A 72,089-nucleotide genomic window follows, 5' to 3' on the forward strand; every position below is an offset into this window, starting at 1 on the left:
CCACCACCTCTCTAACTAAGTAAATCACTTAACCATTGTTGCTTAATCCATCAATCCTCGTGGGATCGACCCTCATTCACTTGAGGTACTACTTGGTACGATCCGGTGCACTTGTCGGTTAGTTTGTGGGTTATAAATTTTGTACCATGTATTATATATATAGTAGTGTGATTGGATGATATTAATAGTATAGTGCCTAGTTCGATTTTGTCCTAATTGTTCATAACGGTTTTTGGCTATTGGAGATTGGGAAAAGAACTAGGAAAATTTTGAACTTTGCATCCAACACAGCATACATACATACATACATAGGAAATAATTTTTATGGAAAACAACAAAGAGTTCCAAGATTTTTTTTAGGACGTTCTATTGAATTGATTCGGAAAATTCTTTTTAAACTTGTTTGAATGGTTTTTTTGTGGAACATAGAAGAGAGATAGAACAAACAACCTTATGAGTTGTTGAGCTTATAATATGTGGTTGCATATTTTAACCACTATTTTATTCTTGTGTGCTATGCTCCTTCTATGATTGTGATCTTGGTTTTGCTTGATTCTTTATTTTCAATAGTTGATATTTAAATGCATTGAGCATGATTGAGGCCATCTTTGAATTTAAGCTCACTAACCCATATGGCCGTACCCCTTGCATCTACCATTGTTAACCCTTTGAGCCTTATTTACCCATTGTTTTTAACATTCCCACATCACAACCTTAAGCGAAAAAACTATGAATTACCTTGATTTGCATCCTTGATTAGCTTAGGTTGAGAAGTGTGTTGCATTTAAGTGTGAGGAAATTTTGGAGGAACTTTGGTAGAAAGAATAAAAGTGTTTTGGGTATGCATTGAAAAATTTTGAAAATGGGTGCATTCATCTATGAATTCTTAAGCCATATGCAATTGCTTTCTTGAGAAAAAGAAAAGGGGGACAATGGTTTCCCCAAAGAAAAGGAAAATATAAATAATGAATGCATATGAGAATTGAATGAAAATCAATGCATGAATGTGTGGGAAAGAAAATGATGGAAGGTTAGGTTGCATTGTTGTTATTAGATTGATATAGGTTGAGTGGATACTTAAGCTAATCAAAGATTCAACCTTTTAGTCCACTTGGCCATATTTATCCCACCTTAAGTCTAACCCCATTACAAGCCTAAGAAGTCCTCATGATACTTGCATACATGCATCAATTACTTGTTTATTGTTAGATGAAGAGCAAAATCTAGAAAGCATGATTAGAGTAGGATTGAGTGATTAAACCCTAAACACTGAGTGATTAGAGTGCATACACATCCGGTGAGGGGTTCGATTGCTCAATTCTATGTTTCCACACCTCTTTTTATGTATTCTTGTAAGTTACTTAAATTTGAAAACTTGAATCAATTCATTGGATTGTGATCACATTTGCAATATTTCTTTACTTTTAGCCCTATATGTCCATATGCTTACTTGGTTATTTGTTGGTTTGTTTTCACCAAATCAATAGGAAACTATAGTATAGATAGAAATAGATAGTATTTAGTATACTTGCACGCATATAGATAATTGCATTTAATAAGTTGTTTACCGTTTGATCATTCTCCTTGTTTGTGTTTAGCATGAAGACATGCTATTGTTTAAGTGTGGGAGAATTGATGAATCCATATTTGACGGTAAATTTTGGCTTGAATTGGACGGATTTCATCATATAAACTCGCACTTATTCACTAAAATAGCATACTTTTGTGATTTCTCTCTAATTTGAACCTAAATGTGAAAACATATATTTTTGTGCTTAAATTGATCATTTTAATTCCACTTTTATACCATTCAATGCCGTGATATGCTTGTTGAGTGATTTCAGGTCAAATAGGCAAGAAAGGCTTGGTAGAAGTGGGAGGAAGCATGCAAAATGGGAGATTTCATGAAGAAAACAAAGGAGAAGCACACACTCTAGTGTGCATATGCACAACTTCCTGTGCGTACGCACAAGTGAAGAATCAGCAAGTGTGTGTACATACAAGTCTCAGCACGTGACTTCATTAATGAAGCACGTGGCTCGCGATTTTGGAGCCTCTTGGCCTAATTTTTGGAGTTTCTGAAGCTACATGGAGTGCTATATCAAAGGGACATCATCACATATAAAAGGGGGACACTTTGGAGCTCACCATTACATGAGATCACAACATAATTAAGAGTAGGAGTAGTTTTAGTATAGTTTATGGAATTCTCTCTTAGGGTTTCATTTAGGTTTCATTGTAGAATTTTAAAATTTCAGTTATGATCTTGGATTTTGCTTATCACTTTGTAAGTACTCTTTACTCTTCTCTTTAATCACACTACTTTTGTTATATTTTGCTCATAGTTCAAATTACTTTTGTTAATATTTCCAATTTTGATTTCTTGAGTCTTTTGTTTATGAATTTGGTCTTTTATAATTTATATATGCTTGAGTGAGTTTCTATTGTTGATATTATGAATAGTTTGGTTATAGTTTTCATTTTCCTTTAATTTGCCATGTTTTATTATTTTTCCCATCAAGTGTTTGTGAAAATGTCATTTGAAAATTTTGAGTATATATTCACACCTTGCCTTGGAAAATGAGTTCCTAGGATACTAAAGTCATAATATCCGACATTTAGTGGTAATTCTTGGGTTGTTAGTTGACTCTTATTTCCGTTAACGCTAGCTTTTTACTAAGTTAATTAGTAAGTTAGCTAGGACTTATGGATTAAGGTCAATTAGCTTGCTTGACTTACTCCTCGATGTTAGGGGTTGACGAAGTGAGATTAACTCATCATAATTGCCATAGTTGTGGTTATGACGATGATAAGATTCCTTAATTCTCATTCCCAAGTCAAGGCTCTTTTATGCATTTATCGCATTTTCACTAGTTTTGATCTTGCTTTCTTTTTATTTGCATTCATTTCCTTTTTGATCAATTACTAGTTTGTTTATTCTTTAGTTCTTTTAATTTCTATTATATGATTGAGAAAATCCCCGCATTTCACAACCAAGAGTGTGTACACCAAATTTGCATAGTCCGAGGAAAGACGATCCGGGATTTAAAACTTCCGATTTATATTTGTTTTGGATTGTGACAAATCCTATATTTTAAACTTTGATCGTGGGAGTTAATTGCCGGTTTGGACTATACTTACAACAGAAGTTATTTTTGCGAAAAATCCGAACCGGCACAATTCTCGCGCATCATTCCACGACCCGCGCCAAAGAATCTAGAGCCTCGCCCGTGGCTGAATGAAGAACGACATTTATCCACCGCGATGAGAAGGAGTTGTTCATCGAGAACCCCAGACCCAACTTGAATCTGATGTTCATGCTGGATAACCATGGCAAAAACCTTGATTACATGTGGTAAAGGATCCATGGGAAGGAGTTGGGCTTGAACCACAAAGAACCTTTTGTCCAAGCCCTTCAGAAATCAGATTATGAAGTCCTGGGTCCAATGGTTCTTGGCTGGGAAAGAATATGCAATAAGTGACCTTGAATCCTTAAGTTCTTCCTAGAGAGTTTTTAGGGAAGTATAAAAATCTATGACTATGAGAGTTTCCTGTTTCAAGCCATAGATCTCTTCAAGCAATTCGACAATGTACAAGAGGTCTGATTGAGAGAATTGTTCATGAAGGTTAATCGAAACGGAAGTAGCAGTATTGAGGTAGATCACACTCTGAGTGATAGAGGGTGAAAGAGAATGAAAAATCCAGGAAAGCACCAGGTTGTTACAGCATTCCTAAACAAAAAAGAGTGGATCATCAGATGAGGAAGAAGGTATAATTCTGGTAAGAAATCTATATTTATTTTTTGAGATGACTGCCATAGTGAAAGCTCTGCTCCAAGAATGATAATCATTTCCTGTTAAAATAGGGATAACAAGAACAGAGGTAGAATTTTCACTAGGGTGAATTGGTGCACGAAATTGTGATCTCTGGTAATGGCTTCTTAGGCCAGATACTCTGATCTAGTTTTACAGTCTGTCACAACTTCGATACAACTAACCAGCAAGTGCACTGGGTCGTCCAAGTAATACCTCACGTGAGTAAGGGTCGAATCCCACGGAGATTGTTGGTTTGAAGCAATCTATGGTTATCTTGTAAATCTTAGTCAGGAAGTCAATTATGTTTATCAGTTGAATTGCGAATAAACAATAGAGCATGGATTAAAGGTTACTTGTTATGCAGTAATGGAGAATATGTTGGAGTTTTTGGAGATGCTTTGTCTTCTGAATCTCTGCTTTCCTCTGTCTTCTTGTTCACGCACGCACGTCCTCCTATGGCAAGCTATGTGTTGGTGGATCACCGTTGTCAATGGCTACCTTCCATCCTTCCAGTGAAAACTACGCTCACGCGCTCTGTCACAGCACGGCTAATCACCGGTTGGTTCTCGATCCGGTTGGAATAGGATTTATTATCCTTTTGCATCTGTCACTAACGCCCAGCCTTCAGGAGTTTGAAGCTCGTCACAGTCATTCAATCCTTGAATCCTACTCGGAATACCACAGACAAGGTTTAGACTTTCCGGATTCTCATGAATGCCGCCATCAGTTCTAGCTTATACCATGGAGATTCTGATTAAGAGATCTCAGAGATACTCATTCAATCGGATATAGAACGGAGGTGGTTGTCAGGCACACGTTCATGGTTTGAGGAAGGTGATGAATGTCACTGATCATCACCTTCATCACAGTTAAGCGCGAATGAACATCTTAGATAGGAACAAGCGTGTTTGAATAGAAAACAGAAATACTTGCATTAATTCATCGAGACACAGCAGAGCTCCTCACCCCCAACAATGGGGTTTAGAGACTCATGCCGTCAGAGAATACAAAGTTTAGATCTGAAAATGTCATGAGATACAAAATAAGTCTCTAAAAGTTGTTTAAATACTAAACTAGTAGCCTAGGTTTTACAAAAATTGGATAAACTATGATGGATGATGCAGAGATCCACTTCTGGGGCCCACTTGGTGTGTGCTGGGGCCCACTTGGTGTGTGCTGGGGTTGAGACTTAAGCAATTCACGTGCAGAGGCCATTTGTGGAGTTGAACGCCAGTTTTTATGCCAGTTTGGGCGTTCAACTCCAGCTTTTGATCCTTTTCTGGCGCTGGACGCCAGAATTGGGCAGAGGACTGGCGTTGAACGCCAGTTTACGTCGTCTATCCTTGTGCAAAGTATGGACTATTATATATTTCTGGAAAGCCCTGGATGTCTACTTTCCAACGCAATTGGAAGCATGCCATTTCGAGTTCTGTAGCTCCCGAAAATCCACTTTGAGTGCAGGGAGGTCAGAATCTAACAGCATCAGCAGTCCTTTTTCAGCCTGAATCAGATTTTTGCTCAACTCCTTCAATTTCAGCCAGAAAAATACCTGAAATTACAGAAAAATACACAACTCATAGTAAAGTCCAGAAATATGAATTTTTCCTAAAAACTAATAAAAATAGACTAAAAACTAACTAAAACATACTCTAAACTATATGAAATTATCCCCAAAAAGCGTATAAAATATCTGCTCATCACAACACCAAACTTAAACTGTTGCTTGTCCTCAAGCAACTAGACAAATAAAATAGAAGACTAATAGGTTGAGAAGCAATAATATCTCAGAGTTTTTTTATTGAAGTTCAGATCCTAATTGGATGAGCGGGACTAGTGGCTTTTTGCTTCTGAACAGTTTTGGCATCTCACTTTATCCATTGAAGCTCAGAGTGATTGGCATCTATAGGAACTCAGAATTCAGATAGTGTTATTGATTCTCTTAGTTTAGTGTGATGATTCTTGAACACAGCTTCTTTATGAGTCTTGGCCGTGGCCCTAAGCACTTTGTTTTCCAGTATTACTACCGGATACATAAATGCCACAGACACATAACTGGGTGAACCTTTTCAGATTGTGACTCAGCTTTGCTAAAGTCCCCAATTAGAGGTGTCCAGAGTTCTTAAGCACACTCTTCTTTTTTTGCTTTGGACCTTTACTTTAACCGCTCAGTCTCAAGTTTTCACTTGACACCTGCACGCCACAAGCACATGGTTAGGGACAGCTTGGTTTAGCCGCTTAGACCAGGATTTTATTCCTTTAGGCCCTCCTATCCACTGATGCTCAAAGCCTTGGGATCCTTTTTATTTGCCCTTGCCTTTTGGTTTTAAGAGCTTTTGGCTTTTTCTGCTTGCTTTTTTTTTTTTTTTTGCTGCTTTTTCTTGCTTCAAGAATCATTTTTATGATTTTTCAGATTATCAATAACATGTCTCATGTTCATCATTCTTTCAAGAGCCAACATATTTAACAGTCTTAAACAACAAATTCAAAAGACATATGCACTGTTCAAGCATTCATTCAGAAGACAGAGAGCATTGCCACCACATTTAACCAATTAGAATTTCTTTTATTAAACTCGAAATTTTATTGCTTCCTATTCAAAAGATCTACTATTTTATTCATGTTCAATGATGATGAGAAAAATAAACTATAGCTTAATTGGAGATAAAATCAAATAGATACTAATTACTATTATATGACTTCTAAGGTAAACTTTTTATAAGGACACTGTCACAGAGTTAAGGCAGAAATTGGAAATTAACAACCTTTATTCTGGGGGTATGGGGGTTCCTCTGATTCTTGGGATGCTTGGTATTACAGAACGGTGACTTTTAACTGTGATGCAATGAATCATTACTGCTCTTTTAACTGTGACTTCAGAACGGTTGCTAGTGGGCAACAGAGAACGCCCAATGAAGTCCAGCCATCCTCTGGCAACTGGTTTGAGATCCTCTCTCTTGAGTTGATTTGGGACGCCCTTTGTGTTGGTGGTCCACCTGGCTCCAGGGATACATATGTCCTCTAGAATCTTATCCAGGCCAATGTCTGCTCTCATCATCCTCCTGTTGAAGGAGTCTGGATCATCCTTTAGCTGAGGTAGCTTTAATATCTCTCTGATCTTGTCAGGGGTGGTATGAACAATCTTTCCCCTGACCATGGTCCGAAACTTGTAGCAGGCAGTTCCAGATAGTCTTTGCTTGTCAGTCTGCCACATATTAGCGTAGAACTCCTGGACCATGTTCCTTCCTACTTTCGTTTCAGGATTAGCTAGGACTTCCCAGTTCCTGATTCGAATTTGCTCCTGGATCTCCGGATATTCATCTTCTTTCAGATCGAATCTAACTTCCGGGATCACTGACCTCAGACCCATTACTTTAAGATAATGGTCTGAATGTTCTTTAGATAAGAACTTCCCTTGATTCCAAAGTGGTTTTGGAACGCTTTCTTTCTTGCCTCTTGGAGTGGATTGTTTTCCTTTGGGAGCCATGATCTTAGTGATTTCGGATAAACACACCAAACTTAGAGGTTTGCTTGTCCTCAAGCAAAAGAAAAGAAAGGAGAGGGATAGAAGGAGATCGAGGTGCACTTGGTGATGGAGGAGGGGGGAGGCCGAACCCAATTTTAAAGGGGTGGGGGGTGGGTTTTCGAAAGATTGGAAAAGGTAAGATAAAAAGATTGAGTTGAAAAAGATAAGATAGAAGATATAGTGTAATTTTGAAAAGATAGGATAGATTTTTGAAAAAGATAAACTTGAATTTTGAAAAAGATAATATGAAGATTTGAAAAAGATATGGATTAGTTGAAAAGATTTTTGAGTGAAAAAGATAGGTTTGTTTTCAGAAAAGATTTTGAAAAGAGTTGGATTGAATTTGGAAAGATGGATTTTTAGAAATTAAGGATTTTAGAAATTAGGGTTCTTGATATGTTCATGTAAAAATCATGCATTGAAGCATAAAATTTGAAATTAGAATGGAAATACGTGTGGGATAAATGGATTTGGCTCCTCCCTGTCTTCCTGGCGTTTGAACGCCCAAACGCTGCTTGTTTTGGGCGTTCAACGCCCAAATGCTGATCTCCTGGGCGTTCAGCGCCCAGTTGCTGCCATTACTGGCGTTCAACGCCCATTGGGTGCCTGTTTCTGGCGTTGAACGCCCAGATTGCTGCCCTTACTGGCGTTTTCTTGCCATTGAGCTCCCTATCTCTGTTTTGTGTGCGGATTCCTTCTGTAACCCTGTAAACTTATACAAATGATGCTGTACCTTAGTGTCAGTGAACTTTATATAAACAAATAAAAATAAATATAGGGCAAAAATGCTTAGAGGATTGATGCCCCATGGCTGGGTTGCCTCCCAGCAAGCGCTTCTTTATTGTCTTTAGCTGGACCTTGCTGAGCTTTTTAATCTAGCTTCAGCCTTGAGCATTCTTGCTCAATGTTGCCTTCAAGATAATGCTTGATTCTCTGTCCATTGAAAATGAACTTCTTATCAGAATCAATATCTTGAAGCTCCACGTAACCATATGGTGACACACTTGTAATCACGTATGGTCCCTTCCACCGGGATTTCAGTTTCCCGGGGAATAGCCTGAGTCTAGAGTTAAACAACAGGACCTTCTGTCCTGGTTCAAAGATTCTAGATGACAGCTTTCTGTCATGCCATTTTTTTATTTTTCTTTATAAAGCATGGCATTTTCGAAAGCTGTGAATCTGAATTCCTCTAGCTCATTTAGCTGGAGCAATCGTTTTTCTCCTGCTAATTTGGCATCAAAGTTTAGGAACCTGGTTGCCCAATAGGCTTTATGTTCCAGTTCCACGGGCAGGTGACATGCCTTACCATAAACAAGTTGGTATGGAGAGGTCCCTATAGGGGTCTTGAATGCTGTTCTGTAAGCCCACAGAGCATCATCCAAGCTCCGTGCCCAATCCTTTCTACGAGTATTTACTGTCCGTTCCAGGATTCTCTTTAATTCTCTATTAGAGACTTCAGCTTGCCCATTGGTTTGTGGATGATATGGGGTGGCTATCTTGTGGCGAATTCCATACCGAACCATGGCAGAGTAAAGCTGTTTATTGCAGAAGTGAGTGCCCCCATCACTGATTAGTACTCTAGGGACACCAAACCTGCTAAAGATATGTTTCTGGAGGAATTTCCGCACTGTTTTAGTATCATTGTTGGGTGTGGCAATAGCCTCAACCCATTTTGATACATAGTCAACTGCCACCAGAATATAAGTGTTTGAGTATGATGGTGGGAAAGGTCCCATGAAGTCAATTCCCCATACATCAAACAACTCTATTTCCAAGATTCCTTGTTGAGGCATGGCGTAACCATGAGGCAGATTACCAGCTCTTTGGCAACTGTCACAATTACGTACAAACTCTCGGGAATCTTTATAGAGTGTGGGCCAATAGAAGCCACATTGGAGGACCTTGGTGGCTGTTCGCTCACCTCCGAAATGGCCTCCATATTGAGATCCATGGCAATGCCATAGGATTCTCTGTGCTTCCTCTCTGGGGACACACCTACGGATAATTCCGTCTGCACATCTCTTAAAGAGATAGGGTTCATCCCACAAGTAGTACTTTGCATCAGTAACTAATTTCTTCTTTTGTATTCTATTGTACTCCTTGGGTATGAACCTTGCAGCTTTATAGTTTGCAATATCGGCAAACCATGGTGCTTCCTGCATGGCAAATAGATGCTCATCAGGGAACGTCTCAGAGATCTCAATAAAGGGGGGGCGTCCCTTCCACTGGCTCTATCCGGGACAGATGATCAGCTACTTGGTTCTCTGTCCCTTTTCTGTCTCTTATTTCTATATCAAACTCTTGCAGAAGCAATACCCATCTGATGAGCCTGGGTTTTGAATCCTGCTTTGTGAGTAGATACTTAAGAGCAGCATGGTCAGTATACACAATCACCTTTGATCCTACTAAGTAGGATCTGAACTTGTCAATGGCGTAAACCACTGCAAGTAATTCCTTTTCTGTGGTTGTGTAATTTTTCTGGGCATCATTTAAAACGTGACTGGCATAATAAATGACATGCAGAAGCTTGTCATGCCTCTGTCCCAATACTGCACCAATGGCATGATCACTAGCATCACACATTAGCTCAAATGGTAATGTCCAGTCTGGTGCAGAAATGACTGGTGTTGTGACCAGCTTAGCTTTCAGCGTTTCAAACGCCTGCAGGCACTCTGTGTCAAACACAAATGGCGTGTCAGCAGCTAGCAGATTGCTTAGAGGTTTTGCGATTTTTGAAAAATCCTTTATAAACCTTCTATAGAATCCTGCATGCCCCAGAAAGCTTCTGATTGCCTTAACATTGGCAGGTGGTGGTAATTTTTCAATTACCTTTATTTTTGCTTGATCCACCTCTATTCCCTTGTGTGAGATTTTATGCCCAAGAACAATTCCTTCAGTCACCATGAAGTGACACTTTTCCCAGTTTAAAACTAGGTTGGTTTCTTGGCATCTTCTCAAAACAAGTTTCAGGTGATCAAGACAGGAGCTGAATGAGTCTCCATATACTGAGAAGTCATCCATGAAGACTTCCAGAAATTTTTCCACCATGTCAGAGAAAATAGAGAGCATGCATCTCTGGAAGGTTGCAGGCGCATTACATAGCCCAAATGGCATCCTTCTATAAGCAAACACTCCGGATGGACATGTGAATGTTGTTTTCTCTTGATCCTGGGGATCTACTGCAATCTGGTTATAGCCTGAGTAGCCATCCAAAAAGCAGTAATAATCATGACCTGCTAGTCTTTCTAGCATCTGGTCTATGAATGGTAAAGGAAAATGATCCTTTCTGGTGGCTGTATTGAGCCTTCTGTAGTCAATACACATGCGCCACCCTGTAACTGTTCTTGTAGGAATCAGTTCATTTTTTTCATTATGAATCACTGTCATGCCTCCCTTTTTTGGGACGACTTGAACAGGGCTCACCCAGGGGCTATCAGAAATAGGATAAATAATCCCAGCCTCCAGTAATTTGGTGACCTCTTTCTGCACCACTTCCTTCATGGCTGGATTTAGCCGCCTCTGTGGTTGAACCACTGGTTTGGCATTATCCTCCAATAGGATTTTGTGCATGCATCTAGCTGGGCTTATGCCCTTAAGGTCACTTATGGACCACCCAAGAGCTGTCTTGTGTGTCCTTAGCACATGAATAAGTGCTTCCTCTTCCTGTGAATTTAAAGCAGAGCTTATGATCACTGGAAAAGTGTCACCTTCTCCCAGAAATGCATATTTCAAGGATGGTGGTAGTGGCTTGTGCTCGGGTTTAGGAGGTTTTTCCTCTTTCAGAAGAGAGTTCAGAGGCTCTTTCATGTCCCCTGAATCCTCCAAATCAGGCTGAACATCTTTAAAGATGTCTTCCAACTCTGATTCGAGACTCTCAGCCATGTTGATCTCTTCTACCAAAGAGTCAATAAGATCAACTTTCATGCAGTCTGTTGATGTGTCTGGATGCTGCATGGCTTTGACAGCGTTCAACTTGAACTCATCATCATTGACTCTCAGGGTTATTTCCCCCTGTTGGACGTCAATGAGGGATCGTCCAGTTGCTAGGAAGGGTCTTCCTAGAATGAGAGTAGCACTCTTGTGCTCCTCCATTTCCAGCACAACAAAGTCAGTGGGAAAGGCGAATGGCCCAACTCTGACAATCATGTCCTCAATCACGCCTGATGGGTATTTAGTGGAACCATCAGCAAGTTGGAGACATATCCGGGTTGGTTTAACTTCTTCAGTTAAGCCAAGCTTCCTGATAGTGGATGCAGGTATCAGGTTGATGCTTGCCCCAAGATCGCATAAAGCTGTCTTGGTGCAATCACCTTCTAATATGCATGGTATCAGAAAACTCCCAGGGTCTTTAAGCTTTTCAGGAAAGCTTTTCAGAATGACTGCACTGCATTCTTCAGTGAGGAGAACTCTTTCTGTTTCTCTCCACTCCTTTTTATGACTCAAGATCTCTTTCATGAACTTGGCATAAGAAGGTATTTGCTCAAGTGCCTCTGCAAATAGAATCTTTATTTCAAGAGTCCTTAGATAATCTGCAAAGCGAGCAAATTGCTTATCCTGCTCCTCTTTCCGGAGTTTTTGAGGATAAGGTATCTTGGCTTTATATTCCTCAACCTTAGTGGTTAAAGAAGCCTTTTTAGAGGGGTTGCTATCAGCACTTGTGTGTGTCTGATCCCTCACTGGCAATTGAGTGCCAGAGTCAGAAGCTGGAGGGACGTTAGACGCCAGCTCACTGTCTGTTCCTGGCGCCTGAACGCCAGAAATGTGCCCATGTTGGGCGTTCAATGCTGGATTCTGCCCCATTTGGGCGTTCAACGCCAGATTCTTGCCCATTTCTGGCGTTGAACGCCAACCCTGCCTTGTTTCTGGCGCTAAACGCCAGTTTTGGGCATGGTCTGGGCGTTCAGCGCCAGCCTTCCACCCATTTTCTGGCGTTTTAGTGCCAGAATTATTTTTCCCTGGGCTCTTACTGTCCTCAGGTGAATCTTTGGTGGGTCGCTCATTTCTTGAATTTTTTATGCCTTGAGGTGGGGTATTTAATGTTTTCCCACTTCTTAATTGAACTGCTTGGCATTCTTCTGCTATTTGCCTTGATAGCTGCTGCTTTGTTTGCTTAAACTGTTCGTCCATATGTATATTAGCTATCCTTGTCTCCTGTAGCCTGTCTTTGAATTCAGCTAGCTGCTTTGTTAGAAAATCCAATTGCTGATTGAATTCAGCAGCTTGTTTTACAGTACTGAATTCAGCAGTTACTGTTTTAACCTCTTCATTCATGGAAGGGTTGCTGCTTAGATACAGATGCTGATTCCTGGCAACTGTATCAATGAGCTCTTGAGCCCCTTCAATTGTCTTTCTCATATGGATAGATCCACCAGCTGAGTAATCTAGAGACATCTGAGCTCCTTCTGCAAGCCCATAGTAGAAGATGTCTAACTGAACCCACTCTGAAAACATTTCAGAGGGGCATTTTCGTAGCATCTCTCTGTATCTCTCCCAGGCATCATAAAGAGATTCATTATCTCCTTGCTTGAAGCCTTGGATGTCCAGCCTTAGCTGTGTCATCCTTTTTGGAGGGAAATATTGATTCAGGAATTTTTCTGTCAGCTGTTTCCACGTCCTTATGCTGGCCTTAGGTTGGTTATTCAACCACCTCTTAGCTTGATCTTTTACAGTAAATAGAAACAGTAATAGTCTGTAGACATCCTGATCTATTTCCTTATCATGTACTGTGTCAGCAATTTGTAGAAATTGTGCCAGAAACTCTGTAGGTTCTTCCTGTGGAAGACCGGAATACTGGCAACTTTGCTGCACCAAGATAATGAGCTGAGGATTCAACTCAAAGCTACTAACTCCAATGGAGGGTATGCATATGCTACTCCCATATGAAGCAGTAGAGGGGTTAGAATATGACCCCAGAGTCCTCCTGGACTGTTCATCTCCACTTATGTCCATGATGGATATATGGGTATAACTTGGACTGATTTACCTTTTTAATTATTTTATTTTATGGAAAGAGGACAACTTAACCAAAAATAAAAATAACAAAAATTATGATTTTCGAAAAAGTGAGGAGAGAAAAAGTGGTTAGAAGGTTTTGAAAAAGATATGATTTTGAAAAAGATATTTTTGAATTTAAAGAGGAGAGAGAAAAACAATAAGATAGCACAAGATTTAAAATTTTTTTTTTTTTGATCTAATGCTCCCTATTTTCGAAAATTTTGGAGGGAAAACACCAAGGAACACCAAACTTAAAAATTTTAAAATCAAGTCAAAAAAAATTTTTTTTTAAAGAATATGATAGCCAATTACCATGAACATAAACACCACGTTCTAACTAATTGAGCTATAAATTTAAAGTGTTTTAACAAGGGATAAATAATAAAAGACTCTAAAAAAAAAGAAATTTTTCCTAATCTAAGCAACAAAATAATCCGTCAGTTGTTCGAACACGAACAATCCCCGGCAACGGTGCCAAAAACTTGGTGCACGAAATTGTGATCTCTGGTAATGGCTTCTTAGGCCAGATACTCTGATCTAGTTTTACAGTCTGTCACAACTTCGATACAACTAACCAGCAAGTGCACTGGGTCGTCCAAGTAATACCTCACGTGAGTAAGGGTCGAATCCCACGGAGATTGTTGGTTTGAAGCAATCTATGGTTATCTTGTAAATCTTAGTCAGGAAGTCAATTATGTTTATCAGTTGAATTGCGAATAAACAATAGAGCATGGATTAAAGGTTACTTGTTATGCAGTAATGGAGAATATGTTGGAGTTTTTGGAGATGCTTTGTCTTCTAAATCTCTGCTTTCCTCTGTCTTCTTGTTCACGCACGCACGTCCTCCTATGGCAAGCTATGTGTTGGTGGATCACCATTGTCAATGGCTACCTTCCATCCTTCCAGTGAAAACTACGCTCACGCGCTCTGTCACAGCACGGCTAATCACCGGTTGGTTCTCGATCCGGTTGGAATAGGATTTATTATCCTTTTGCATCTGTCACTAACGCCCAGCCTTCAGGAGTTTGAAGCTCGTCACAGTCATTCAATCCTTGAATCCTACTCGGAATACCACAGACAAGGTTTAGACTTTCCGGATTCTCATGAATGCCGCCATCAGTTCTAGCTTATACCACGGAGATTCTGATTAAGAGATCTCAGAGATACTCATTCAATCGGATATAGAACGGAGGTGGTTGTCAGGCACACGTTCATGGTTTGAGGAAGGTGATGAATGTCACTGATCATCACCTTCATCACAGTTAAGTGCGAATGAACATCTTAGATAGGAACAAGCGTGTTTGAATAGAAAACAGAAATACTTGCATTAATTCATCGAGACACAGCAGAGCTCCTCACCCCCCAACAATGGGGTTTAGAGACTCATGCCGTCAGAGAATACAAAGTTTAGATCTGAAAATGTCATGAGATACAAAATAAGTCTCTAAAAGTTGTTTAAATACTAAACTAGTAGCCTAGGTTTTACAAAAATTGGATAAACTATGATGGATGATGCAGAGATCCACTTCTGGGGCCCACTTGGTGTGTGCTGGGGCCCACTTGGTGTGTGCTGGGGCTGAGACTTAAGCAATTCACGTGCAGAGGCCATTTGTGGAGTTGAACGCCAGTTTTTATGCCAGTTTGGGCGTTCAACTCCAGCTTTCGATCCTTTTCTGGCGCTGGACGCCAGAATTGGGCAGAGGACTGGCGTTGAACGCCAGTTTACGTCGTCTATCCTTGTGCAAAGTATAGACTATTATATATTGCTGGAAAGCTCTGGATGTCTACTTTCCAACGCAATTGGAAGCATGCCATTGCGAGTTCTGTAGCTCCAGAAAATCCACTTTGAGTGCAGGGAGGTCAGAATCCAACAGCATCAGCAGTCCTTTTTCAGCCTGAATCAGATTTTTGCTCAACTCCTTCAATTTCAGCCAAAAAAATACCTGAAATTACAGAAAAACACACAACTCATAGTAAAGTCCAGAAATATGAATTTTTCCTAAAAACTAATAAAAATAGACTAAAAAATAACTAAAACATACTCTAAACTATATGAAATTATCCCCAAAAAGCGTATAAAATATCCGCTCATCATGAATGTAGCAGGAAATAGATTAGTCTTGTGAAATATCCATTGTGTGAGAAGAAAAGGATGAATCTGGTGTTTGAATATTTGGATTTGAGGTTTTAACCATGAATTGGTTTCAATAGAGCCTCAAAAGCTCTAACACCATAACAAAAATTTAATAACAAAGAAGTCAAAGATGTATGAGAAAGAATTGTATATTCTTGTTATATCTCAATGTTTACAGTTATTCAATATATGCAAGAAGAAGAAAAAAATCATACAGCTCATCAAATCAAAACAAAAAAAAATCTAAAAAAGGAATATTATCCTAACAGAATGGTAAGTCATCTTATTATAGAATAATCAGAGAAATGCATGAGACAAAAAATGAAATAAAGAATAAAAAGAAATTATTTTGATTGTTGATCTTGGGCCTGATTCTGTTTGACTGATAATGATTGGTTCAATAGGTGTTGTGTATACTTTATAAGGCATCACTTCTTTTCTTTCAAAGATTTTCAATTCTTTATCTTCCAGATCTTATCATAGAATCGTTGTCACCATAGATATCTTTTTTTATACTCATACTTTAGCTTTAGCTTTTTGGATCGTCTTCATACACTATTTTCATAGCTCACCAAATTTTGGAAGTTTCTTCAAAATTGAGATTTCAATCAAGTCCCAAATCTTTCCATGTGAGCAATTTATCAAGCAATGGAATATTAATTATTTTTTTTATTTTCTCTTCTCTTTTTAAGTATAATTTATTTATTTCAACTAACTGAAGACCAAATCTATCAGGTTATTCTAAAACAATTTATTTATAATTTTGTCCTTTCACTTTTAATATAAAGGAACAGGAACAACATTTCTTTCTAATCTTTTATTGTTTCATTACTCCACGCTGCATGCATTGTGCAATAACAAGGCTACTCCACAAGACTTGTGATGAATGCATTACTTTACATCCAAGTCATCACAACAAAGTAAAATTAAGACTATTTCCCATTAGAGAGTGAGTGGCCACAAAACCAGACAAAGGCTAAGCATAAAATAAAAGAGAAGAAAAATCTCAACTTTAATTCAGTTCCTGTTCTTTCCAACTCAACAATTATAGCCCTCCAATAGTGAGATTCCTAGGAATAGTGAACTTCACTTACCACATCTAATCTTTATTTTCCAAACATCAAATAAAAATATATAAAATGAAACTTTATTAAAAAAAATTTGAAAAATGGGGTAAGTACCTGTTTGCGTTCCTTGGACCTAGCAGCAGACTCACGATTCTTGATCATGCGTCTGTGCTTCTGAAGAGTGGCTTTGTCCATTGGTTCCTCCACTGCTCTTCTCTTCCCCTTTGCCACCGAAGCTGCCCATCCTCCTCCTCCACCACTGCCTCCTCCTGATGATAACGAGGGTGTTGAGACTCCACTTGCCACCGCAACATCCCATTGGCAAAAGGCTCAGCCACGGAAGAGGATGAGCCTTCAACGGTGGGCACCTGCGAAAACTGATCAAGAACAGGATGATGATTATGAAGAAGAGCAACAGCGGTGACGTCATCATCAGTGAAGGCAGCATTTTTTGAGAGGAAAGCCTCAAGGGTCATTTCCTCAAACGGGTGATGATTATGGTGAGGTGAGTCTCTCTGAAAGTGGGTTAGGATCATGTCTTTCCAGACATCATCGACAGTTTTGGGCGGAGGAGGAGGGGATGAAGAAGGATTTAAGGAATGAGAGGTGGTTGTTGTTGTGGTAAGGTACCGCGTCTGAAACGAATTTAAAAGAATTTGGATGAAATCGGGAAATTGAGTTGATACCAAGGTTCTGAAAACCAAACCGGACCGGCCTGTTCAATCGAGTTAACCAGAAATCGGTCAGTTAGTCGGTCTAGTCTATCTATAAAACCGTCCTGCAAAAAACCGGTGAAAAAATTGGCCAAACCGGTGGTTAACCGGCAAATCGGCCGAACCGACCGGGTTTCAACAAGTACCGGTTTTTCCTCAAAGCCACGAAACGGCGAGTTTTGGCGCTGCTAAAAAAAAGGAAAAAAGGCTTAAATATATAACGTTATTTAATGTTGTTGCTGAGCGGTTGAGCCCACTTTACTCTTCGAAGAGCCCTAGTCACCTCCCAACCCTAATTTGCTCTGCAACCTTCTTCCTACAAACACCGTCACCTCCAACAAACGCCGGAGCGTCACCGTCGCGGGTCGAGGCAGCTCTCACAGATCGAAGCGTCACCGTCACTGTCACTGAAGCGTTGGTTGTTGTCTGGCTCTGGCATTCTGTGCTCTCCCTCGGTGAGTACTTCAATCTTTTTGTTTTTCAATTAATTTTGTTTATTTGGTGACAAAACTGTATGAATTGGGTAGATTTGAGTTCATGGGTTTTTGGTTTTTTTTGAATTAAATTTTTATTCAGTGAAGAATTTAGGGCAGATTTGAGTTCAGAACATCAGATTTAGAATTCTTGGCAGATTTGGATTTTGTTCTTGTTCTGTTTAAGTTCAATTTTACAATTTTGAGTAGATTTGGGGTTTTGTTCTGTTTAAGTTCAAGTTTAGAATTCTGGGCAGATTTAGGTTCTTGTTCTGTTTAAGTTCAATTTTGGAATTCTGAATTTGAAATTTTGGTATTTTAAATTTTGCTATATAAATTCAATTCTGGTCTGTTGAATTTGGCTATATTGAGTTTTGGTGAATTAACTGGATGATATGCTGAATTTAATTATTGTTGAATACTTGATTAGAAGTCTTTGTTGAATTTTTTTGTGATTCTGATTTATGTGTTGCTAGTGATTTAACTTTTTATGTTTGTTATTCTGAATTCTTTTTTGTGATTATTGAATTTGATCTTCTTGGTTTTAGCCTCTAAAAGCAAGAAGTGTATGTTCTTGCCAAGAATGTCATTAGAGGTAAAGGAATTGCTCTCTTACGATGAACTTGGATAGGAGAATTATGCAGCACCAGTGTAAAACTCGGTCAAACTATAATTAATTAAATAATAAATTAAATAGGAGCGAATATATTTAGAAAAGTTAGCAATCGGAATTTGATAATTTAAATATGATATTTGGACTCAGTGAATTTTTCTGAGTTGGAAAACATAGTTTTCTGAATAAAAATGCGCACTGAAAATTTGACCGACAGTACCAATTGCGATCTATCCAGCACTGTGGTTGAGAAAATTAATTAGAAATGAATAATTTTAAGAAATAAAAATTTATAATTTGGGAAGCTAGATATTTAAAATACGATTTAAAACTCTAATCTTAAAGGTTTTGGCCCAAAATTGGGCCAACGGGTTAAACCAAGTGAACCGAACCCAAGTGGATCTAAGCCCACACTATATAAGAACTCATTTCAGCACAAAACAACCCATTTTTCCCTTTTTGGAGAGAGAAACACGCTGAAATGGTGAAGAGAGGAGGAAGAGAGAAACCATAGCCACCATCAACTTCAAACCACCATAACTTTCTCTCCGAAACTCTGATTGACGAGTCGTTTACAGCCACGCGTCGCTCTTCTCATCCTCTATAATTCTATCTAAGTTTTGTGGTGAGTATTTCATTCTTCTCTGCCCAGTTTTGATTTTTCCCTCTAAAAACGTGATTGGCTATGAGTGTTGAGTGATTTTATGATTTTGGTTGTTTAGGAGTGCTCTAGTATGAGCCATTGGTGAGTTTCATCAACCAATTTCGTGGGTTAAGGTAAGAAACCCCCTAATCCTTGTGATTTATCAATTTCAAGAAACCTAGGTTGATTATAAGTGTGAAAATTGATTATGTTAAGAGTATTGGGTAATTTTGGTGCATAATTGGAAGATTGATATTGCTTGTGGGACCTTGGTGAGGCTTGGAGTTAAGGGTTCGTAGAGACTTCCAAGAAGAAGCTCAATTATTTTGGCTACAAGAGGTACGGTTTAACTTTTATTTAAGTACCGTGTGGTGTAATGAGAATTCCTAGGCTAGATGCCCTTAGGATTAAGTTTGGATTGTGTAAATGGTTGGTACTAATATGCATAGTTGATATGTAATATAAATTAATGATTGGGTCGAGAATTGTGTGAATTTGTATATATGGTGTGTTGAGGATTTGATGAATTGGATAATGAATATTGGTTTGTAGAATACGCATTTAAATTGTGAATTTGGGCCGGAGGCCGGAAAGAGGTAAGGAAGGTAAGTTGATGTGTGTATTGTGTGATTATATAAGAGATTGGAGAGATCTTAGATATTAAATGTGTGAATAATTGGTTTGATTATTGAATAATAAGGTTTGAAAACTTAAGGTGTAGAATTTGATAGTTTTGGGTGAAATTGTGTAGATGAGGTAGGTTTGGTTTTGGTTGAGTGTAATTATGTGAATGTGGTTGGATTGTGGTCATTTGGATGAGTGGAAATGAATTTGGCTTGTGAACATTGGAAAAATTGGTGATTTCTATTTTTGGGTAAAAAATAATTTTTGACCAACTTCGGCGGTCCGTAACTCGCTCCTCGAAGTGAGGAATTCTTCAAAATTAGATTTTTATAAAAGTTCATTCAACGATCTTTCCAACGGTCCAAAAATAGTTGAAAAAGGAATTTTGTAGAAGAAGTTATGTGTGTCGGAAGTTTGGGGTTTAAAAATGTAATCCTGCAGCTTTTTAACTTAGTAAAATTTTTGGTAAAACGTACTCCGACGCGCACGCGTCACTTACGATTTTTACTCTCTCACACGTGTGCCTGGCCGACGCGTACACGTCGCTGTATTCATGCAGGTGCCCGGTAGAAAATCCAGAGAGTTGTGCTGGTACTGTGTTGGTTTTGTGCCAGGGGCACAAAATGCACCCACGTGTACGCGCGACTGACACGCACGCGTCGCTCTACTTTTACACCTTCCCACGCGTGCGCATGGGCGACGCTTACGCGTCACCCACCTTTCTCCGCTTCCCATGCATCTGCGTGGGCGATGCGCATGCGTGACCCTGTTTTCAGCAAAAGTTGATTTTTGAGTTTTAAAGCCGAATTTCAGACTTCTAAGCCTCCATTTTCATCCTCTAAGTCCTAAATCTTTATAGTATGCCTAGTAATGAAAATAAGATAGGACATGTGATAACTTCTGGATGAAGTGAGAATCAATGATGAATGATGAGTAATGATGATTGTATGAGTTGCTAATGATGATGGTGGGAGTGTTGTGTATGCCATGAGCCAAAGGGTTGTGTTTGTTAGTGAATTATGGTTGGTTGTGTATTATGTTGTGAGCCAGATGGCTGTGATAAATATTGATTTATGGTGGAGTATGTATATGCATATGATTGAATGAGATAGAGGTGCCGGATAAGAGGCGGTGGAAATGACCATTCGCTCCGGGTATATGATTAATAAGTGTAGAGATGTTGAGAATGTATGGGAAATAAATTAATGAATTAATGATTATGAAGGAATTGGAATAATAATGAGGATGAACTTGAATTTGATTGTGATATGCCTTCGGGTAAGACCCAGTGGTGTCATCCACTTGCTCCGGGTAAGAGGCAAGGACACCGGGTAAGATGCAGTGGTGTTATCCACTTGCTCCGGGTATGAATTGTTAATGAATTGATGTATGGAAATGAATTATAATGATAATGAAAATGTGTTTCTGAATGTGAATCTGGGTAAGATGTATCCACTTGCTCCGGGAGAGTTCGAGGCTTTGGGTAAGATGCAAGGGTTGTGTTTTATCGCCGCTTGCTCCGGGTCGAGAACTATAACACTGCCTGGGTAAGAGGCAGTGGTGAGGTTGTCCCCTGGTCCGGGTACGTGGGTAAGATACAAGGGTTGCGGCGTTGTCCCACTTGCTCCGTGTTTGGTGTTCCGTCCATGATTAGCTACCAGGACTTGTCGGGGTGGCTTTATAACCGACAGATGAGACTCATCGACCATAGGACAGGCATGCATCATCTACATATGTTTGATATTGTTTGGGTTTGCTTAATTGCTTTGATTTGCCTAATTGTACATGTTTCCTGATTACTTGCTAGTTGTCTTACTTGATTTACCTATGCATTACTTGCCCGTATTCTTTGTATTTGTGTAAGAGTTGAATTACTTGAGGGATGGTTCAATTCTTGGATTATTTTGTTGGAAGGTAGTGAAAGTATGAAGGATATTGGGTTAGAGATAGAATCCTCTATGTAGTTGCCTATTTATGGATTAGCGAGAACATAGGATGAATATTTGGTGAAAGAAAGTTTAGGATGCTTAGTGAATTTTTATTACAATACGTTGTATTTATTTGGCACTTTTACTGTACTGGGAACCCATGGGTCGGGGGTTCTCATTCCGTATATATCTTTTGTTTTTTAGATACAGGTCCAGGTGCTCAGAAGTGAGCTGTGGTTCATCTGAGAGACAGCGAAGATCTTTATATTCTCTACTTTATATTTTGCTTAGAATATCTCCATCTGTATTTTGAAAAGCTTATATTATGTATTGAACTCTTTTGAACTTGCCTATAGAGGCTCTTATGTTTTGTTTGGGAGAGATTAGAAAATACTGTTGTCAACTACTTTCATACTGTACCCTAGCCGGCCTAAACTTCGCGGGTCGCGACTAGTGGCTATTTACTTATGTTATATATCTATATATTATCCTTCTCTTATTCTCCTTTACGACTTTATCCTTATATCGCTTTCGACTTCACGCTTTATCTTTTAGTTGTCGATGCATGAGTGATACGACTTCGCGATTTTATTTTTACTCTTTTCAGGCTTTTCGATTAATACTCCTTTCAATTATACTTATAATTATGTATTAAAAATCCACCTGAGAGTCGTACCAGCTTATTATTATTGACTTATGACTCGAGCATAAGAATTTGGATATTAGGGTGTTACAACCAGCACCACTTTATTGTTGTGCAAGAGCCAAGAAGTCATAGAGTGAAAGAGAATTTGAGAATTAAAAAAATTGATTTAATTATAATATGCATGTCTCATTTACACTGAAATTTACAAATATTTATACCAAGTTATTGATTTAGTTTCTATAATATCTATATGTATATTAAATTTTAACAATTTTATTGTATAATGAATTAAAATGGTTCAACCACGGTTCGACCCCAGTTGAACCATTGAACCATCGAACTAGTCACTTGACCGGTTCGATGACCAGTTCGGTTCTCGCAACCTTGGTTGAAACATGAAGGTATTGGGTGAGGGAGAAGGTAGGGGAAGAATCGGAGGGTCATCGCGAAGAGGAAGAAGGCAATAAGTAGCTAAAATGAGGGTTTAGTTCTCAAATTTTTTATAAATTGTATCTTTTATTGTAATTTTTAATAAATTATAAATAAATTAAATCTAAACCATTAGATCCTTTATCAATTTAATCTAATATTTTAAATTTGATGGTGTATTAGATAAGCTCAAAAGACTTGAGCAGATTTTAGACAAACCTAAATACCATGACTTAAGTATAATAGCATAAATGAATCGTGGTATATATTATAGTTTTATGTCTTATATAAAAAAATGAAACCTGTTAAACCTATATTTTAACATCTATCTACCCCCTAACTAAGAAATTGTCTATGTCAATCAAAGATGACAAGTTAAGAAATTCACTAATGAAACCAGCAAGAGTGATCAGAAGCACTAATGAAGCAGAGCAGTTTTTTTAAGAATCAGCAAGGAAAAGAAACTAGAGATGATGATAACATAAAAATTAGCAGTTTTTTTCTGCTAAACTTTCATCATTTATAGTGTTGACATAATAACATACGTTCAAATTTTGCAAATAATAAAATTAAGAAAACAACAATAACAAAGGCAGTTTCAAAAATAGCACTAGAAAAACTAGCAGTACTATGTAAAAAACAGGACCAGCAACATCGCAACAACAAAATTTTGCAAGTTACAATGGTGGACACAGTAAGACAATTGATGATCAACAAAGAAGCCAAAAAAAGTTAATGTCCAATTGTCAGCATAACAAACCCAATGTTCAAAAAGATACCCCATCAAAAGTAGGGGTGGCAGTGGGGCGGGTAGGGGCGGGTTTTTGCCCTACCCGACCCCGTCCCGCCGTCCTGTTACTCATATACTACCCGCCCCTGCGGGTACCCGTCCCGCCCCTGTAAAAATTAAATAACATTTTAATTTTTACATATTCATATATAAATTAAGACAAAAACTTAAAATTCATGCATAAATTAAAATACAAACACAAGATTCAAACAATGTCAATAACTTGAAATTAAAAAAAAAGCTAATGTTTGATCACTATAAATTTAACACCATAATAAAAAAATTACAACATTAATATAAAAGAGTATTCAATCGTTATTTTTTATCATTTTCCACCATTCTTATCCTCAAAAGATAATGACAACCAAGGCATACTTTGCAATCCTTTCTTAACTTGTCATAAAACTCCACCAGACCGAAAGTAAAGTTAGTGCATCTTTCATATGAACTCGATGAGAAATAAAGTCCAACTATCTTGCTCTTGAATTCAAAAACATCTATCTGAATGAATGAATAAAAATACACTCAATCACATTTAGAAACTGCTACATATGTTTTAGTTTACAAAGTTAGTTAATTAATAGCTTACTTTATTTTCATAATAAGAATTAAGAAATCACAAAGTCACCAGAAGGAGAAAGCAAGAGAGATTTCAAGGATTGGTTCCTCTTAGCTTCCTCTTCAAGATCCTTCAATTCTTGAATCTTTGCTAATGTAAAAGTCGGAAGCACTTTAAAAACTTTACAAAGAAACATTATAGCATAGGTAAGTATTAGATTGTAAATACTAGTATAAACTATAGAAGTACTAAATTTTTATTGTTCTGTTGATCTAAGGCATAAAGCATGAATATGATAGCCTCATTCTCAATCAACATATATAACCAATTACAATTGCAACATGCCAACATCATGAAAAATACTAGAGCCGATAATAATTTAAAATGAAAAATAAAGAACTGCAATCAAACACATATAAACAAAATTGTAATTACAATGTCTCTTATTCTCATTCAAAATAAAAAATTAAAAAACTGCAATTAGACACATTAAAGCAAAATTACAATCACAAAGTCTATAATGTTCAATTAAAATAAAAAATGAAAAACTACCATCAGAGACACAAACAAATTGCAATCAACAAAGTAATTCTCAATCAACAAATTTACAACAAAATTCTCAATCAAACACATATAAACCCACTTCAGCACATACATTTACAAAATTGAATAAAAAATTGTAAAACTTACAGTCACAGACTCAGAGACAAAGAGAAGGGGCTTTGGTGACAGGCTCACATGCAATGGCAATAGCCAAGCTCACAGCGACGGCGACCAAGAGATGAATCTGTGGAAGAACAAAATAGAACTTAGATCTCACAATATGATGGAGAGAGGGGGAGAGAGAGAGAGAAAGAGAGAGAGGAAGTGCGCACGAGAGAACAAGAGCGAGAGGAACTTACGGTCTTACGGAGCTAAAAACTGATCAGCGACGGCAGGCTGGAGCTGCGGGCTGAGCAACGATGGCGAAGAGCTGCGGGCTGAGCGGCGACGGCGAGGAGCTGCGGGTTGAGCAGTGACAGCAAAGAGCTGCAGCGATGGCAAGGAGTGGGCAACGACGGCAAGGGAATGAGAGGCTGAGCAACGAAGGCAAGGGGGTGAGGGAATGAGCAACGGAGAAGAAGACTATGGCCAGGTGACTTTGGTTCTTTGAGGAAGAAGAAGAAGATTATGGTGTCTGAAGGGGATAGAGGCACAAAGAGAAAAACCCTAATCCTATATATATATATATATATATATATATATATATATATATATATATATATATATATATATATATATATATACACTTCGGGGTGGGTAGGGGCGGGTTTACCCTTACCCCGAATCCGCCCCGCCCCGCTCAACCACCCGCCCCGGCATAAACCCGCCCCGTTCCGGGTCGGGTTTAAACTCGCCCCGATCGGGTTGGGGCGGGGCGGGTACCGCGAGTTTGGGTACTCCTGCCACCGCTAATCAAAAGCAGGATTTTAAATGACTGAATCTATCGACAAGAAATTGTCAGATAAAAGGCCAATGATCAGAAAGATGCCACATCAACATAGAACTAGTTCTAGTATTCAATCAATGTACATGTGCACCATCAAAGTCACCGATGATTCCTTGTCTGTGAACAAGAATGCTTAGATATTCAATACATAAATTCCTTCATAAACCTTGGATCAAATAACAGCTAATCTATCTGTATGAATTAATGTACCAACATTCTGTAACAATATTAATTACCTGTATGAGATTCATCGTGTTATCAGAAAGGACATTAATAACATCAAAATTGTGTGACTGCAACACCTAAAGAGGAGCCTCTACAGAAAGAAAAATGAGTCAGTTTAAAAACAAAAAATATTCATGATCATGCATGCACATTGCATAATAACTAAAGATCACCTGATTAGTAATGACAATAAGAATAAAAATAGTCATCTACACTCACATTTAGATCCTTCTGCAACTCACACCTGATTAGTAAGGCTACAAAGAGATCACAGGAAGAAGTTTCAGGTTTCTTTAGTTTTTAGATGAATTTATAATTTATATAATTAAGGAGAATTTAAATTAGTTATCAAATTTCCATGTAAAACACCCAAAGCAAATAAAACATAACCAAAAAAAGCATCAGAAAAGAATATAGCTTGAAGTTAGAAATTGAAACCAACCATTATGTTCAAAGAATGCATATGAACCAAGACATAAATTAAATATTTCAGTGTGAAACCTGTTCTTTTCACTAATTTTTCCTTAAGATACTAAACTAATTGAAAACCTAAAATTAGAACCCAAAACCCCTAAAAATTCACAGAACCAATTGAAAATTGATACAACCTTCTCTATTTCAATTAGCCATTACAGTTCATCATCGCTATCAAAACCATACCCACCTTCGAACTGAAAAGTGAGAGCGAGTTAGAGAATGAGCGAGAAAGAGAGGATACAGAACAGAGAATGCTTACCTGGTGACAGAGGATACGACGATGGTGATGGACGGCGACGGTGAAGAAGAGATGAGCGGTGACGCAATGGCTTGGCGACAGAGCCCGACGGTGGCAGAACGGCGATGGCAACAAGCCCTAGCAGCGGCGGTGGAGCTTCATTGGCGACGGAGCACCCCCTTCTTCTCTCCTCCATCGCGTTTTCTCTCTTCCTCGAGCTCTCTCCGTCTCTCTCACTGGCGCTCGACAACGACGGCGGCGGAGCCCTAGCCGGCATCGCCTTCTCCTTCCTTGCCTCTCTTCTCTTCTCTTCATCTTCCCGTTCTCCCCCTTTCCGATTTCTTCCCTGTTTCGCATGTGTGTTGAGTGAGGATGAGGGTGTGTGTTGCGTGAGTGAGGGTGAGGGCAAATTTTTGCTAAATGTTTATTTGGTTTTTATATTTGGATACACTTTTAAAGTGCACCCAAAACATAATAAATATGTTACTCTTTAAAAGCGTTCTCTTTGGTGAGAAAAGTGTCTCCATAGATATTAAGCAAAGGCTACGCTTTATAATTGATTCTTTTAATATCTACGGAGACACTTTTCAAGTGATGCCACACTTGTGTTTTCTATTCTCCTAAAAAAAATAATACCGAGAAAAGCGTAGCCTATTCTGTGAATAGGCTACGCTTTTCAAATGTAGTTTAAAAAAGTGTGGTTGGATGGGTGTTTTTCTTGTAGTGTGTTTTGATCCCTTTGATTTGATGAATTTTGTAGGAAATAATAGAAAAAGAAACAAAAAGCACAAAACAAACTCAAGAAACAAAGAGAAATTTTTTACACGTTTTAAAGCTTCGAACACGCTTTAAAGTCTTAGGTCACACTTTTAAAAGCGTGACCCCTGAAAAAAGCGTCGCCCATGAAAAAAGCAAGCGTGCATGCAAGGCGTTAGTGCGTTACCAACGCCAATGAAAAAGCCCACAATGGCATTATTAACGTCAATGACACGAAATGAAGCAAAGGAAGCATGCATCATGCGTTAATATAGAGAAGGCAAGCATGCATGTTAATTAATGAAGCATGAAGCAATGAAGGAAGGCATGCATAATATATTAGCGTTAATCAAAGGATGCATGCATGAAGCCAATCAAAGCAATGCATGCAATAGGCCTTATTAAATAAAGCCAGTGAATAAATGAAACGTGCATGGAACAATGAAGAATGAAACCAAATGAAGCATAAGCCAATTAAAGGAGTTGCCATTCTAGACGCCAAGTTATATGGGCGTTGAAACCTAACATGCCTTCGACAAACCATTTGGGGCATATTTTGCATGGGCATGTAATGCCCCATATTGGCGTGCCACACGCCATATTTCACCCTTCAGAATGTGATTTTGTTGTGGCGTTCCACACGCCAAAATTTGGCGTTACATGCTAGGTCAAGTTTTTAGAAGACTACTTTAAAGAGTCATTTGGGCGTTTGACACGCTACAACAAGAACGTGTCACACGCCAAGAAAGAAAGAGCTCCAGAAACCACAAAGGAGTGGCGTTTCACACGCCACACATTTGCGTTTCGCATGCCAAAGGATAGCTGCTCCCAGGAGAAGAAAAAGCGTGGCGTTTTACACGCTAGTGAAGTGGCGTTTCACACGCTAAAGGCCCAAGTCTCCACAAGCCTCTTTTTTTTTGCAACACTCAAAGCCCACACTTGGGACCACTAAAGCCTTAAAGAGAAGACACAAAGTTGAGGATTTAATGCGGAAGATTTGATTTGATTTGATTTGATTTTGTTTTGAATTAAGTTTGTATTTAATGATTAGGTTTTGTTTTAGTGTTTAGTAGATAAGGTTAGAAACACTTTGAGAAGGAACTTTCGAACCTTCGACCTTTTGCAGTTTTTGATATTTTGGTTTTTGATTTTGAAGCATGAGCCACTAATCTCCTAAGTTAAGATTAGGAGCTCTTTTGATTCTTACGGATTAATGTTATAACTTTTCTATCTTGATTAATGTATTGATGTTTTCTTAAAAAAATTTTTTGTTTTTCATCCCAAGGATTTGAATGTGTTGAAAAATAATTCTCTTCTGATTTGAATTTTTTTAAAATCTCGGAAAAGTTAATTAATTCAATTTAGCTTGAAAACTTCTTCTCATGATTCTTAGGTTTTGAATTTGGACTTGATAAGTGACATCGAATAATCAACCAAGTTTGGTTCTTGAGAATTGTGTGGTTTTTAAATCAGTGAACGTCCTTAATCTCGTCACAATTAATTAATCAAAGAATTGATAATTGATTAGGATTAGAGAAATTGAATTACCAAAGAATTAGAGTTTAATTACTTATGATTTTCCATAGAAACATCATTGTTTAATCAAGGTGAAAAGTGAAAAACGTTTTTTCGGAAGTTTCAATATCTCTGAAACCTTAACTCTTTTGAATCATATTTTTCTCTCAATCACTTACGACTTGCTTTCATTCAATTCATCTTTAAAAACCCTTATTCTTGATTGTCTGACTAGAGTGATTAATTGACCATTGTTTGCTTAACCCGCTAATCCTCGTGGGATCGACACTCACTCACCATGAGTTATTACTTGATACGACCCGGTGCACTTGCCAGTAGTTTGTGATTTATAAAATTTGCATCAAGTTTTTGGCGCCGTTGCCGGGGATTAATTGTGATTAACAAACTATCAATTAATCGATTACCTATATTAGACATTTTTTTCTTTATATTTCTCTTCTATTTCAAAAAAATATATATTTCTTTCTATTCGTCCTTCTTTTCCTCTCTATTTACCACATGGTGCGTTTGATTTTATTTTGTGTTTTGTGTTAAGGAAAATAATGGGGAAAGACTACATGTGTTACTACTCATACCCTAGGAATGATTCATGTTACTGTGGATGGGAAAATTATCCGAATTTTAGTTAAAAAAGTCAAGACCAAAAAAACTCCAGTGTTCCGTATTCCATTTATCAAGAACCATCATCTCCTTACTCATACCAAAAACCGCTATCTCTCTACTCATTTGAGGAACCATCATCTTTTTGTCCATATCAAGAACCATCTCCTTATTTATACCAAGAACAATCATCTCTTGATCTTGCCATGAAAAAAGTACAACACACATTGGATACATTTATGCAAGATTCTTGTCAAAATCCACAAAATTCATTTCACAGCCCACAAAACTCCTTTCATATCCCTCAAAACAACTTCACCATAGCACTTACATATCCACAAAATTATTTTCAACCTTCATCTCTTGAGCTTGCTGTAGAACAACTTGTCCAAAGTGCCAATAGATTCAGTCAAGAGTCTAGAGCATATAGAGAAGAAAGTGAAGCCTCAAGAAGAAATCTAGAAATACAAATGGCCCAGATGACACAATATCTTATTGAGCAAGAAAAATGCAAGGCCATAAACTTGAAGAATAGAGTAGTGCTTAGCAAGGAGATTCAAGATCAAACTGAGGCTACAAAGGAGGAGTTAGAAGTGCAAGAGCAAGACCAAGGGGTCCCTGCACCAAGTGAAACTCAAATGAAGAAGGAGGTTGTAGAGGCATATAATCCTAGGATTCTATATCCTCAAAGGCTACAAGAGGTGACAAAAGAACATACAAAGTCCTCCCAAAAGAAGCAATGCAAGATCTTACAAAAGAAAGGGAGGAAATCAACCAAGGAAATCCACACTCCAATGAATCAGGGAAGTGCAGGGTAGTTGATTTATTTGAACCATTAATCCAAGAAGTTCTTGATGAGAAGGACACTCCAACCAATACACAACAATAAAGTCTTGAAATAAAAAAGGTGAATGCAATCAAGGACAACACTCAGGGATAGATTGTGACCAATAAACAAAAGATAATACCCATAAAAAAGAGAAAGTCAGCAAAAAGCAATCCAACCCCCTATCCCAACAAGCAAGGTAAATCAAGCTAATAACAATAAAAGAAAGCTTGTTAGGAGGAATTCAAATCTGAGGGTACCAATTTTCCCCTCTTCTCCCTTGGAGTCATTTCTTTTAACTAATTGGAAGAAAAATGAGAAAATTCAAGAACAACCATAAAGCTTGTGACGTTAAAGAAGCGCTTATTGGGAGGCAACCCAATGTTTGGTATTTTCTTTTCATTTTTCTTTTTGCTTTGTTTAAGGTTGTGTATGTGTTTCATGAATTAAGTTTGGTGTGCTACACCAACAGGATGTTTGCTTTCACTGGGTACTTGGCCTAGTTTCACATTGATTGTGTCACAATAAGTTTGGTGTTCTCACACTAAGTTTGGTGTTACCACACTTCACTTATGCAAAGTCCATCTACCATGCAAACACATTAACAACCCCATTATCTTACTCTATTTTAGCTTCCATTACATTCTGTTTTGATTTGGTTTCTTTTAAATTGAATAAGTCTCTGCATTACTTGAGTTTTTCACTTGATAATCCTGTTTACACCTATTTGCATCACCATTAATTCTTCTTTTCTTTGTTGCTTGAGAACAATCAATCATTCTAAGTTTGGTGTTGGAGGCTATGCTCTACATAACCTAAAAGATGATAAAGAGAAAGGCAATGAGAACTAAGGTTGTTTCCTTCTTTTTTTGTTATATGCATTTATTTTAGTTTACTCTATCCTAGATAATTCATTTAAAATTTCTATTTGTCAAGTACATGTCATTACTTGTCCATCATAACCCACAATTACAATTATGCTTGTTCCTGAATGTAAGTAAGGAGCCATGTGCTAAGAAAGAAACAAGGGATTGATCATAAAGAGTATGACAATATGAGTTTGAAAGGTCAAACTAACTGAATTGTTCAATACTTACTAAGCCAAATTGCTTGAGGCCTTAATCTAGAGGACTATTATGGGATCCTTGTCATTGAAAAAGCCTTGGAGAAACAAAACACAATGAATAATAATTAACAAAATGGGGTCGAAAAGAGAAGCCAAAGGCTCTGAGTACCACTGACTATGGAAATCAAAAGAAAAATAAGCTCAAAGAGCCCTCCTAAGTCAAATGCTTGTGGTGCTTATGTATCAAGCAAAAGCTTGAAAACAAAATATTTAGAGTCACATCTAAGTTCAAAGGTGCAAATCACCCCCCAAAGAAAAAGAAGCCAAAGGCCTGAGCACCACTGATGGAGAATGTTGAAAGAAAAATAAGTTCAAAGAGCCCCCAATCAAGTGCTTGTTGTGATTATGTATTAAGCAAAAGTTTGAAAACAAAGCATTTAGAGTCACGACTAGGCTCAAGGTGCAAAGCACCCAACAACAAAAAATAAAATGTGCAAAGAAAGTAAATAAGCTTGCTTCAAGGTGATGATTCAAGGAAGGATTCCATAATCTAATCCGGGTAAAGGTCTTCAAAGATTATAACCATTTGTGTTGAATTGTGCATAAGTGAAACGGATAACCGAAATCATTTGAATTGCCACCATCCATCCTTGCATTTTGAGCTTTAAGATTTTGAAGATTATTTCATGGTTCTTTATTTGCTTGAAGACAATCAAATTTTAAGTTTGGTGTTGTGATGTGTGCGCATCATGATGTATTTTTCTATACTTTTTCGTATAAGAAATAAATGCATAATGCTTAATTATGGAGTGTTTTGGTGCTTAAGTTGTATATTGCTTTAATCCCTTCCATTTGATGAATTTTGTAAGAAACAATAGAAAAAGAAGTAAAAAGCACAAAATAAGTTCAAAAAAAAGCAAAGAAAAATTTTTGACATGCTTTAAAGCTTCGGACATGCTTTGGAGCCTTATGCCACGCTTTTGAAAGCGTGACACCTGAAGAAAGCGTGGCCCAGTAAGAAAGCAAGCGTGCATGCAAGGTGTTACCAACGCCAATGAAAAAGCCCACAATGGCGTTATTAACGTCAATGACACCAAATGAAGCAAAGGAAGCATGCATCATGCTTTAATATAAAGAAGGCAAGCATGCATGTTAATTAATGAAGCATGAAGCAATGAAGGAAGGCATGCATATATTAGCGTTAATCAAAGGATACATGCACGAAGCCAATCAAAGCAATGCATGCAATAGGCGTCATTGAATGAAGCCAATGAATAAATGAAACGTGCATGGAACAATGAAGAATGAAACCAAACGAAGAATAAGCCAATTAAATTAAGGCAACTACTCAAATGAAGATGTTAAAAATATCTTTTTATGAAGATTCTTGTGTTAAAAGTGTACTTTATTTGTTTAGCCACACTTTAAAAAAAATAATACTTTTGTAACACATCAAAATCAAACCATACATTTCATCATCTAATGGTAAAAAAGAAGCATTTTCATATAAAGACAATAATAAAATCTTCATGGTAGTATCCACCTTAAATTAAAGGAGTTGGCGTTCTAAACGCCAAGTTATATGGGAGTTGAAACCTAACACGCCTTTGACAAACCATTTGGGGCATATTTTGCATGGACGTGTAACGCCCCCTATTGGCATGCCACACGCCATATTTTGCATGGACGTGATTCTGTTGTGACGTTCCACACACTAAAGTCCGGCATTACACATTGGACCAATTTTTTAGAAGACCACTTCAAGGAGCCATTTGAGTCTTTAACATGCTAGAACAAGGGCGTGTCACAAATTAAGAAAGAGAATTCCATAGACTACAAAGGAGTGACATTTTACACGCCACACATTGGCGTTTCACAAGCCAAAGGAAAGTTGCTCTTAGGGAAAGAAAAAGCGTGGCATTTCACAAGCCAAAGGAAAGCTGCTCTTAGGGAAAGAAAAAGCGTGGCGTTTCACACGCCAAAGGCCCAAGTCTCCACAAGCCATTTTTTGGCAACACTCAAAGTCCACACTTGAGACCACTAAAGCCTTAAAGATAAGACACAAAGTTGAGGATTTAATGCAAAAGATTTGATTTGATTTTGTTTTGAATTAAGTTTGAACTTAATGATTAGGTTTTGTTTTGATGTTTAGAATATAAGGTTCTTAGAAACACTTTGAGAAGGAACCTTCGAACCTTCGATCCTTTTGCCGTTTTTTATATTTTTGTTTTTTTATTTTTAAAGCATGAGCCACTAATCAACTAAGTTAATGTTGGGAGCTCTCTTGATTCCTAAGGATTAAAGTTATAGATTTTCTATCTTGATTAATACATTGATATTTTTTTAAGAAAAAGTTTTCATTATTCATCCTAAGAATTTGAATGTGTTGAAAAATAATTTTTTTCTTATTTGAATTTTTTTAATATTTTAAAAAATTTAATTAATTGAATTGTCCTTAAAAACTTCTTCTCATAATTCTTAAGTTTTGAATTTGGACTTGATAAGTGACATCGAATCAACCAAGTTTGGTTCTTGAGATTTGTGTGGTTTTTAAATCAGTGAACGTCCTTAACCTCTTGTCACAATTAATTAAAGGAATTGATAATTGATTAGGATTAGAGAAATTGAATTTTTAAAAGATTGGAGTTTAATTACTTATATGATTTGTCATAAAAACATTATTGTTTAATCAAGATGGAAAATAAAAAACGTTTTTTCAAAATTTTCAATATCTCTAAAACCTTTAACTCTTTTGAATTATATTTTTCTCTCAATCACTTACGACTTGCTTTCATTCAATTCATTGTCCCTTTATGCAATTGTCTTTGAAATTCTTATTCTAGATTTTAAAATTTTTATTTAATTTTAAATTTAATAAAATTATACCAAATTAGTTTTTAAAATGTTTGAATCCTACTTAAATCTTCGGATCGAATTTGATCATAGATATTCCTAAGCTAGTAGGAAGTTGAATGAGAAAGGTGAGGAGACGAGAGTAAAGGGAGACAGAAAGGTATTTGGAGTGAGTGAGTAAAGTGGTTGGGGGGACCATTCACAGCCATACGCGTGTTAGTATTGTTGCTCCTTTCGGCGTCTCTCTCACACACACAGTCTCTTAGACAACCGTGCCACCTTTGCTTCACTCTTTCCTACTTCCTCATCGTAACGTAATTCTCATTCACCAACGACAATTTTTTTTATCTGTTTATTGACATTCTTTTTAACTTAAAAAAGAAAGCTACAGCCTATAGTAGTAATAAATAATTAAAAGAATACATTATTATGTTTAATCATAAAATAATTATACTTAATTCTATTTATAAAATATATAAACTTTTAAATAAATATCAATAATTAAGTTGTTTTATTTTTATTATTAAAAATATTAGTGTTGAAATATTTTTATAAAAGATAATAATTTATTTTAATAAATATTATTAACAATATAATATATTTCAATATATAGAAAAACACTTAAAAATACCATAACAAAATTATAAATTTAATTTTAATTTACTATTAATATAAAAAAGTTATATATATAATTAATTATATATTATTATATCAGTAAAAATAATTAATTTTTAAATTTATTATTTAAGAAATTATTTAAATATATAAATTTGTTTAGAGAGCTAACTATATAAAATTGTTAAAATATATTTTATTTTATTATTACTAGTATGTTTTTAGATTTAAGTCGAGGTTTTTGGCTTGGATAAGAAAAATACACATCAATGGGATGTTAACATAAAGTATTAGGTTCCTGATGGAGGAGGCAGTCACGCTGAAGAAGAGGTGAAGAAGTTTAGGTTAACCACGTGGCAGGATGATAATACACAGGGTAAACTACTATTTGGTTTTCATGTTTGGTTTCTAAGGTTTTAAATATTTTAATTATTTTTATTTTAAAAAATTTTAAATAGATTTAATATTATTTTATTTTTAAATTTATATAAATAGTTAATAAAATAAGTGACATAGACACTAATAATATTATTGTTAAGTTATATTTTTGTGATAAAAAAACATAACTAAAAATATTTTTTGTAATATTTTTTTTTTCAACTTCCTTCTTGTTAAAAACTTCAAAATCTCATCGATCAATTATCAAAGTTCCAAAATTAAGAAAAAAAATTTTACTTTAGTAATAATTAATAGATCAATTTTATTTACATATTAAAACTAAATGTTATTGACTCTTAAATATACTAATTATTCATGTTAAATTTAATAATAAAATAATATTAACTCTGTTTAAAAAAAAATTTAATTTAAATAAGATATTTAAAATTTTTTATGACTAAAATAAAATATTAAAATTATTAGAAATTAAATTAAAATTTGGCCTTTGCCCTAATACATATAATGTTGCATGTTATATTTAGATTCAATAGTACCACATCAAAAAAAGGGGTGGTATGCTACTAGTGTTTAGGTGTGTCTACCAATTTAAAACAATTAGGAGGCATGCCCAACGAAACATTTTGTTCTTTTTAACTTTCTTTGCTTTTACCCTACATCGCCAAACACAACCAGTTATTGGGGATTGGGACTGCTATGTGCTACATAGATAGACAGTAAGAAAAACAGTGTTATACTCCAATGGGACCATCCACTTAACCGACAACTAGTACTACATATATAGGGGTCCACTTCCTTCTTCAATCATCATCTTCTTCCTCTTCCGCTTATTTTATACATCCTTATTAATTAATTCATCAATATAAAAAAGGTCGTGACATGTTCATTTCAGTATATCCAATTTTATTTTATTTTTTTTATAAGTAATCGTTCATTTAAAAAGTTTAGATAATATTAAAAGTTTATTTTACGAATCATATCCATATCTAATATGATTTTTTTTAGCCCTTCTGAAAGTGATTTTTTATTTTTACAATATATTTAATGTATAAAAAACATAAAAATTTAAATTTGATTTATATTTTTATTTAAATATCTTAACTATAATATTCTTAAAAACTGTTTTTAAGACACTTATTAACAAGATCCGTTTCTTAACTACTATTTATTAGTGCTAGAAAAATATTTGCTGAACAAAGTATTTTTGTAAATACAATCCATTTTTTTTCTTACATATTTTTTCTTTTTTCTTTTTTCTTTAACCAGTTTTTATTGGTCAAATAAACTTAGACTAATTTAATTGAATTTAGTTATTAAAATAACTTAACTATATAATATCACCATTTATGCTAACAAGAGGTAGCTACATAAATAATTTATAAAATTTAGGGGCTTGCTACACATACAAGTAAAAAGGCCGTACAAGTTTTACAAGTTATCAGCCCAAACTTCATTAACACGCGCATTAACTCATTCTGAATGGAGCGTAACTACACGCGCCCCGATCAAACGGTTCCTCTTCGTCTTCTTCTTCTTCTTCTTCTCTTCTTCTTCTTCTTCTTCCTCTTCGTCTTCTTCTTCTTCCTCTTCCTCTTCGTTTTTTTTCGATTTTCATGGTTTCTAAAATTCTTTTTCTTCTTCTTGCTGCACGTTCTTCTTCCTCTTACTCTTCTTCTTCTCCTTTTCTTTCGTTTCTACACGTTCTTCTTCCTCGTTTTCCTCTTTTTCTTCTTCTTCATTTACGTCTTTTCTCTCTGTTTTCTCTTTTTTTTCGATTTTTCATGGTAAAATCGTTTTTGAAGAAGAAGAAGCAGCAGAAGATGAGGAGGAGAAAGAGAAAGAGTTCTGAATTATGCATAAGATGTACTTCAACGAATTTTGGTTTGGGTGAATTCTTGTAACCGTTTGGGTGTATTTTCTGTAATCCTTTGGGTGTATTTCTGTAATCATTTGGGTGTATTTGAGTGATATCTGACTGATATCTATGGGTGTATCTGACTCATATCTATGGGTGTATCTTACTGATATCTATGGGTGTATTTTTCATTTCAGAAAAAATGGCAGGCAGAAACCAAGCTGAAAAAAATGTAAGAACAAATATATGTCTTCGATCAAATCATTTTTTCATAATAGAAATATATCTAACTCTAATTTTGCTTTGTTTACAGCAAATCAAGGACCTAAAGTGTGCAACCCATCTGTTGAGTGAGAAATTCAGAAATATGAGCGAGGAGAAGTGATGCAATAAGACTGTCCAGGCCATCCTCATTGTTATTGAGTCCATTTTGTCAGATAGATTCTAATGATATTGTCACTGATTAATGTAACTGTTATATACTCTTGTAAGAAATTGAACACATGGTGTAAATATATTTGATCCAATTATAAGTAAATTTTTTTCCATAATTAAACTCTCTCTGGTGTATTCAAAATGTCTGATTTACAGGTACTATAATATGAAGTGGTGATCCAGATAGATTGGAACTCATATATGACGGTCTGCATAGAGATCTGCATAATACACCCAAACACAGACTATAAATACACCCGATAAAAAATTAAATTTACACCTCTACTGCAGATTTTAACCCAACACTACCTGAAAGCCACTTGTTGTCCACAAGACCAAAATTAATTAAACTCTCTCTGGTGTATTCAAAATGTCTGATTTACAGGTACTATAATATGAAGTGGTGATCCAGATAGATTGGAACCCATATATGACGGTCTGCATAGAGATCTGCATAATACACCCAAACACAGACTATAAATACACCCGATAAAAAATTAAATTTACACCTCTGCTGCAGATTTTAACCCAACACTACCAGAAAGCCACTTGTTGTCCACAAAACCAAAATTAATTAAACTCTCTCTGGTGTATTCAAAATGTCTGATTTATAGGTACTATAATATGAAGTGGTGATCCAGATAGATTGGAACCCATATATGACGGTCTGCATAGAGATCTGCATAATACACCCAAACACAGACTATAAATACACCCGATAAAAAATTAAATTTACACCTCTGCTGCAGATTTTAACCCAACACTACCTGAAAGCCACTTGTTGTCCACAAGACCAAAATTAATTAAACTCTCTCTGGTGTATTCAAAATGTCTGATTTACAGGTACTATAATATGAAGTGGTGATCCAGAATTCCAAATAGATTGGAACCCATATATGACGATCTGCATAGAGATCTGCATAATACACCCAAACACAGACTATAAATACACCCGATAAAAAATTAAATTTACACCTCTGCTGCAGATTTTAACCCAATACTACCTGAAAGCCACTTGTTGTCCACAAGACCAAAATTTAGCAGAAAATCATTCCAATTCCTATCAAATGAGTCTTTGCTATGAGGGTTTCATTTTTCCTCTTTGCTACATGTAATCAATTGATTCTTAATCTCGTTTTCCTTCCTATTTGTGCTCCACTTCGCCCTGATTCAGCTGACAATCTGAGGTTGAATCATCCATTATCTTCAAAACGAGTTCAAACTTTGATTTCAGAAACCAGAAAATCGAAAAGAAAACAAAGCTGGAGTTACAGAGAGAAGAACTAACGTCAATGACGAAGAACAAACCAATGAGAAAGGAGAAGAAAAGAACGATCGAAAAACCAGGGGAAGACGCGCGAGAAGAAGAACGATGAAATTTGGAAAGAAGGAAAACAAAGAAGGAAACAAATCTTTTAAATTTGGTAGTTATACAAACGCGGGATCTATGTATAGCGCGTGTAAGTGACGTAGGAGTTGCAACGCGTTTTAGTGGATTAGGCGTTAATGAACTTGTAATAGTTACAAGCCCTAATCGCTTGTATACTGAGCTTTTCCCTAAAATTTAAATGGAAAAACTTTATGATCTCATAATGAAATTAATAACAATTGCTCCAAGAAAATTTTTTTAAAAACGATAAATATGGAAGGATTTTTAATGTAAAAGGTAACTTTTTTAAAATTTGTGTGTAATGAATCATTAAATATTTTCCAGAATGTAGATTTGTAATCACTAATATAATAAATGAAAAATATAGACAATTTCATAATATATGTCCTAAAAATAGATGATAAAATTATTATTAATAAAAGATTTTAAATATTTTTATTTAATAAATAAAAAATAAATGTACTAAAAACTTAAACTTTTATTATTCAATAAAAACTTCAACTTTATCTCAAATCTTTTCCTTTCGAAGATTGGATTTTTTTAAAATAAAATAAAAAAATTAATATTTCTCCAAATAAGATTTTTCAACTTTAATTTCAAGAATACAATTTTTTTTTTTGTATTTAGGACAAGTTTACCGCACTTTCGACAAACTCTATAATTTATATAGAGTTCACTGCACCTCCGGCAAATTTTAGGTTGAGTTCGGCGGAGTATATAAGTTTATTTTGTGAGAAGAAAACCAATTGTATTATCTCTAGCTATTTCAATGTATATGTAAACATATATAGAAAAAATGTTTACTATTCTAGGCCCTATCATTTAGCTACTAGCTACTGATCCTATAATTTAGTATCTTAATTTATAGCTTCCATATTTATAAAAAGAGATCTCTAAAATAAGTTACAGAATTCCTATAATTAAGCATAAGAAATCTCAACACTCCCCCTCAAGTTGGTGCATAGATATCACACATGCCCAACTTGCTTAAGAATTTTGAAAAAACTTGACTTGAAACTGCTTTTATGAGGATATCTGCCAGTTGATCTTCTGATCGAATCTTAGGTAACTCCAGAATCTTCGCATCTAGTTTCTCCTTAATGAAAAATCTATCTACTTCCACATGCTTCGTACGATCATGTTGGACTGGATTATGAGCAATATCACATGCAGCCTTGTTGTCACAATACAATTAAATTGGTTGTTTGGGGGAAAAATCCAAATCCATCAAGAAGAGTCTTAGCCATAGTGTTTCACATAGTCTAAGTGTCATTCCTTTAAATTCAGCCTCTGCACTTGAACGTGCTACAACATTCTGCTTCTTGCTTCTCCAGGAAACAAGATTACCTCATACAAAGGTGAAATAACCAAAAGTTGAACGTCGATCATCTATTGTCCCAGCCCAATCAGCATCTGTATATGCATCCACATTTTGACAATCTGTATTTTTAGTGAACAAGATTCCTTTTTCTTGGAGAAGATTTCAGATATCTCAGAATACATACCACTGCATTGATATGTTGTTCTCCAGGATTATGCATAAACTGGCTCACAACACTCAATGCATATGCAAGATCTAGCCTTGTGTGTGCCAAGTACATTAACCTTCCAACCAATCTCTGGTATCGCCCTTTATCGACTGGCACTTGATTTGATTCAACTAATAACTTCAATCCTTCTAAAGTATATTTTCTTTGAGATAGAAAAATACCTTTGATGGATCTAGACACTTCGATGCCAAGGAAGAAGTTTAAAGGGCCGAAGTCTTTCATTTCAAATTCTTTAAATAAGTAACTTTGTAATGCCTTTCTTTCTTCAGGATCATTTTCCGTTACCACCATGTCATCTACGTAAACAATAAGTGCAGTTATCTTACCATGTTATTTCTTCAAGAATAAAGTATGATCTGTATTGCTTTGATTGTAGCCTAAAGCGTTCATGGATTTGGTGAATCTTCCAAACCATGCCCTTGGAGATTGCTTAAGCCCATACAACGACTTTTTTAATCTACACACTTTTTGAGTGTGTTTTTCTGGTATCATGCATCCTGGTGGAAGGTCTATGTAGACTTCTTCAGACAACTCTCCATGTAGAAAGGCATTCTTTACATCAAACTGTTGTAATGGCCAGTTCAAATTCGAAGCTAAAGACAACAAGACTCGAATTATGTTTATTTTGGCTACAGGTGCAAATGTTTCTGTATAATCAATTCCATAGACCTAAGTGTGCCCTTTAGCCACTAGTCTCGCTTTAAAGCGTTCGACTGTACCATCTGCTTTGTACTTCACTGTATAAACCCATCTGCATCCGACTGTTTTCTTCCTGGGAGGACAATCAACAAGCTCCCAAGTCTCATTTTTTTCAAGGATTCCATCTCCTCATTCATAGCTGCCTTCCATCTCGGGTCGGCTAAGGCTTCCTGCACACTGTTAGGAATAGATACAGTAGATAATTGATTTACAAATGATCGATTTGATTCAGACAAGCGGTGATTAGACACATAATGACTCATAGGATATTTGACCTTACTAGAAATCTCAGGTTCATATGTGGGTTTAGGGATACCTCTGGTGTGACGTGGTGGTAGTTGTTTTCTAGATGGTTCAGCCATATCAGGAGCATCCTCAGCTGACGAATGGTTGTTTGGTGTATTGGTTTCTTGTGGTTTGAGGGATTCGGATGCCGATGATGGACTTGATACTTCCCTTTCTAGGTGCTCACCATTACCCAAGTTCAACTCATCCATATCTCGAGCATTAAGTTCAGCAACCTCCTTTCTAGTAGGGAGTTCTACTTCTTTTGGTATTCGAAGATCTAAAGTCAGAACTTCCTCTTGGTACTCCCCCTGAAGTTCAAGCTGAAGGGAAAAATATATTGTGTCTTCATGAAAGATGACATCCAATGTAATAAACATTCTTTGTGTTGGAGGGTGATAACATTGATACCCTTTCTGATAAGTAGCATATCTCACAAAAATACATCGCAATGCACGAGGACTCAATTTATTGCGCTAGTGTTTATGGAGATGTACAAATGCTACACAACCAAAGACATGAGGAGGTAAGTTTGTTGTGGTAGGAGCTTCAGTAAGAGCTTCAGTAAGAGCTTGGTATGGTGTCTTGAAATCAATGGTACTGAAGGGAAATCGATTAATTAAATACGCTGCAGATGTAAGTGCTTCACCCCAATAACACAATGGCATATGAGCCTCTATCAATAATACACGAACAACTTTCAATAAGTGACGGTTTTTTCTCTCAGCCACCCCATTTTGCTTGGGTGTTTTAGAACAAGTAGTTTGATGAATGATTCCTTGTGCTTCCAAATACTGTTGAAAACTAGAACTCAAATATTCACCTCCATTGTCACTTCGTAGAACCTTAACCTTTGCATTGTATTGAGTACAAATCATTTTTTGAAATTTTTGGAACAACATATTTACCTCACTTTTGGATTTCATCAAACACACCCAAGTCATCCTTGTACAATCATCAATAAAAGTGACATACCAGTGTGCTCCACCTAAGGTAGCTACTTTGGATGGACCCCAAACATCAGAATGTATAACCATAAAAGGAATTAAACTTTTATTCAAACTCAAAGGAAATGAAGCACGATGGCTTTTTGCATATTCACAAGTATCACAACGGAAACTAGAAATATCAAATTTTACAAATAAGCTAGGAAATAATTTTTTCAGATAACCAAATGAGGCATGTCCCAAACATCGATGCCATAACCTGATATCAGATTTCTTTTTTGTTGCTTCATTGTTGTCCATTGTCAATGCTTGACACAGTTGATTCAGACTCTTTGACTCCATGTCTAAGTAATATAGATTCTCTCTCTTAACACCACAACCAATTGTCTGCCTTGTTTGGATGTCCATAAACACAAAAAATTCAGGCCAAAAAATTAAAACACAAAATAAAGCAGAGGTGATTTGAGATACTGACAAAAGGTTATAATCCAAGGATGGAACAACTAAAACAGAATCCAAATTCAAAGTATCAATAAGAGACATGGATCCTTCTCCTATAACAGGAGCTAAGGTACCATTAGCAGTAGAGACAAATTTTTGTGAGGAAGGTTTAAGGGATGGAACCTGTCTAGAATCAAAGTTCATGTGATCCGAAGCACCAGAGTCAATTATCCATGTACTATTAGAAATAGGTACGCAAATATTTAAAACTTTACCTCCATTACCTGCTGTTGCAACCAAAGCCGGGCCTTTTTCCTCAATATCTTGTTCTGACTTTGATTCTACAACTACAGAAGTGGAGTTCTTGTGTGAATTCTTCTTTCGTGGATCACGATTATGATCACACCAGTCTGGATATCCCACAAGTTCAAAACAGCGACTTTTGGTATGGCCAGATTGATCACAATGGGCACATCTATAAGTGGATTTGTTAGCACTAGCAGTAGATTTAAAATGATTGGAACCTGTTCGATCTTGTTGATTGGGATTGGATTTATGTTGAGTGGATCGGTTCCGGCTAACAAGGGTTGAAGCTTCAGGCTTCTCAGGTTCTCCTTTCATTGTTGCAAGCCGCACAGACTCACGACGAACCAGTGAGTAGCATTCTTCTAACTCAGGGATTGGATCTTTTCTCAAAATATCACCACGAATCTGATCGAACTCACAATCCAAACCAGCAAGAAAGATATGCACCCTTTGTCTCTCAATGGATTTGCAATACAGTTCTACATCTTTCTCACATTCCATACTCACCTAATTCCGATGATCCAACTCACCAAAAATTTTGATTAATTCACCATAATAGATAGAAAGTGTTCTGCCATCTTGTTTGGCAGAGAAAGCCCTCTGATTCAAGGTGAAAACTTGCAGTTCATCGGCCCCATCATAGAAAGCTTTTGATAAAGCCTTCCAAATTTCACGAGCAGTAGGAAGACGGATATATTGCTTCATGATTTCCGGAGACATGGATATCAATAGTCATCTCTTGACTCTTTGGTTGTCTGTGTACCACTTGTCGTAACTTGCATCTTTTTCAGTCGGTGGTGCTGTTTTACCACGAATAAAGGAGAGTTTCTCCTTCTCAGCAATATGCATCTCCATCATCTGGCACCAAACATCATAGTTTGTTTCATTGAGGACAATTCCAGCATTGAAAGATGAATTTTCAGATTGAATAATGATGGAAGCAGTCTTAGTGCCAGAGGGTTCAGAGGGGTCAGACTCTGACTTTCCCATTGTACTAGACGTAACCTGGGCTCTGGTACCAAGTTTATTTTGTGAGAAGAAAGTCAATTGTATTCTCTGTGGCTATTTCAACGTATATGTACACATATATAGAAAAAATGTTTACTATTCTAGGCCCTATCATTTAGCTACTGACCGTATAATTTAATATCCTAATTTATAGCTTCCATATTTACAAAAAGAGATCCCTAAAATAAGTTACAGACTTCCTATAATTAAGCATAAGAAATCTCAACAATATAAACGTGGGGCCATTCTCATTTGTCACTTTCCTTCCAAATCTCTCCTCCAAATTCACTTTGTTCCTCCTTCACTTGTGATAGTCAGATTTTTCTGTATGAGATTTCTGTCTTTCGACGTCCGTGAAGTTCGTTATCCATGACATCGTCAGTTTCAGGTTAGTAAATAATATGTTAGTTAGAGTTACTATTTTCATGTTAGTTAGAGTTATTATTTACATGTTAGTTAAATTTATTGTTTAGTGTTTGCATGTTAGTTAGAGTTATAGATTTACTGTTTATATGTTAGTTAGAATTACTGTTTACTGTTTACATGTTAGTTAGAGTTACTATCTAAATGTTACTTAAAGTTACTGTTTACTGTTTATATGTTAGTTTGAGTATATAACATGTTAGTTAGGTTTTTTATGTTATTGTTTTCCAGTACGGTTGCTATTTATTGTTTATAACATGTTAATTAGTATAAGTTATTAGTTAATTGTTAATTAGTTTAGTTGGAATAGTTAGTTTAAGTTGTGAATTACTAATAAGTGGAATAATAAGTTAGATTAGATTAGAAAGAAACATGATTAGTAAAATTTAGGATTCAGTTAGTTATTGATTAGTATGTTTATAAAGTTAGTTGACGGCCTCATGTAGTTGCGTTAAATTTTAATTAGTAAGTTTATAAACTGATTAAGAAGGTAGACAATTAGCTAGTTTAAATATGTCTTTTAAGAATTTAGTTAATGTGAAAGGAATTGAGTTCAATATATGTTATTTTATTTTTCTAGAGTGTGGTTAGACGGAACAGCAGTTATTGGGCTACGCGGATATGCTTTATAGATTGGATCAGGCTGAGTACATTGTTGGTAGACTTGATCGAGTGGTACACTTTTATCACTCTTGTTTATTTTATTGTAATTAATAAACAGTGAATTTTTTATTTTATGTGTTCACCTTCTTTTTTTTATTTTTTATTTTTATTTGGTAGGCACCTCGAATCTTGTGCACCAGACAGAATTTGATGAGACGACCGCGGAACAAATTAGGTCATATCTCAAATGAGCCAGGACTGAGTATGTGGTGTATATGGTTGAGTTCGAGCATGACTGGCCATTAGCCTCGGCGTTGATAGAGAGGTGGAGACCTGAGTCCCACACGTTTCATCTACCATGCGGGGAGATGACTATCACCCTGCAGGACGTGGCCTACTAGCTGGGACTCAGGATCGACGGTGATCCTATTAGTGGATGCATAGGTGGTTAGGAGCAGCAGCATCAGGGACGGTCCATTGAGGACTTCTGCCAGCAGCTACTGGTGTTGTTCCTGCCCCAGATGACAGACAGTCACAGACCAAGTAGACTGTAAAGCTCACTTGTTCTGAAATTTTTATCCAACCTCGAACTCATTACTTGGATCCTCTTCAGGGCCTCCTTGGGTAAACGACCAATCCAAAGTCATTGCATCGATATTCAACCTGGAGAAGTGATCTGGCTGGTCATATGGTCGAGAAATGGCACGCTGTGTCAGAGCGATTTGTGTGTCACCGTAGTAGTTCATCTCTTCTTCCTTGTCACCATCATTCGAAATTTTTGTTGGTTCATCATCAGCATCATCTCCGTCATCGGGATTAACTTCATACTGATCCATCATTAGGTCCCTGATAGCAGAACCCTCATGACTTTCAACATCATCTTTCATCATGTCAGCATTACGAACCCATTAGACCCCCCTTGACTACTTTCAGGTGGCATATTTAGATCGACCATCGTTTTTCTAATATTTCGTCTAACAGCTCCACTCAAGGGACTATCATCGACAGTATCTGCAGATGATCCTTGTCCACCCAACTCAACGAGGAACACGAATAATTTCAACAGATAAACATTTGTCCATCGGTTGTGCCATGACCTTATAAGACGTACGTCCTCGTCGTCATGTAACCGATACCTAATTCAAAATAACAGAAATATTTCTCACAACCGTGGTCTAATAAATATATTAACAATAGAGCCAAGACAATTGTGATATACCTTTTATAAAACAAACTGTCATCTACTTCGGTCGAATATATATAGTAAATTTTTTTCACCCTTTTCATCTGTTGCTGCCCAACGGAATGCAATATCAGATTTTTCAACGCTATTAGACTGTTGACTTCCGGTATCATATAGGTAACTATCGGTTGCCCAGACCTAAATCCGATAGAACCTTCTTCATCATACACTATTTCACCATCATAATGAATGGATAACAATGGATTCATTGACATTGTACAGAAAAATGTCAAGAATGAGAATAAAAGTGGAGAATAAAATTGTGGTTCTGAGCTCCGTTCTCCAGCAGCCATGCTTTTATTTTGGAAACTCAACTTAAAGTGGCGAACTTGCCCTAAATATTAATTTTTTTATTTTATTTAAGAAAAAAATCCTCCAAAAATTGCTCAGCAAATTCTTTTCATAATCTCAGAAAAAGGTGAAAACATAATTCAATGGGTAATGAACAGAGCAAAAACATATGATGTTACATTAGTTTACAGGATTGCTTATCAATTTTACCATACCTCCATTGAATTTGTCCGAACTTCATGCAACAGAGGCTAGTTTAGAGCCATTTATGAAAACTGAAAATCCCTCATAAGATTTTGTTCTTTGCGTAGAAAATCCTCCATAGTAAGCTTCATGTTCTGCTTCTCATCCACCAGCGGTTCCCATCCTCTCCAGTAACTTGTCCAATTTGCAAGTCAGCTCGAGAATCACTCATGCACTGTCTATTTCTCTATGGAGACACTAATGTGGAAGAAGAGTTCTTTGACTTACCTCATTCCAAACCATTGATGTTCCTTGTTCTTTGATTGGTAGAGGGATTTGGTGTTACAAACTGGGCTTCAAGGAACAAACCCGCAAAGAGGTCGACTAGTTTTTATTATAGCTTGAAATATTTAGAAAGAGAGGTGTCGGCGAGTCTTCGAGCATGTCCAAGAGCCTCCAAAGAAAGTGCTAGCAGCATCGCTTAAATTGAACCAGGAGCTATCTATTTTATCTTATACATAGTACCTTAAGATTTTTTTTATCTACTTTTTATATTATTTTCTTCTTACAATTTTATCTGTTCGTGAATATTTGAAAGTCCACTTTTTCTATTTTTCTTGTCCTAACTTTTAAACGTTGTATTTATTTTTTTATTAAATAAAATACTACTATTATCTTTAGAAAAAAAATTTTAATAAAATTTTTTTCAATCTATAATTTTAATATGTGTCCTTAAGGCACAATTTAGCTAAATCCTTTTTAATGTTGTGAGTCTAATAAGTAATAAGAATAACAAAGCTGAGTTACAATCTTGCAAAGTTTTGAGTTTTGACAATAGGCTGCGCTAACTTCTGAAAAACACTTAGTGGGTAAGGCCGAAAGCTTCTAAAAAGAAACACAAATTGGGCTACACCGTCAGAAGCCCTAACAAATCTTTTTGACACTTAGTTTAAACTCCACTAATTTGTTGACCAAAAATATAAAACTAAACTATTTGACCCATGACCCCAAAAAAAAACTATTTGACCTAAAATCGTCACCTAAGTCCAGAATTTGGGCTCAGAAGGCCATTTTGATGTTTCTGTTACAATAGTAGCCAAATCCATCAAGTTTTTTTTTTTGGTGACTTTTTTTTTTTTTTTAAGTTTAATACGAGTTTATAAAAACACACCAAAAATAATCAAATCATATTTCATCCTTTTATATCTCTTTTAATCCCATAAACTTTTACCATGCTATCCTCTCAGATACTTACTTGCTTCCATGGCTCCTCATATTATTTCCCATTCATATACATATACAACTATTTTTACTATAGAACTAATTTATCAAATTTTTAAATGTTAGGTACTAATTTATAATCAATGATTAATTTGTTTAATAGATAATATTCTTAAAAAAATAGAGATCAATTTTTCATTTATTAGAATTTTCTTGATAAAAAATTATTAGGGATTGATTTAAAATGTTCTCTAACAAATAAATTTTTTAATTTTTAATTCATTCATGAGAAAAATGTACTCCTACATTTTTACTTCCTTAATTTTTTTTTTTTTTACATTTTATTATTTTGGGTCTGGATTATTGAAAGCACTCACTAATTCTCTTATATCATCATGGTATCCAAGTATCCATGGAAAGAGCGATATATACTATACTCACTAGGCAAAGTATTTAATGCAACTCATATAAAGAGTTCTATGCAATGAAACTGTGGAAAATATTTATAAATTTATCCTAATTTATTAAAATTTAAAAATTTTTTATTAAAAATATATAAATATAAAATAATAAATTGAGATAAATCTATCATTATTTTTTACAATTCCATTAAATAAAGCTTTTTGTAATACTTTGTCTACTCACTTTATCAAACTGATCTAAACTTATGCTCTGGTTGACCTCTTATTGACATGTGTATTAAGTAGAATTTATACTCTTAGCCTCTTGTTATATATGTGCAATTGTGCATGATATATATTTAGGAAATATTTTTTAATGCTAAAACTTTGCTTTTTTCTTTTATATATTTTTTTGTATAAATTTTATTATAATTGGATAACTCTAACCCTAAAATTAATTTTTTTTTTATTTCATGGCTGGAACATTTGTGAATGAAAGCAGTAAAAGTAAATTAAATTAAAGTTTTTGTTATAAATTTAATTATTAATATTTTCATCATATTTTTAAGGTATTAAAATATTAAAAATTACTATTTTTTAATTACTTAACAGGTATTACTTATTAGTTAATTTCTTATTTTTAATCCACGTATCTTACTCATAATTGATATTGTCTTTACATTTTGCACAACAAAATTTGTTTATAATAATATTAAAGATAAAATATATTTTTTATCCTTAATATTTGTAAATTATTTTTAAAACATTTCTAATATTTAATACATTTAATTATATTCTTAATATTTGTCATCTACATCAAAACCATTCTTAAATGTTAATTTTATATAAAATGTTAGAAGCAAAAATTTAAAAATTATTAAAAATAATTTAAAAATAAATTAAAAATATTAGAAATAAAATTAAATAAATTAAAAAGATAAAAAATATAATTAAATAAAATTAAATATAAAAACTAATTTTTTAAAATAATTACAAACTAATAGAATAAAAAATATTTTTTATTAATTAAAATATTTACTCTCACCAAATTTTGGAAATTCTTTTATAAATCAGTTGTCACTTGCCAAAAAGTAAGAGAATCCACCGCTCACGTGACAGAGAGACACATGATCTCACGTTATCGGGAGGGATTCCGATCCCCTATCTACTATATCCTAAAGTGATAGCGTGGCAGGAAAAGTGCAACAATGCATGCATGGTTGACACGTATTATTGACCACCGTCAGTTTAGTAGCTTTTGACACGAGAGGAGCACTCACATGCTCCTGACACAAGTGAGTGAGTGACGTTGCCCCATCTCAATTACGTTGTGGCCTGGCTCCATTATCCTGTGACACTTCAAGTGTGATTAACATCTCTATCGAGTATCCAAACAAAAACTTTAATCATCAACATATATTATATATATCACGTATTACGGTATGGACATCCTCGTTAAAATTGTCACTGTAATCCGTTGTTAATACTCTCTATCTAATTGCCTTTTTTTTTAATAGGATAAACTATCAAAAAATTTTTCAATAATTTTATTATTAATAAAAATATTATAAATTTTTTTATTAATTTAATGTTGATGATAATAATTATAATAAAAGTACATAAAGAATATATAAAATATTTATTTTTTTATTTTTCATTCATTGAAAAAACAGAAAAAGAGGATGAATGAAAGTTGAGAATGATGAAAATTAGTTCTTCTCATTTTGATAATTTTTAATGAATAAAAAATAGAAAAAATAAAAAATCTTATGTACTCTTTATGTACTTCTATTATAATTAATTACTATTAATATTAAACTAATAAAAAATAATCTAAATAATAAAAAATGTATTCGAATTTTATTATCGATAAGAGTATCTTTAAATAATTTAAAAACGTAATAAAAATATCTAATATTAAATATGTATTTTTAAAAAATATTTTAGAAATTAAATTTAATGTAATTTTTTGCAAACATTTAAAAAAATAAAATATTTTAAATCTTAAAAATTTTGTAATTTTTCGCTAAGTATATATCTTTTTTTGTTATTTTTTTGTTAATAACCAATGATACCTTTAAAAAAAATAAAAATAGGTAAATTACCCAAAATACACCCATTTTCGCGGACAAAAATACACTTAAATTTTATTATTGACAAAAATACCCTCAAATAATGTTAAAATGTGACAAAAATGTCCAACATTAAATATATATTCTTAAAAAATACTTTATAACTTGTTTGGTATGCTAAGAATTAAAATTCACTCAAAAATCAAATTCTTTTCCTGCTTTAGAACAACTAAAAATGAATGATTTGAATTCTTTTGAGAATTCTAATTCTCATTTTTTCCTGATTTGTAAATCGAACCAAAAGAGATTTGATTTTCCACTAACACACTCTTCAAATTTGAATTCTATTTTATTAATATATTATAGTCATTCCAAATCATGGAATTGAGTTTCCAATAGCTAGAAATAAATTCTTTTCTTAAGGAAATAGAATTCTTTTCTCATGTTAAATGGTTTCCAAACAAATTCTTAGAGATTGAATTTTGCTGCGATTTTTTGCAAGTATGATTAAAAGAATATATTTTTATTGTTAGAATTTGGTGATTTTTCTCTAAGTATATATTTTTTGGGGTTTTTTTTATCAACAACTAATAATATTTTTAAAAAATCACAAAAAATATATAGTGAGTGAAAAATCACCAAATTTTAAGAATAAAAATATCTTATATTTCTATTATTGCTTGCAAAAAATTGCATCAAAATTCAATCTCTAAAGCGTTTTTTGAGAAATACATATTTAATGTTGGATATTTTTGTCGCGTTTTTAAATTATTTGAGAGTATTTTTGTCGATAATAAAATTTGGATGCATTTTTATCAGCGACAAAATTATTCAGATGTATTTTTTGTAGTTTACCCTTTTAAATATGCTTTTCACAAAAATAAAGTTTAAAAAAATAGTCCCGCCACACATCTAAATCTTTTTGGCAACCAAGTCCAACCAAATTGGCCAAAACTTAACAAAATCCATTCACACAACATGCGTGCGAAATCACGCCATTCTTCTCCTTTGTGTTTCTTCTTCATATTTTTTCATACGTCTCATTCCATTCTTCTATTGGTGTTGTTGTTGCTACGTTTTACTTTTTGTTTTTCTTCTCCTCCTATTTCTCATATGATATTGTCTTCTTCTTTTTTTTTTTGTGTTTTACTCCTCTTAAAAGAATGAAACAAGAAGAATTATGAAAAAAAAAAGATGAAAAAGAAAAAAAAAGAAGAAGCAACAATAGAAGATGTGGAGGAGGAAGAAGAAGAGGAAGAGTTTTGAATAATACAGAATTTATCCAAACAAAAAATACCAAAATTTTTTAACAATAACACGTATATTTCTAAGTCTTGACACCAAAATTTTGCTACAAAAATACAAAAATATCTTCTTTAATGCTGTATATTTTTTTTTCTTTTTTTTAATTCTTCTTTCTTTCTTTCTTTCTTTCTTTTTTTCTTTCTTTCTTTTGTTGCTCTTATTTCTTTTTTAGGAGCATTACTTCTCATATTAGACTTGAATGAACATGTATGTGTTGTATTGCAATCTTATTTAGTTGAATGAATGTAGGTTTCTCATCTTCCTATTGATTTTGCAACATTATGTATTTTTTTTCTTTGTTAGATTTTTTCTTGTTTTTACTCTTGTTAAGAGAGTAAAATAAGAAGAATCATGAGAAGGTAAAATAAGAAGAAAAAACGAACAAAAAAAGAAAAAGAAGAAGAAGAAGAAGATGATGATGATGATGATGATAAGAAGAAGAAGAAGGAGGATGAGGAATTTTAAATTATCATTAAGTAAATTGTGGTTGTTTTAAACTGAGTTTGTTTGTATATCGTCATTATTAAGTAATTTCGGAAAATTTTGGATTTAATTTTGGTGCATTCTGAATTTAAATAAGGTACACTTTTGATCTGAACTTATTTTAAACTGAGTTTATTTGTGTGTCTTCATCATTAAAGAATTTTGGTGCAATCTGGATTTGAGCTGTTATACATATAAGAAGAAGAATAATGAGAGTAGCAATAACGATAATGATGATGATGATGATAATAATCATGATAGAGGAGGAGAAAAAAGAAGGAGGAGATCAAAGAAATTTAAATGGAAAAAGAAAGAGGAGGAGAAGATGGAGATTGTGGTGTAGTGGTGGTGACAACGATGATATCGAAAGAGAAAGACGAGAAAAAAAAGAGGAAGAGGAGGAGGAAGAGAAGAAGAAGAAGTAGTAGTAATATCAGTGGGGGAGGAGGAGGAACACGAAGAAGAAAAAGAAGAAGAGGAGGAGGAGAAGATTACAATTAGTAAGCTAGATTTCTTATCATAATTCGCATTTTCTAACAAAATATATCGATTTCTATTAAAATCATGACCAGTGTCCATAAATATACTCCTGAAAAAATAAGTGGGTAAGATCAATTAGAACAAGTCACACATTCATATTCCGGAAGATTACAATTAGTAAGCTAAATTTCTTATCATAATCCACATTTTTCGACAAAATATATCGATTTCTATTAAAACTATGACTAGAGACGAGTCCATAAATATACTTTTGAAAAATAAGTGGGTAAGATCAATTAGAACAAGTCACACACTCATATTCTGGAAATAAAGAAGAAGAAGAAACGTATGATGTGAAAAACGGTTATAACAACTTCGTTAAACTTGGTTAAGTATTTTGTTTGATAATAGAATTTTATTCTTAAAAAAATATCACCACGTGATGATTTTGATCTGCTTTTATTTTTTAAATAAATCATTGCATGATGTTTTTTGGAAAAAAAAATAAATCATAAAGGTACAAATGAAATTCTTTAGGAGACTCATAAAAAAGTTACTTCATTTGTAAAATTTACTTTGTATTTGTTTTGCTATTATTAAACTAGTAGAAAATACTTTTTTTTAGTGTATTTAACAAAATTTTAATAATAAAAGTAGATACATTACAAAAATAAAAACTATAATTTACATTTTTTTTTTAAAAAATTATTTAAAAAAATGTTTTTAAAATAATAAAAAATAAAAAATATTTTTATATTATTATATTCAAATATAATTATTAAATAAAAATATATTTTTAAATTAAATATCTAAATATAATTTTTTTTTGGGTAAAATCTCACCCAAATAAATTCTGTCTCGTTAGTTTTCTTTTCTCATGTTAAGAAAAATAATAATATAATAACTCATGAATTGGATCCATTAATTCTTATCAAACATGATATGGATGGAAGAAGTTCTTAATTACATTTATAATTTGACTTTTTGATATTATAGCTACTATTCATAAATAAAAAATCAATAATGTTAGAGAATTAAGAGGGGTCAAGCAAAAAACCTACTAACTCCTCTTGGGCTGGTTTCTAAACTCACCTCACTTCAGCAATATCTCAAAATTTACCCAGGTAAATAAAAATCACCCCAACTAAATCTTATAGTCTCCTTTCACCATTTTACCGCAGCAGAATTTGAAAACCATCCACGGCTGTGCCAGAGTACAAGGATTATCGGGTAAACTTCTCCTCCGTCTTCATCGGACGCCACGCTTCCGTCCACCACATGCGGGCAACAGTCGACCTCCATAGACCGCTTCAGAACGGCGCGACACTCCCATCTTCTCGACGTGCTTCTTGGCGCATTAATCAGAGCTTCCCCAATCTCAGCCGCGGCGACGTCGTTCCATCCAGGTGCGAGGAATAAGGTGTTTCTCCTTCTCACCGAGGGCGCGCCACTGCTACTGCATGTCGGTGTTGGCAGTGCCGTTGAAGCCTCCCTAGTCTACTCCACTGAACGCATTGGGACGTCCACTGCTCCAGCCTTGAAACCTCCCCCCACATAACTAATTGGTAAGTATTTAATAGTTGGTTTTGATTGATTTAGGGTTTCATTACCGTGGATGATTCTTGTTGGATGTTGCCTTTGATTTGGGTATAATTAAAGAATGGATAGCTGTTGCCTTTGATTTCGGTATAACCATTTTAGCTAGATTGCTTATTGTCTGATTTCGCATGAACAAACATAATGACTAATACTGTTTGCAGTAAAATAACTAATGTGGATTTTAAAAAGCTGATTGTGTGCGGACTTTTAACGAGATTGTTTGTTGCTCCGATTTGCAAGGGGAGTAGGTTCCCTTGTTGGTTGATAATTGATATTAGTTTTATTTTATTTATTTCTATTATTGTAGCTTTTGGAGGATTCCTAATGCTCCTGTATAACTTTTCTTTGTGCATGAATTATTCTTTTCGAAAAAAGTTTGACAAAAAAATATAAACGGTGTATTTCTGGTTAGAATTTAATCTTCTGATGTTCCTGAATATTGGATACTATTCTTATGCATGTGCAAGTCGATGTTGTTTAATTAGGGTGTAAATGTGATTATATGTTTATTCTATCAGTAATTTTGTACTATTTTGATGTTGCTTGTGTACCATTTTGTGATTTAAGGCATTCTTGTTCTGCAGCCCAAAGAGAGAAGGCTTTGGATAAACAACTTCACGGTCTAATAGAGCAACATGCTGTTAAACATGTCCTTTATACTTCCCAATCTTTACTTAACATGCAGTAGCATATTTTAACTATTTAATTTTGTTTGGCAAAAGATTATAACTATTTTACCATTAATGAACTGTCTGATTGATTATTTGCATGTGCCAAATATTTTGATAGAAAACAAATTTTTTTTTAGAATATGAGTAAACACAACAGAGGATAATTTGTCCTCTCATAAAAATCTTAGTTGGATGTTACTTTTTATTTGGGTATAATTAAGGAATGGATAGATGTTGCTTCTGAATTGGATTTTATATGGCATTAATTGATTGGGTTAAAGATCAATCAATTAATTGGATTTTATATGGCAGTAATTGGATTTAAGGCATTCTTGTGTGTTAAAGAATTCTGCGGCTGTCTGTCTTTAGTAGTGAAATTTTGGATGTCTTTGGTTCATTAAGCAATGCATTGCCTAATTATACTAAAAATTGTATAATTCTTGCCTTGTATTTTAAGTGTTTGATGTCATTGAACGAACTAATGCTTGCATGTTACTGTTTTGTTACATTTATTTACAACGCAGTGATATTTACATGGATGTTGCTTCTGATAGGCATTATGATGTTTCTTTTCATTACTAATTGGATGGTTCTAGATATGTCACTGATTTTTCATGTCTTAAGCATTTGCGATTGCATGTATTTAATTGAGAAGTGATTGGCTTTTGTTTTCTTAGATATTCCTCAACAGGTTTCGTGTGTTAAAGAATTCTGCGACTGTCTTTCTTTAGTAATGAAATTTTGGATGTCTTTGGTTCATTAAGCAATGCTTTGCCTAATTATACTAAAAACTGTATGATTCTTGCCTTGTATTCAAGGTGTTTAATGCCATTGAACGAACTAATTCTTGCATGTTGCGATTCTGGATAAGCCCTTGCAATTCTGGACCAAGGTGATTTTAAAAATCCTATTACATTTAACTTGCACCTCTTTTTGATTAATTAATTTCTCGCTTCCAAATCTCCCACTCATACACAATTATGCCATTCAGGACGTTCTGCAGGAGTTTCGGAAGGAAATTATACTAGACATAGTGATGGGGCCTCATAATTCACTCATTGGACAGGCTCTAGAGGCATTGGACAACCATCCTGTACGACGCAACCAGCCGAAAAATAAGACTAAGGCGGTGAGATCACCCTTCACAGCACCGAGCACGAAGACCATGCTACAGTGTGCGGGGTTACCCATGAGAAAGCCCAGCAAGGGGGGAGACAACTGAAGAAGACAGATTCCTAGGTAAAAATCATGTAAACGTACAGTTGCCATACATTTATATGGCATTTTTTGCTTGTAGTAGTTTCGTGTGAGCCTGAAAAATTCTGTTTTACTACAGGTATATGATTTTCTACTGCTGAAACTGTGAAGTTGCTGGTGACTTTATCCAAACTTTTAAGTGGGTGGTGCTTCTGATAGGCAATAGGACGTTTCTTTTCATTGTAAATTGGATGGTTCTGGATATATTTTCCGAGTTATCACATGCAATGCATTTGCTGTTGCGTATACTTCATTGAGAAGTGAATGTCAAGTTGTGGATGTCTCTAGTTCATTAAGCAATGCATTGCCTTGTTATGCTATTCAGTCTACTCTGCTTGGTGTATATACCCCATTTGTTTATGACTACATTTAGGAGGCACTTTGTTCCATTAAGTGGCTTGATATTAACTAAATGGAAGTTTATTTATTTTTTATCCTTATTTTCTATTGCTGAAATTGTTAAGTTGCTGTTACTTTAAGCAATGCATGGACTTCTGTCGTAATCAGTATACTCAACAGGTTCCCTTGTGTTAGCACCGGTGACTTTATCCAATTTTTTAAGTAGATGGTGCTTCTGATAGGCATTAGGATGTTTCTTTTCATTGTGAATTGGATTGTTCTGGATATGTTTTCCGAGTTTCAAGTGTTACTTATTCGCGAATGCGTGTACTTCATCCTTTCTTATCACAATGACGTTGGTAATTTCGTTGACCTTCAATTAAAGACACCGGAAAAAACTTTTATTAACTTAAGATCCTTACTATATAATGAATCACTCCAATAAAAAACATCAAATACCAACTGAAGGATTCTCAAAAGGGGACAGAGTGAGATTGATATACCAGCAGTTGGAGACAAATTCACAAACTGATGATTACTACACCATCAACAAGATACTCTCACTGGAGCATGTGGAGATTGACCATCAACGTACAGGAAGAAGGCTCACAGTGAGAGGAGACAAATTGAGGCACCACAATCATCAACCACCCTAACAAGGGACCAATGTCAAGCTAGTGACAATAAAAGAGCGCTCCATGGGAGGCAGCCCATGATTTAATGTTCTTGCTGTTATTTTAAATTCAATAATTACTGGTTTTTCTAGCATAAGTTTGAGCTCTCATGAGTGGATTTTATAATTGTACATATCATTTTAGAGCATATGTTTGACTCCTAAGTTTGGTATGCCTAAAGGCACTTTAGAATAACTTTCAAGCATGATTGATCATAAAACTATTCTAGGATATATACTCATTCTTTCTGTTTAAGTATATAGCCAAACCTTAAGTTTGGTGTCTGTATATGCTATGAATTTCAAGAAAGTCAATTTTCATTCAAAGGCTCAAATTTATGAATAGATAAACCATACATTGCATCATTTTATGAGTTTATGATAGCGTGGTAGCAAATAAAATGTTCCTTATAATGAATGTACCAATTATGGCGGATACTCATTGAGTTTTATATGGATCCTTTAGCAGAGAATAAGTTTGGTGTTCACCAAGCTCTATTCAAAATCTAAGGAGCATAATTGGTTATGTATAAATAAGGAACATGTATTTTTCCTTGTTACTTGTCACTACACCACCGTACCAATTTCAAACCTTAAGCTTACCATTGCCTTGATTTAATTGTATAGGTACAAGGGAGATTGAGAAGAAGACAAAAGTGGGGCATGTATGGTTGTCACATGATCAAAAGAGAGTCACATGTGCCTAGGGAATGGTGCTCTCTTGGGAACAAAATCTGCATGGTCTAGGAGGCCGAACCAAATGTGCCCAATGAGGAAGCAATCCTTGTCCTCCTCCATCCTTGCATGCAAGTCGTCTATGCCATGAACTTTCTACAATAATTAGCTTAATCTTCACCCTTTATTGCCACAAAACCGAACCATGTGTGACCAATGATGGAGCAATCCTTGTCTTCACTCATCTTCACATGCAGGCCATCCATCTCATGGATCTTCAACAACAAATTGCTCAATCCTCACCATTCTTTGCCACATGACCGAGCCAATGCTCCCATCCAACTCTTGGCTTTGTTTCATGCCTTGGTTATAAATTGGCCATGATACTTCCTGAGTTCACATATCCTTGCTTTCTCTATATAAGACCTCCTCACTTATTTACCTTTGTTTCACTCAAATATCCCTCCCAAACACGGTACACCCTCACTCTCTCACCCAAAGGCATCACACAACACCCTACCTCCCACTCTCTCTATCATAGCCGTGCTCTAACCAAGACCTATCTTTTCTTCTCCCTTCTTTCCTTCTTAATATATGGCTTCCTTAAATCAAGGTATTATAGGCTAATGGAATCAAAGAAAGTCATTCCAGAGATGGGGTTTAGACTGAAAGATGGAGAATATCCCATCATGAGAAGAATAGAGGCAGAGAGCAAATGGAAACTTCTTTGTGAACCTCTCACAGACATCAGTGCAGTCATGATAAGGGAATTTTATGCAAATATTGTGAGGACAAGCAAAGAAAATCCTCCGTATAAGAGTTATGTTAGGGAAGTTGAGGTAGATTTTAGCCCATCCTCCATCATAAGAGTCCTACAGATAAGGGTGATATCATATGGAGAACCCAGTTTTGAGGAAAGACTGCAGGGTGAGAATGACCCTGATGAGATATTAAATGGGTTGTGTTTTGAAGGCAAGGATTGGGAAAGGGACTCAGAGGGAGCTCCAAGCCACTTGAAAAGAATAGATCTCACACCAAAAGCCAAAGGTTGGTATGAGATAATGAGAAGATCCATCCTCCCTACTGCAAATACATCTGAGGTCACCATCAAGAGAGCAATTCTGACCTATTGCATACTTAGGGGAGGAGAAGTCAATGTCCCACAGCTCATCGCGGATAGTATTCAAGAAATAGCTGAGGATACTGGTAAAAGTAGACTTGGTCACCCAAGCACTATTCTGAGGCTGTGCAAAAGAGCTGGAGTACTCTTTGAGGATGAAAATACTGAGAAGATAAAAGAGAGCAGAGGAATCACCAAGCAGAGCATGAAGGGTGTCACTGATGACATTGACAATTAGCAAGAGAGGAGAGCTCAAGAAAAAAGGAGAAGACCACAAGTGGAGGGAGAACAAGCTCCTGGTGCAATGGATCTGAGCCAATTGCAAAGAACCACTGAAGAAATGTCTCAACAACACATGAGAGCACAGGAACAATATTTGAGGCAACAAGAGCAATACTTGCAACAACAAGAGCAGTATTTGAAGGATCGTGAGCAATAACTGCATTGGCAGCAGCAAATGATGGAGAAGCAAGAAAACTTCTAGCTTCAGATGTTAGATCAACAAAGGGAGTTTCAAGCAAAGATTCTTGAGGGGCAAAAGGAACAATCAGCAAATGTTCAAGAATCCGTTAATGGATTGTTCCTACGACAGGCCAAGTATGGGGAGTACACCCAAAATCTCTACCAATGGAAGAACATTTATCATACAATTTGATAGCATAGGTATGTGGATAGAATGGAGTATGATATAGCAACTCAAGCAAAGTTGAACTATGTAGTCCATAGCATGCCAGCATTGAACCAACAGATCAAGCCATTTGAGCAATGCCAAGAGTTGATTGACCATCAGAGAGCACTAGCCAATAAACAAACAGCACACATGCAACAAGGATTGAAGGAGGCTGGGCTCTGGGATCAGGTAGACCAAATTTGGGATCGTAGATGCCCTGTTGAAGAACCCCAAGAAAGAAAGAAGAAGAAGAAGAAAGGAGAAAGCAGCAAAGGGAAAGAGCATGACAACTAGAGGTGGTGGAGTTCTTTTTATAAGTTTTAATTAAATAAGGATGATTCATATCTGAAACATGATATGCCTCCAAATGTTTTATGTTCTGCATTTTCATATTTTGAGTAGTTTTCTTGTTAGGATTAGCATTAGGCTTGTTATCACTCATCTATCTTAAATTCTGTTTTGTTTCCCTTTTTGCATCAATAAGAGAAAATGTTTGAAAAAGAAAGTGATTGTCCAATGTTGTAGAAATTAGAATTGAAATTTGTGGTGGTAAATGCTTGATTAAGATGATGAGCTCAATAATAAAAGCTGCATAATAGAGTGTTCTTTGTAGTGTGAACTTGGTTGCTGTCATAAAACCTTTCATTAATGAAATATCCTAGAAAATGAAGCAAAGTGAGAAAGAAAAAAAAGAAAAGCCAAGAATTGGCAAAGAAACAAACAATAAGGCTAGACACCAATAGCTTGGACCTTAAGACATATGTCTGTGGTGCTTTTTGTACTAGGATATGCTTGGATAATTAGGTTCTGAGGAGTCTTTTAAAACTTGGTAACTTGGATTAACTAATCTGGGATTACCAACCGAAAGTCCATTATCAAGAGTAACCTAGCTACAAAGCATTTAGTGATCCAAAGAGATGCTAGACATCAACGTTCCTAAGAGGATTTGTGAACCAAGTGTCTGTAGTGGAGAAGTGTTGAGCAAAATTGAGCCAAAAGGCTGCTGCAACACTTGACACTGTGTATCATTGAGAAATAAGCTCTCTAATCAAAAGAAAGAAGGAAAAACCAAAAAGGGATCAATCAAAGAGCAAGGCATTATGACAGCAACTCTAGTGAATCCTCAAAGAAGCATTTCTTATCTATCAGCAAAGAATAAATGAGCTGCATGTTTGTCTGCATAAAACCCCATAGTTCAAATTCTATTATCTGCTAAATAAGGACATGTATGCTCCTCTGTTTCATTTCATTTCTTCTCAATGTTTAATGCTTGCTTGGGGACAAGCAAGGTTTAAGTATGGTATTGTGATGACAAGTCATCTTATGCTAGTTTTACAAGTATTTTCCATTAGTTTCATTAGGTTTTATGCACTTTCTTGCACCATAAGTAAGTAATTGGAGTGGATTTTCATGATTATCTTGAATCAATCAAACATCATTCATTTTACACAAAATCATAGGTTTTATGCTAGAATTAATTGATTAATTAAAAGATGCAAAGATCTAGTGATTTTGGTGAGACTTTGATTAGTTGTTTGGTTGCTTGTAGGTGAAGAAATAGTGGAAAGAGGAAATTTTGGCACACTTTTGAAGTTTGAGCATGCTTTGGACCTTAGGCCAAGCTTTAAAAAGTGTGGCCCATGAAAATAAAGCGTGGCGCTCAACCAAGGCTCACAAGGGCCAGCGCTCAAACAAAGAAACGTAGCGCTCCCTTTCTTTCACTTTATCGTGACACCAAGAGCTAACCAAGCAAGGCAAGGCACAGCAAAGAGTAGCGCTCAAGAATTGCAACGGAGCGCCCAAGAGAAGAACCAAGCAGCACGCACCAAATATGTGCTGGCCAAGGCTCGAAGAGGGGGCACCAAGAGGAAAGCTGGGCGCATCAAGACAAGGAGGAGAAGCGCTCAAAAACTCAAGCGTAGCGCTCCCTTTTGTTACCTTTTTCGTGCCTTTCATGAAGAACTAACCAAGGAAAGCAAAGCTCACCCAGGGAAGCAAAGGAATGTAGCGCTCAAAGAGTGAGCGGAACGCTCACAAAGTGAACGCTAGGCTAGGGAGGCCAATTGCAACCAAGGCTCACCAAGGCTAAGTGAACGTAACGTTCACTATACCAAACGGAGCGCTCCCCTAGAAGTTTCCCACACACCAAACCAATTTGAACCAAAACCAACCGGACCCATCTTTCTTCAAATCCAAAAACCAAAAGGCCCACTCCAAGCTTTGAAGACCAAAATAAAAAGTGTATAAATAGGATTAAGTTTGATTTGTAAAAAAACCCTGGAGCTCATTTTTAGTTTTCAACTTTGAATTTTCATTTTGGGGAATTTGGGAATTGGGAATTGGATTTAGTTTTCTTTGTGCATTTTCATTTTCTTCTGCAACTTCTACTGTCTGTTCTTGGAATTTGAATTGAGATTGAAGAGCTCCATTGATTCTAAATCTGAGAATCATCTCTTACCTCTCTTCTCAATTATTCTAAGAATTGGATCTGAGTTTAGTTTTCTGTATTCATTTTCTTCTTCTGCAAACTTCTACTTTTGGTTTTTTAAATTGAGATTGAAGAATTTCATTGAATCTGGATCTGGGAATCATCTTTGCTTTTCTTTCATATAGTTTTGGGAATTGGAGAATTGGATCTAAGTTTCATTTATTGTTTTCCTTTTCATTTCTTCTGCAATTACTTTTCTGCTTGATCAAGAGAGCAATTGAGATCTAGATCTGCTTTCTAATCTCATTTCTCTTCTTCGATCTTTAATTTCTCTTTAGGATTTCATAATTGAGTTAAGTTTTCTTGCTGTTTGTTTCTTCAAGAAATTTTCCTTTCTGTTTTGCTACTAAACTGAATCCCTTCATCTAATAGCTTTCTGATTTGCTTCAATTTACATTTTCTTGTTGAATTCTGAATTCCAGCACCTAAATTCCTTTTACTCTTCAAGCAATTTACATTTCTCAGCAATTTAGATTCAGCAATTTACCTTTCTTGCACTTTAAGTTTCTGCAATTTATTTTTCTTGCAATTTAAGTTTCAGCTCTTTTACTTTCTTGTTCTTTAAGTTACTTGCAATTTACCTCTTCTGCACTTCATTCTTCTGCTCAATTTACCTTCTGCACCTTTATTTACTTGCAATTTAGCTTCTGTCAATCAAAATCACTCAATTCATCAAATATTCGCTTAACTAAATTCATCACCTAACTAAAATTGCTCAATCCATCAAGCCCTGTGGGATCGACCTTACTCTTGTGAGTTATTACTACTTGATGCAACCCGATACACTTGCTGGTGAGTTTGTGTGGAATCGCTTTTCCACCCATCAGTACTCTAGATTTTTATGGTCTTTTTGATCTGACAACCTCTGGAAGACGGTTTACTTGGTTCTGTAAAATTCAAGGAAACAAAGAAATTGCAAAGAGATTGGATATAGCTTGCTGTACTACAGAATGGCGCCTTCTTTTTCCAGAAGCTTTTATTGAAGTTCTCAATCGTTCTCACTCTGATTATTGTCCCCTGCTTATCCGATGTCAAGGAGTTCCTATCAAGAAAGGAAACCGGCCTTTTAGATTCTAAGCAGCATGGGCAATGTATCCTGATTACAAGGCTATTGTTCAGAAATTTTGGGATAGTACAGACTTTGGCATCCATAGGAAGTTGCTGGGGGTTCAAGAAGATGAGTTGGAATTCAACTCTACGGTCTTCGGCAATATTTTTATTAAAAAGAGGAAATTGGAGGCTTATTTGAATTGTATTCAACGGAAAATGGAAGCTGACGATGATCCAATTTTGAAGCACAAAGAGGAAGAATTGAGAGCTGAGTATAATTTATTTTTGGTCTAGGAAGAATTGCTTTGGTACCAGAAGTCAAGAGATCAATGGGTTCGGTATGGTGATAGAAATACTAGCTTTTTCCATATGCAAACCATCCTTAGAAGAAAATCTAACAATGTTCATGGGTTGCTGGTCAGTGATGGGTCCTGGTCTGATAATCCGGAAGTTTTGCAAAGAGAGGTTGTTTATTTCGTCAAAAATATGTTTTGCTCTACTGAGCCTATTGAGGTTAATTGCATGGGAGAAATTCTTATGCCATCTCTTAGCCAAGATGCTTGTGATAATTTGTCTAAACCGGTAACAATGTTGGAGGTTAAAGAAGCTCTGGATAATATGAGCTCGTTCAAAGCTCCTGGGCCGGATGGTTTTCAAGTTTTTTTCTTCAAGGAATATTGGGATGTGGTGGGTCATGAGGTGTGGCGTACTGTTCAGAAAGCATTCTTAGGGGAAACGTTAAGCCATTCTTTGTTGGAAACTTTGATTGTTCTTATCCCTAAGTGCGCCTGATAATATTATTGTCGCCCAAGAAGTTCTTCACTTTCTTAAGTGGACAAAGTCTAGAAAAGGAGCTATGGCTTTTAAGATTGATTTAGAAAAGGGTTATGATAGAGTTGATTGGAATTTTCTTGAGCACACTCTTGAATCTTTTGGCTTTCCTTCTCTAATTATTCGGCTTGTAATGAATTATGTTCAGGTCTCAAATCTTTCCATCTTTTGGAATGGGAATAGATTGGACAGCTTCCAACCTCGTAGAGGGCTCAGGCAATGAGATCCAGTTTCTCCTTATTTATTTATTTTGTGCATTGAGAGATTGGCGTGCTTCATTTCCAAACAAGTTGATGAGGGTATTTGGGATGGTGTGGCTGTTTCTAGAGGGGGACCTAGAGTTTCTCACTTGATGTTTGCAGATGACCTCCTCCTTTTTTGTAAAGCGAAGAAAAATCAAGTTTAGAATGTTGTGTACACCTTGGAGTTGTTCTGCAAAGCTTCAGGTATGAAGGTTAACATTGAAAAATCTAAAGCTATTTGTTCTAGAAATATCTCTAATAGAAGGAAGAAAATGTTGTCTGGTGTTTATCATATTCCTTTTACTAGTGACCTAGGCAAATACTTGGGGGTGAACCTTAATCATCCTCGAGCTGGTAGGTCTATTTTTTCGGACTCTTTAGAGAAGATCAAGAATAGGCTGGTTAGTTGGAAAGGTCGGCTCCTTAACAGAGCAGCCAGGCTTTGCTTAATTAAATCTATTGCTTCTTCTCTTCCTATTTATCAGATGCAAGTGACTCTTTTTCCTACTTCGGTTTATCAAAAGATTGATTCTGTGCTTAAACAATTCTTGTAGAAGGGAAAGGTGGGGGAGCGTTGCTTAAATTTGGTCAAGTGGAGCAAAGTTGTCACTCCAAGAAAATATGGAGGCTTGGGAATTAGAGATACCCAATGTGTAAATTTTGCTTTATTAGGAAAGCTTGTTTGATAATTACTGCATAATAAAGATAAGCTTTGGATAAGAATTATGTTGGCAAAATATTTACCTGGGAGTTCTTGCTTTTCACCCAATTTTTCTAATAATGTTTCAAGCACTTGGCGAGCGACTTATAAGACAATAAAAAAGTTTCGTGATGGTTTTGATTGGTGTACAGGCAGGATGTCTCAATCCTTTTGGTATCATACTTGGCGACCATGTGGAACGCTAGCTCCTTTGGTTCCTTTTGTGCTCATTTCTGATTCTCACTTGAAGTTAGAAGATGTCTGGCACCATGGACATTGGCATTGGGATATTCTTTGCATAATGATTCCGGAAGAAGTTAAACTTGATTTGATGCTCTTTGATCTTATCAAGCAGGCAGGAGATAAAACAGGTTGATTTCGGACAAACTCAAATACTCTCACCTACTCGACTAAAGGTGGGTATGAATGGCTATTGAAGAAGAAATTTGGCTGGAATGATAATGAAAATTGGCTTTGGCTTCGGCACTTGAGAATACCGGAGAAGATAAAGTGTATGCTCTGGCTTTGCCTCAACAACGGAGTTCCCACAGCTAGTTACCGGTTTCAAAGAGGTCTTGTTACTTCTGATTTTTGTCAGAGATGTTATCTTGCTCTAGAGAATATTAACCATTGCTTTAGGACTTGCTAAAAAGCTCGTCAAATTTGGATTAACTTAAACTTGGGAATGACGGCTGAGGACTCTAGTTTGGATTTTGTGTTTTGGATTCGTTCTAACCTCAACAAAAGTGAGTTTCTCTTTGTAGCGGCCTTTTGGTGGATTTGGAGGGATAGGAACAATGACATCTTCCATCAAGACGTAAAGTGAACTGCGATGCAAGCGTATTTAAAAATGAGCAATTAGCTGGCTTTGGATGTATTATTAGAGACAGCATGGGAATTTGGATAAAAAGTTGTTCTGCTAGTATACCTCTTTCTAGTATTCTCTGTTGTGAGCTTCATGCTATTTGGAGAGGCCTTGTTATGGCTTGGGATTGCGAGTGCAAAGAGGTCATATGTGAAACTGATAATCTTGATGTATTTCTTCTTGTTTCGCGAGGCATAACCAGCATGATTAGAAATGACTCTGATCTGCTTGACAAAATCAAAGAGATGCTCCAGCGCAATTGGACAGCTACTTTAGTACTTATCCAGCGTACAGCAAATAGAGCGACTAATTTAATGGCTAAGACTGCTGCTTTAAACAAGCATATGTACCTAGGGTGGTTATTGCCCCTTACTAATTTAGACATTATTATTAAAAAAAAGTGATACTCTTTTTCTTACATCTTTTTTTTTTTTGTGTTATGTTCAATCACAAAAAAATATTCCAACATCACATTGAATATAATTAAAAGGTGTCTCATGAACTAGTAAGCTATAGTGTTTGAGTGACCTTTATTTATCCATATCAACTATCAACACAACACTATTAATTATGAGAGAAAAGTTTGTCCAAAAACTAAGGAGAGTCACATATCTAAAAAATTAATTGGTTACTTTAAAAAAATTAAAGACTAAATTAAATCATCTATTCAATTTCAAATACCAAATAAATATTCGTTAAGATTTTTTTAACCATGCCTTAAATTTGCCTAAAAATTAATGATGTGTGGCAACATTAATTAAAAGATTCTTCATTTTCGAATTTTTCCCTTTTCGTAATTGTTCTTGCCTCGAGCAACATTTTTCGTGGATTTGTGGGTGAAACTTTTCCACGCTGTTCTTAATTTGGCAATGGCAGCGTTAGTTTTATCCAAATTTCTATTTTTTTCTCTTATTATTTTTCCTCTGATTTTTTATTTTTCTTTTTATATTTTTTCCAAATCAAATTCCTAATTCAGAAGCAACAAAAAACACCTAATTCTTCGCTAATTCTATTCTTGTTACTTGCTTCTGCCTCCCTCCCGACTATATTTGTCCTAGAAATTTTAATTTTGAGAGTCTTAACATATTTTTGGACTTTTTTATTTTTTTTTTACCAAAGATAAGAGACTTAAATCCGTAACTTTTTAATTGAGTATAGGAAGACTATACTATTTAAGTTATAACTCATTGGCAACATATTTTTGGACTTATAAAGGATGAAAGTTCTAACAATATAATTCAACAATATGTTATACATCATCAATAATGTTAATTGTATATTAAAATCAGTTACTAAAATTAGCCACTAATATAAAATATATATTAAAATATAAAATACATTTTAAAACATAAATTAAATTATACATATATTTATATACAAATATATAATACTTAATTTTAGTAGTTAATTTTAATATAATCTTTAACATTTTTAGTTGTCGATTTAGAAAAGCAAGTTAAAACTTAAAAAAAAAAAGGTTTAGATGGCTATAAAGAAAGCAAAGAACAACTTCAATAAATTAAGGATCAATTTGTTAGAACATCTTTAATAAAGTGTTTTTAGTTTATCAATTTTAATATTTTAAAAAATGAAATGATTTAGAATTAAAATTTACATTATTATTGAAGTTTATTTATGAAATAAAATCGATTTTACCTTAAAGATACGGTATTACTTAACTTCGATGAAAACTTAATAAAATTTTGCTACTTCTATAATTATATTGATAAAATAAATTAAAAATAATATAAAATTTTAACTGAATTAAAATTAAATATTAAAAAAATAAATTTTATTTTTAATTTTAAATAATTATTTATGATATATAATTTTATAAATATTTATATATCATTTTATAAAATTTAAAATAAAAATAAAATTAAAACTAACTTAAAGATGATCTTAGTTTCTCTCCTTAATTAGTGGATATAAATCGCAATCGTAGGCGACCCGCATCAATTAATGTGATCACATTATTGGTGTAAAATCTACATACCAGTCATGTTCTTGAGTAGTAGTCATCATCATAAAGTTCTTCATTTTAGGTATTTGTTCCTTTCTCTCTTATCTTTGTTTTCTCATTGTCTTTTTTTTTTATTTAAATACAGGTCGCCTACTACTTAAAATTGCGATATTATTGCCGCCTCTAGAATCTTGAGAATTCATTTCTTAAATTATTTTATATAATGTATCCGTTTATTATGGGAAAAAACAAAATAGTGACAACTGATATTATAAAAAAAATAATTGTATGTGTGTCATTATTTGGTAAATAAACGTTGAAAAAAATAATATAGAAATGTACACGTATTTGTATCTCAAAATCTTTATATTCGCTTCGATGACGAACTAAATATTTATATCCTTTTAAAATTTTTGGACTGGTTATTACTTTCCTTTTTGCATTGAAGATCAGAATATTAATATGTCTGGTAGCAAGTAGCGTTTCCTGTGACAAAAGGATAAGAACTAAGAATATCATGGATGATGGATTATTGCACTCTTTTCGCAACGAAAAAAACTCGAAATAGTAGTAATTAATAAGTAGGACCACCAGAAACAAAAAATTAATACAGAAACATAACATAAAAAGAAAAGTTGGCCAGTATTTACTAAGTGGAAAAGTCTAGGGCCAGCAATTATTTTAAAAATTGGCCAGTATTTAACATCAAAAGAAAATTGAATGATCCCACACTATTGAATTTAATTTCGTACCATTAAAAATAATATTGATGGCTAATTGATGGTTATAGAACACAAAAGTTATTGGCTCTCTAGCACCTGCTGATTTTGAAAAATATGTGTAATATTACTATATTAGAAGTTTAGACATTGTTATTTTCAACTCTAATTACCATGCATTATATATGTACACAAGTTTCAGTGACACGAAATGATCGTGCACAATAGAAGAGAGAATGTTAGAAAAAGAAGCAAAAAGCGGATTCGTGCATAGACAGGTATCTGATACCAATAGTTAGTTCTTCTCATCACATCGTTTTCCTTTAATTCCGATCCTACCCGGAATTCAATATCCTAGACCTTAGTAATCTCTAAGATCTAAATGATATTATTAATAAGTAGTACATACTAATTATTTAGAAGAAAATGGATAATTAACTTGCGCTATAAGATCCTCTAGATATATATATGTAAAAAAGAAAGAGATCATTTTTTTTTCTTGTAACAAGTTTTCAGTGCTTGAAAATTGGTAGGTTGGTTTTTCATGTACGTGGAAGAATTTGTTCTTGATTCCCGAATCAAGTTAACAATGTAATGTATATGCATGTGACTAGTTATTGCATTTGTTTCTTTTCAAGAGATAAAAAGGAAACTTCACACCCATTTTCCAATCACGTGAGCCATCATAATATTTTAATTTAATTAGGCGACTAAAGAATATATTTTAAATAAATGCCATCTATTGTTAGTATAAAATAATTCTAATTAGGTATAAATATTAAATTTAATTAATTCTTATCTACTTTATTGCATATATATATATATATATATATATATATATATATATATATATATGAAATTCTTTAAAATTAACCATCAATAATAATTAAAACGAAGACTCAATAATTAAAAATTATTAAATAATAATTTAATTAAATGTCTTAATTAACAATTTTATATAAAAATAACTATGTGTAAATTTTTATCTATAATTAAACACAGCTGATAATCAAAAGTGAATTGGAGGGAATTAAGGAAGTTTTTGCACATATACATTTTTAAATTATAGTGTAAATTAATCCAATTATAGTGTATGTACGATACCAAGCATCGCACAAATCCAGAGGACTGTGATAGTGGTAACATAAATTTAACTATTTGTATCGTCTTCCCATGTTATTTTGTATTATCATGATCAAATTATGATTAAAATATAACCATTCAAATATGGATCTTCTTTATTTTGCTTTTTCTTCCAAAAAATGATATATCGTATATTGTATGTCGTAGTCATGATCAGTCAATATATTATAAATAGTGAATTCTAGTAATATTTTTCTATAGTAATTATAATATTTATAAGTATTATTAAAATTAAAATGATTTTTTTATATTTTAATAATATTTTTTAAAATATTATAATCACCATAATTACTATAACATAATTTTATTAGAATGACTCATTATAAAAAGTCTCAAAACGATATGCAGTAATAAAGGTTTAAAGAGTAAGCTGATTGGGGAGGAACGGCTTAATTAAATTGATCAATCAATTAATTAATTCACCCTATAGTTCTTTAATAAAATAAAATATATAGTAAGGCACGTAATTATTTTATATATATAATATATAAATATAATGATGCATTATTAGAGTGAGAATGAAGCTAGAATTGCGGTGGTCACATGACACTCTTTCCAGGGCCTCATGCACTAGTCAGTGTATGTTACCACCGCCCTCTCTAGTTATAGTTAGTAATTGCTTACATATATCACACTCTATCAAATATCACATATATATGTATGTATAGTAGCACACAGTTTTAGTAACAATACACTCCATTCACACTACTAGCAATGTTGCATTCTATCTTTTTGGTAGGTACCAGCATTGCTTTTATTAAATGTTATCATCACCAAAAAATTCTTGTGGTGAATGGATGTGGGGCAATATATATGCTATTTTTCTTTTTTTTTTTCTCCTTTTATTAATTATGAAATATGTTAAGTAAAACAAATGAGCTACGAGTGCTGGCTAGCTGCTTCTGATCTCACCTTAGAGTTAATAAATTAAAGGATAAATAGCTATTAATTGGGATTTAACTTGCATAATTGATCATTAGTATAAGATAATAGCTTGGTCAGATAAAGATTCTTTGACAACTCATTTTACTGAAAAACTTTTAATTAAGTCAGCAATTGACAGCTTGGAAAGCAATAAAAAGATTAAGCCATCGAAACTTTTGATGCTTTTGCTCGGCTTCTATCCATCGAGTGATATTAAATTATTAATAAATATTTGATGGTCATAATAATTATAAATTTACGGTAATAAATTAGAGTGCATTTTTATATATGTAAGATATTTATGCATTCTACAGGACCACACCCACGTTTTGTATGTCCAAGTCAATTTTATTTTATTTTATTTTTACCATGATGGAATTCAATTCAATTACCCTAGTAATCATCACAAGCTACCATATCCGTTTTGCCCCACCACTGTCTCTATCAGCTGCAATAGCCAATAGAAGACAAATACTAAATAACAGTTTGGCCCTATGCTAAGTTGCTCAATTTTTTTCCCCAGAGAGTATATATTTACCGTGGTCAAATGTGATATCTAATCTTTTAGTCGCAAGTCATCTACTTAAGGACAGACAACTGACAATAAAATGCTTTTATTAGTTAAGAAATCAAGTGATAAAGTTGTCAAGTTCTTTTAAGAATTTGTTATTCCCTAATGAATTGTTATATATATAAAAGATAAAATTTAAATTTTTAATACTTAAATAATAAATAAATTGGCCACTCGATCAACCAAGTTGTTCAAATTTTAAGTGTCAATACAAATAAATATAGTTATAATTACCAACTAAAAAAATTACTGCTCTTCACTTTAGAATTAAGGAGTTACTATGATAGGTTGGGGGTTCAGATTTGATTCCATGATTAGCAAAGGCTTAATTAAATAAAGGAGAAATCAAAGCTAAATCTAGTTGAAAAAGCAAAGGTTAGATATTGGTGTCTCCATAGCAAGTCTTTTTACGGATCTTCAGAAATAAATAAGAGGAAGCTACGTTTGTACCCATTCCAATGTATGTATAGTAGTACTTATGTATTTAATTGTTAATAATATTATAATTGATAAATAATATAATCCATGGTATTTAAATATAAGGTAACTAGCTAGGGTCCATAGCAATGGGTCCTTTTCAGAGGCATATAAACCTTCTAAGTTGTAACTACTAGTGTGTTTTTTCTCTCTCACTTTCTCATCACTTAGATTTAAAAAGAAACAAGAAAAGAAGGAAGAATTGTTGAATTTGTGGCGATGGAAGCTCAAGAGTTGTTTGAGCAGCAGCAAGACAATAATACCCCTAGTTCTGAGCATTTCATGGTTGAGGAATTCTTTGATTTCTCGAACGAAGAAGCAGCTACTGCTCCGTTTATTCCCAACACCACCACCAACTCCACCCACTCCTCCCCCACTGCCCTTGACAGCATCAATTCCTCTTCCTCGAACCCCAATTTCCTGACCGCCGACCTCTCCGTCCCGGTATATAACCAATTTTTAT

The 72,089-nt window shown here is 34.9% G+C and overlaps 2 protein-coding genes across 2 annotated transcripts in view; one reads left to right on the forward strand and one right to left on the reverse strand.

Moving 5' to 3' along the window:
• Positions 1-25,383: 25,383 nt before the first annotated feature.
• On the reverse strand, positions 25,384-26,977 carry LOC110268271 (uncharacterized). Its single transcript, XM_021114180.2, has 4 exons — positions 26,402-26,977; positions 25,885-25,922; positions 25,677-25,756; positions 25,384-25,557 (listed from the first exon to the last, which is right to left on the reverse strand). The coding sequence occupies exons 1-3, from the start codon at positions 26,655-26,657 to the stop codon at positions 25,688-25,690; spliced, it is 363 nt and encodes a 120-aa protein (XP_020969839.1). The 5' UTR covers positions 26,658-26,977; the 3' UTR covers positions 25,384-25,557; positions 25,677-25,687.
• Positions 26,978-71,714: 44,737 nt separating this feature from the next.
• Positions 71,715-72,089, forward strand: part of LOC107624444 (GATA transcription factor 9) — a 1,532-nt gene continuing 1,157 nt past the window's right edge. The window contains exon 1 of the mRNA XM_016326938.3: positions 71,715-72,070. Coding sequence (XP_016182424.1) covers positions 71,846-72,070 — 225 coding nt within the window. The 5' untranslated portion in view covers positions 71,715-71,845. The remainder of the gene's footprint in view (positions 72,071-72,089) is intronic.

This window comes from Arachis ipaensis, chromosome B10, assembly GCF_059453495.1.
Source record: "Arachis ipaensis isolate K30076 ecotype BB chromosome B10, ASM5945349v1, whole genome shotgun sequence".
NCBI classification, from domain to species: Eukaryota; Viridiplantae; Streptophyta; class Magnoliopsida; order Fabales; family Fabaceae; genus Arachis; species Arachis ipaensis.

Excerpts from the sequence above, each read along its gene's own strand:
- LOC110268271 (XM_021114180.2), bottom strand. The coding sequence starts at position 26,657 with ATGCCGGCTAGGGCTCCGCCGCCGTCGTTGTCGAGCGCCAGTGAGAGA. Across the intron at positions 25,923-26,401 it reads GTCGTATCCTCTGTCACCAG|CCTTACTAATCAGGTGTGAG; the intron begins GTAAGCATTCTC and ends ATCTCTTTGTAG. Across the intron at positions 25,757-25,884 it reads AGTTGCAGAAGGATCTAAAT|AGGCTCCTCTTTAGGTGTTG; the intron begins GTGAGTGTAGAT and ends TTCTTTCTGTAG.